Source organism: Volvox carteri (assembly GCF_000143455.1).
Source record: "Volvox carteri f. nagariensis unplaced genomic scaffold VOLCAscaffold_49, whole genome shotgun sequence".
Classification (NCBI taxonomy): Eukaryota; Viridiplantae; Chlorophyta; class Chlorophyceae; order Chlamydomonadales; family Volvocaceae; genus Volvox; species Volvox carteri.
This window is the reverse complement of record NW_003307592.1, coordinates 494,591-560,856: the sequence shown is the minus strand read 5'-3', so window position 1 is coordinate 560,856 and position 66,266 is coordinate 494,591. Positions and strand designations below refer to the sequence as shown.

General features: G+C 55.9%; 6 protein-coding genes across 6 annotated transcripts, besides 1 other annotated feature; 3 read left to right on the top strand and 3 right to left on the bottom strand.

Annotated features, from left to right (window-relative positions):
- Positions 1-5,966: 5,966 nt before the first annotated feature.
- VOLCADRAFT_83102 (uncharacterized protein) lies at positions 5,967-10,096 on the bottom strand (the record flags this gene model as incomplete). The annotated part of the gene is made up of 7 exons (XM_002955139.1): positions 9,556-10,096; positions 9,082-9,171; positions 8,317-8,469; positions 7,741-7,791; positions 7,283-7,389; positions 6,520-6,711; positions 5,967-6,132 (listed from the first exon to the last, which is right to left on the bottom strand). The coding sequence occupies exons 1-7, from the start codon at positions 9,787-9,789 to the stop codon at positions 5,967-5,969; spliced, it is 993 nt and encodes a 330-aa protein (XP_002955185.1). The 5' UTR covers positions 9,790-10,096.
- Positions 10,097-11,612: 1,516 nt separating this feature from the next.
- Positions 11,613-15,543, top strand: VOLCADRAFT_106707 (uncharacterized protein). The gene is made up of 4 exons (XM_002955195.1): positions 11,613-11,913; positions 11,977-12,230; positions 13,239-13,342; positions 14,810-15,543. The coding sequence occupies exons 1-4, from the start codon at positions 11,911-11,913 to the stop codon at positions 14,917-14,919; spliced, it is 471 nt and encodes a 156-aa protein (XP_002955241.1). The 5' UTR covers positions 11,613-11,910; the 3' UTR covers positions 14,920-15,543.
- A 5,571-nt stretch (positions 15,544-21,114) lies between these two features.
- Positions 21,115-21,931, bottom strand: VOLCADRAFT_46956 (uncharacterized protein; the record flags this gene model as incomplete). The annotated part of the gene is made up of 2 exons (XM_002955138.1): positions 21,115-21,202; positions 21,786-21,931. Coding segments are annotated over 2 exons (234 nt in total), but the record flags the coding sequence as incomplete, so codon positions are not given.
- Positions 21,932-40,488: 18,557 nt separating this feature from the next.
- VOLCADRAFT_76590 (uncharacterized protein) lies at positions 40,489-42,914 on the top strand. The gene is made up of 5 exons (XM_002955194.1): positions 40,489-40,566; positions 40,693-40,955; positions 41,071-41,222; positions 41,588-41,713; positions 42,036-42,914. Exons 1-5 carry the CDS (start codon positions 40,546-40,548, stop codon positions 42,203-42,205), a joined length of 732 nt encoding a protein of 243 aa, XP_002955240.1. The 5' UTR covers positions 40,489-40,545; the 3' UTR covers positions 42,206-42,914.
- A 1,457-nt stretch (positions 42,915-44,371) lies between these two features.
- On the bottom strand, positions 44,372-47,854 carry VOLCADRAFT_109956 (uncharacterized protein). The gene is made up of 5 exons (XM_002955137.1): positions 47,337-47,854; positions 46,955-47,270; positions 46,615-46,785; positions 45,957-46,116; positions 44,372-44,936 (listed from the first exon to the last, which is right to left on the bottom strand). The coding sequence occupies exons 1-5, from the start codon at positions 47,681-47,683 to the stop codon at positions 44,734-44,736; spliced, it is 1,197 nt and encodes a 398-aa protein (XP_002955183.1). The 5' UTR covers positions 47,684-47,854; the 3' UTR covers positions 44,372-44,733.
- Positions 47,855-52,478: 4,624 nt separating this feature from the next.
- On the top strand, positions 52,479-60,898 carry VOLCADRAFT_96096 (uncharacterized protein; the record flags this gene model as incomplete). The annotated part of the gene is made up of 12 exons (XM_002955193.1): positions 52,479-52,587; positions 55,134-55,390; positions 55,721-55,958; positions 56,251-56,397; positions 56,608-56,831; positions 56,895-57,622; positions 58,131-58,236; positions 58,471-58,537; positions 58,726-58,790; positions 59,606-59,668; positions 60,107-60,166; positions 60,599-60,898. The coding sequence occupies 12 exons, from the start codon at positions 52,479-52,481 to the stop codon at positions 60,896-60,898; spliced, it is 2,364 nt and encodes a 787-aa protein (XP_002955239.1).
- Positions 60,899-64,081: 3,183 nt separating this feature from the next.
- Positions 64,082-64,288: a sequence feature (Protein overlapping with rRNA (VOLCADRAFT_65591, EFJ43701.1) was converted to a misc_feature.).
- Between the last annotated feature and the right edge of the window lie 1,978 nt (positions 64,289-66,266).

Sequence of the window (66,266 nt, the reverse complement as noted above, 5' to 3'; positions counted from 1 at the left end):
GATGAGGTGTGGCTCAGGGCAGTGGGGGTGTGGGTGTTTTTCCCTTGCTCCTTTGATCACTCGATCTGTGTGTATGTGTGTGTGTGTGTGTGCTTTGCGCCCGCACTGGCGTGAAAGGCGCGTGTGCTTAGCAAAACCCGGCGCGGTCAGCAATGGAGCGATGGACTAACAGGACGCAAATTTTAAAAATGAACCCAAAGGTTTCTTGATATGGTAGGTCGGGTTTGAGTCTATGAAGATGTCGTTGTTTGATGCATCCGTTGCATCCTGTGCATATTTGGATATATATTGCAAAGGATGCAAAGGAAAAGATGGCTTCAGTTCCTGTACGTGCGTATGTTGGGGGGCTTTTGTCGTGTTTGTGTGCTTCTGGAATGCATTGTGTTTCCCCGGTGTTGGTGTATGTATGTATATATATCTGTCGGTCTGGGGAGGATGTGGGGAAAGAAACACAACACTCCTCCAGGGAAGATCGGGGCCGGGCCGGGCGGCAGCAGTGTAGGGGTTTGGTGGAATGGATTCGCAGAGAGGATCTCTTACGTCTCTTACATTTGGCACTTCCCGTTCATGAATTCTAACGCTGTTCATAAATTTGCCAGGTAGTCACCATCATGTGCTTTAGTTTCATGGCACCGTTTTCACCTTCCCTTCAACAAAAATTATCCGCTGCTGCGTGCGAACGCACGCATTGGATGAACGCCAGTCAAACTGGCGGCGCTGTTTTTAAAAAGCGGGTTTTTGAAAATGTGAATCTCATTCCAGTGGTGCACAGCATGGAAAAGTGTACGGGGGCGAATTGTTTTGTGTACGGTGTACGGTGCATGACGAAAGTGCTCGAAGTAAAGGGATCCTTCACGGAAGATGGGAGAGGCGCAAGTGTTTGGCGTTTTCGGATGCGCGTGCTGCGCTGCACGCTGTTCGGCTTGAATTGAATCGAGCCATGGGGGATGCGCGGGGGATATCTTTTTCGCACGACGACGCTGTACGGCGCTGGAATGAAGCTCTTGGGTAATCGCGGCGTTGTTGCAGTCCTGTCCTTCCCTCGTCGGCGATTTCACAAGATTCCAAATTGCCAAATGTAATGGCAGTTATGTTGGTGAAAACGGGTGGGTTATGTTCGGTGCGTGTGTTTCGGTACGTGTGCGCATAGGAGTCTGTATGTGCTTTCCAGTAAATCAACTTAGGGTTGTCGTACATGTCGTACATGCGAGCATTCACATGTGTGGTGTACTCATTGTTGCTGATACACTGTGTGTTCGATGTGTGTACACGGGGGTCTCCCCCCGATCCTTCCTATCCCGCCAAGGGGCGACATATATGTAGACAGAGAGATTCAACCCACAGAGGGTGGGAGCTTCATACGCACATTGCGACGGCGGCGGTACGGTACCGTACGGTGTTCGTCATTTCTTGCCGTACACTGGCACGCCATTCGGCGCCGGCACTACTGGCTGCCTCTGCATCCCCGCAGTTATTACCGTTACCATTACCGTTACCATTACGGTTACCATTACGTCACGTCACGGCGTCTTCGCAGCAAAGCACTTGTTTAAACAGACAACCGGAAGAACGGGCAAACGGGGGTAAATATCACCATTACCACCACTGCCGCTGATACTTTGCTGCTGTTGCCTGATTGAATGCGACTGCGTCTGCTGCATGCATGGTGGTGGTGGTTTATGTCCGGGCGTGAGGCCAGCGTCAGTTCGGAGTTGACCCGGCGGGGGGGGTCTCTCCGGATATGAGAATGGAGATGGTGTGGACACAAATCTGGAGATGGCGATGCTTTGCCGCACCTCACCTCACCCCACACCACCCCACAACACAAAGCTGTTCAGACGAGGTCAGTTCATGTATTTGCAATCGCCAAGTATTCCCTATCCCAAGAACCAGGACCACAGGGGGAATCTGCATCGAGGGGCGGTTTTGCCTAGCTGGCTGGCTGGTTGGGTTGGTGGGTGGGTTGCTTGGTTATGGTTCCGGACTGGTGTGTGGAGAGCCGTACGGCTATATGGGGTGATAGCAGCGGGAACCTGGTTCATTGCCTTGTAATGGCTGTTTCAGACCCGAAGAGAGGAAGCTCCCGCGGGTTAGGGTGCTGGGTGGGGGTTTTACGGGAATTGTGGGAATTGGGGTGCACGACGGGATGAAGATGGCTATGCTGGCGGTGGTAATGCTGGTGGTGGTAATGCTGGTGCTGGTGCTGGTGGTGGTGGTGGCAGTCCTGTATTGAGGGGAAATCTGGGGAGATCTGAGGAAATCAAATAATTTCGGGGCTTCATCTGGAGCTAACTGGGTATCACCTCATCTGGAGCTCGAGGGAGGGTCCAAGGACCCACCCGGCAGTACGTGCCCGTATTGCTGTTGTTGTTGTTGTCGTGCTTCAGCGAATGTTATTATGAAGTGGGGAAGAGGAAAAGTCGTGCGGTCATGTTTCTGGTTTCTTGGTATGCTTTCATGCTGTACGGCTATGTACGGCTACGTACATTTTGCTTCGTGCAATAGAAGTTTCCTAAATAGCGTGAGATATGAGGCTCTTGTCGTACTGACGGGCTAGGGTCGCGGCGGCGGCAGGACGTGCGGCGTCGAGGAGGGGGAGGTCTGTCTGTCTGTCTGTCTGTCCGTCGTATTTGTCGGACGTCGGCTTTAGAAAGAAATAGCGATGTCGCTAACGTCGAAATATGTGTGGCTGGTGTGGCTTTAACCCATATCGTGTCCGTCTGCACACATCAGGGACGTCCGAGGGCGTGTGTCCGCACAGCGGGTTCTGTACGGCTTGCGTCAGCCGCCCGAGGTGGGCTGGCGGACGGTGTACTTGTGCGGTGTCGCGTTGGCGCAGATGCGTTTAGAAGGGGGCGTGAATGCGTGGTGTGCATACATATACAAGGAACAGCACGCGGACGTGTGCGTGTATCGCTCGTGTGATGCCGCACATGGCACGGAAAGAGGTGCTGACGCACAAGGCAAGCTCGCATGCGGCACCTTCGCTTTACAGTACAGGCTGCTAACACAACACGCGTCTTGGGGCGCGATTTACATGAGTCGCTTGGCGCTCATTTGCTCAACATTGCTGCTCTATTGTTGCAAAGCAAAGGAAAATATGATGGTGGGGCCTACGCTATAGGGACTGGAGCGCTCTGTGCGCTGTGTGCCGGCGGCTTAACGGATGCAATTTTCCTTAGCTCTTGGCATATATCCCCCGTGGGGGAGGCGCCCGGAGAAGGCCGGGGGGTCGAAGTGGTGGTCGGTGTCGTCCGCGGTTGGTATCACTGCCCTGCGCGAAATCAACCTAGTGGTCGCACTTGATGGGGGCCCGCAGCCTGCCCGCCAATGCCCCCATCATTTCCCATCGCCCCGCCGTTACCGGCCACTTGAGGCTCGCATTCGGTCAGCGTGGGACATGAAGTCAAATGATGTTGATATTAATATGAATACGTTTAAGTATGTTTGACAGCAGGTTAAGATTTTAAGATTATGTTAATGGATGCTTCTAAAAGTCTTTACGAAAACTGGATGGGTTAGAGACCGCCCGACGGCTGGACGTCGTTTGCATGCAGCGTGTCACAATACACCGGACCCTTTCTGTCGCGCAGCGACTATGTTTGGATTTGCAAGTCAAGTATGGGTGTGGCACCCCTCATGGGGGGGTTTGCTTGGATGTGATGGTGGTGTCGATGATTGCGATGGTGGTGAGGATTTGTTGCGCCGATGAAGGACAACTGTACAACGGGTGTACTGGAGGAAAGTTGGCGTGTGGTGGCTCTAGAAGAAAATGCTCATTTTCGCGTGAAGCGGTCCCTGTCCGGTGTGTGGCAGAGGCGACATATTTTACTGGTTGAGGCAGCAAGTATGCAGACGGGGATCCTAGTTGGGCATGCGGACTGAGCGTAGGGTGGGCATGGCCATGACTGCTGCCCCTCTCAGCCTCGCCTGGTTGAGGCACCTCTCCTCCTGTTTACAACTGGGTAGTAGAAGTGCTACTGCCCGTGCTCACCCTGCCTTTGCTGCTACTGGTGTTAGTACTACAACTGGTGCTAGTGATGATACGGAATGGTCATATTTCTATGTGGACGCAATAATGAAATTGTTGCAAGCGCAATCTCGTTGTCTTTGCAAACAAAAGACGAGGGATGTCGGCGTTGCACCGTCATCGTGCATAACGCACCTTATGCACAGGACACGCAAATAGATCTTGCGGTGTGATTCATTTTCCATACATGTAAATTATTACCTGCCATAAGCACCTGGGGGCCCACCTGGGGGCTGGCCTCCTTTTGACGGCAAGGCTTCCTTCTTTTGGTCGTCGACGTGAGCTCACTGGCTCTACCCGGAGAGACCGAACATCTTTGCCTCTTGGAAAGTTTTCCTCCTAGCCAGCATCTCCACGTGTATCCATATCTTCTGCCGGGGAACTATGGACACACACCTCTCACTTTACCAGCCATGACGACGTCATATCAACTGCAGTCCAGCCTAGTCCCTGCCCTCTCTCCACTTCACGGCTCTTCTGCTGAGCAGATGTCTCACACAGCCTACCTACAAGCCAATAAGCAAACAACACACCTAAGCATTGCGAGCTAAAAGCGATTTCCGCCAAGGAAAATCAGTAACGCATACTGTACGTCTTCCCGGCGCATGTGTGGCGAGCACAAGGCATGCCTCGGCCTTCGAAAGCCTTTCCTATGCACAACGAACAAGAGTTGAAAGCCACCAGACGCGCTGATGGCTCCGTTCTCCGCTCTACCTCCCGCCCGGGGGCTTCATACCTCATTACGTGATTCACCGCCGGCATACGGCCGCCATCACGCGCCAGAATGAGCGCATGCACAGAGCGAGGAAAGTAGTGTGTGGGGAGGGGCTTCCTGCTCGAGTCCTTTCAAAGGCTAGACGACTCAGCTGGACGACACCCCACTCCCTGCGCCACTACTACTATTACCACCACCACCACGAGCAGAACCTCCATATGTGCGCCCAACACCTCCGATACCATATAATAGTGTACATATCGACGGGTGCGGCTGCTGCGCAGCCACCGAAGTCCTTTCTTTCGAAATTTCGATGCCTTGGCACATGTGTGTGTTTGTTGCACGCACGGCAGCGGCTGCAGCAACCGCCTGCCGGCCTCTCTTCCATCACCTCGGGCAACCAGCAGTCGCGTCCGGGCCCTCTCGCAGCTGGAGTTCAAAACACACTGAGAGTTCATTTTCCTTAAGATATAACGTCCTCAACCCCACCGTCCTTCCCTCCAGGCGCTTCCAAAACGCCGTTAGACATCCCCATGCTATCCCTCGCCCCCACCGTTGCAGCGCACGGCCGCAATTTGCATATCCCCCTGTGCTTCCTTTTGACGGTCCCAGCACATATACACATACACAAAGACACGTCCAGTTCGTTCAAAAACACGCATCCAACGAAACGGACGAAGAGGACGGCAAGAGCACACACAGCAGATGCCCACTAGGTCCTGATTTCTCTGCGTGTCGATTGTGTGTTGTCCTGTAGTGCAGTGTAGCCCAACAATATCCGAGGGTTTATTTCTATATGCACACAGAAGTCGATTCGTAATTGTGTCAAACTGTTTACGGAGGTTCTTCCTCATTCGGTAGGGGAGCCTGTTGACGCGAGCGATGCTCCATCGGAATTCAACACGCTCATTGTGCCCCGCCGCAATGAACACACCAAATTTCCGCCGCCTACTCCTATCCCGTAAGTCCTCCATAACTGTCAAGCCCATCTCGCTCCCCATTCCCATCCCTCTCGCCCTTCTGCCGCATCTCCTCCCCGTTTCTTTTGCTTCCGCGCGCGATCCCCTCTGACTGCGACCATCCAAGTTCTGCTCCAACCCGTCCTCGTCCTCTCCTCCTTCCTCGTCCCTGTCTCCCTACACGGGCTTTCGCTTGCGCTCCGAAACTCGCCAGGCTCCACCGGCGGCGTTTTCCACATCCTTCTCCGCCGCCGCCGGCCCCTTACACGGCTGTAGACAGGAAGGGCGTGGCGGGGTGCGACAACATCGGCAGCGCCGCGGCTCCCCACTGCCCGCCCAGTCCTATCTGTGGGCCCTTGCCTAGACAGGACTCCAGTAACTGCCGTTTCTCAGCTTCCGTGTACAGCGGTAGCAGCCACCGTAGCTTGCTGTTGCCATAACCGGGAGTGAAACGGTAAATGGAGGTAAGGAAAGATTGATGTGAACAGGGTAAAGGAACGGCAAGGTAAGGAAGAAAACAGTACAAGGATGGAGGCGATTACGGAAAGTTAACCCTAAATCCCTAAAACCCTACGTTAACCAAGGGGTGTGACTTTGGTTGCAGACAGGAGTGTGGGTGTGCGTGAGGGGGTGTACATCTGGGAGGAGGAATGACGTAGGTTAGGGGTCATTGCGCCAGGTTCGGATTTCGGTTCCGTTGGGCCTTGGAAGTCTGCTGCGTCTTTCCTGTCGACACCTCCCCCGCGTCTGCCTTGGGCGGCCCCAACCGCTGCCTTCCAGCTTCCCACCCCCAGATCGCCATCCAAGATACCCACTTGCGCCCAAAGACCTCCTCAAAATTCCGCCGGAAGCCCTTGTTGTACGGCCATGGATGCAGCCGGTCCTTTTCGTACATCTCTATAGTCGTACAGTTGGCGGCAATGAGTTGCAGGTGCATGGCCAGGAAGCCCGCTAGGCTGAGGGTGAAGGCGAATGAGAAGATGCTGACCACGAAGATTAGCGGAGCACTGAGACAGAAGGGCCGCGTCAGGTGGGGACGTGCTGGGTAAGTTGAATAGAGGGGTGGAAAGGTAAGAGGTGGGTCAATAAGGGTGGTGGACGACAGGGCGAGCACCCAAATGGACGCATCACACCGCAACCATGTAAAACACTTGCGCTTCCATTGTTTCGGAGGAAACAGGAACGAGCGGCCGACAGAAAATCCCAGAAAGCCCGCAGGCAAGCCAAATCGCACTTTGGGGGTCCGGAAAGGAAGTCGTCGGACCCAGGTTTGAGGGATGAGCGCGCGCGCGAGCTCACCGGATAGTCAGGTGGACGGAAATGCCGTGCAACCGTGGCCAGAGTCTTATGGCAAAGGCCCTTGGCATCAGAGGGCCGTGGCGTGAGGTATGCACGCAACGTTTCGCCTACTCGGGGTCGGTGCTGGGTGCTGAGCAGGCAGGCAGACAGGCAAGCAGCAGCAGTTCAGAGACCCCGCCCAACCAAAACCCACACTCCCAGCTGCGCCCTAGGGCCCCCTTACCTCCGAGCCGTAGACGGCTCTCCCTCCCGCTCTCCCTCCCGCTCTCCCCACCTCACCTAGGCCCTCGCAATCGATTGTTAAAGAAGTCAATCATGCTCTTCAACAGCAGCAGCATCGCCAGAGCGCAACCCATCATGGCGTAGAAGATGAAGAGCAAAAAGGCCTAAAGAACGACAGGTGACAAGCCGCGCGGCGCGGGGTCGGGTCTGGTTGAGGGGTTGGGAAACACTCAGCGTGTTCCACAGCATATTACGAGACTGGATCAAGAGCTGTAATTGACATAGGAGTATAAAATAAGGCTGCGGGGGCCGAGAAGGGCAGAGGAGGCAGGGTTTGATGCTTCACAAGCCCCCTCCCCTTGGTTCCCCTCCCTTACCACGTCCTTCCCTCCCTCCCACCGCTTCTCCCAATCTCCCAGCCCTCCTCCCTCTCCGTCCCCATATTCCTCTCTTTTTCACCAAGTCCTCAGCCGAAGAGAAACAAAGAAGCAGAGGAACAGGGAAGGTCAGCTCACCTTGTAGTTCAGAAGGCCCACACAGTTAACCACCCAGATGCACCAGTGGTCCTGCGCATGTGCATGCATGCATCACGGGGCTTGTGTGCTTAATGCGCAAAGGAGACAACACCAGACTCACATCTAACATAAATCTCCCTACACCCCGGGTATCGGTATCGGGCTTCTTTGACTGGTAGTCTGAGTTGGCCTCCTAGTTCCATGGACCCAGCAGACACAGACATACAGACATACATATCAGATATCTGGATGGTGCTGTATGGTATGATAAATCGTAGAAATGACAATGTGTTCAAATGGCCCAGAAGGCTCCCACTCTGTAAAAAAATCAATTCAAATATCAGATATAGATCTAGATGTAGACATCGCGCCTGGCCATACATATGTACCTGTACATGTGACCGCGCAGGCATACTCGTTAGATCGAGTTTGGATACTTGTCGTCATCGTTACATCGTGCGGCCGCAACCCCTCACTAAACTTCACCACGCCCCATTCCCCCCCTTCGCCGTCACCATTTGGGTTCTGTACAGCCCGTGTGTTTTGCACAGCAGCCCGCCCGTCACAACAACCCACCATTTTCAAGACACAGCGCCCCGTGATGCTACAGTGATGAGCTCTCTGCGGTTTCCAGGTCTGACACCGCTTGCAGAAGCGAGGCCGCCTGGGGTCGCGTCGGTCGTAGTAGTACGTCATGTACGACAGGCGCTCCAGCTCCGCTCGCGCGTGCTACGAGGGAAGCAATACAAAAATTAGCAGCTGTAGCAGCAATAATGTTAATAATGTAATAATGACGCTAATCCTAACAGAAGCAGGAGCAGGAGCAGCAGCAGCACCAGGACCAGAAATTAGTGGGGAGGGAGCGGTTCTCCTCACTGCTGCTTGGTTTACCCCCCCACGCTTCGTGTTGCAGTAGGTGGGGTAGGCGGGTGGGTGGGTGGGACGGTGACGGGGGGGCGGACCAGCACCGAGTGGGCCAAACTCCCGATAGCTCTCCAATAGCGCTCCTTGCAAAAGCCCTCCGCGCATGGATGAGTCGCTTCCCACCAGCAATGTCCCCCCTCCATTGTGGCAATGTCCCCCCTCCATTGTGGCAATGTCCCCCCTCACGGCGGCGGCTGAATCCGCCACCTCTCCTCCCCTGAAATGGTGAAATGGCTTCCCTGTCGACCCTGTCGACGCGCTGCTTCCCTCCCACACACATTTGCACACCGACAGTTCCTTTCTCCACCCGTCCACTCCCATTCCAATGAATTCACTTCTGTCAATATGTACAACCAACCATAAGAACCAACCATCGCTTGCACCTTGGTGCACCTGTGGTGTCCGAACCCCACCAACCTGCTCGTCCGCGAAGGGATGCCAGTCTGGGGCCACCCTCCCTGGATCCAGTACGACAGTTGCCAGGTAGCTCCACAGGCACATGACGGTCTGGCGGCGCGGAAGGGGAGAGGAGGGGAGGGCGTGAGAGGTGATGGTGGGAGGGTATATTCAAATTGGACACAAAAGAGATGGCCAAACCGGGTGAACTCAAGATGGGACTTAGGGTTAAGAAAGTGAACACGGGGCCGGTGGTGTGGGACGGGAAACAATGCGGCGACCCAAATCAGGGGGTTGGAAGTGAAGTCAAGCAGGTTTTGAGGATTGAGCGTAGGAGGAGAATGGCTGGGAAGTCGCCGGTATCGGTTAAAGGGTGCGATGCTGGAGGTAGAGCCGGGGATGGCCGCTATGAATTACGACCACGTTGATTTGCATCACTACCACACCCGACTTGGTGCATCCGGCCCGCCCCGTTTTGCGCACGCGCAAACTCACCACAGTGGTGAACACCACGATTACAATTACGCTGCCCAGCACGACGAAAACGTTTTTGCTTAGCAGCAAGGGCACGAACGTGAGGGGTACTACAGCCGTGTATATCGAGCCAACCAACGCTAGCACCAGCAGAACCATTACATGTCCCAGGATCCGTAGGAAGCGGCAGTATTGGAAGATGTTTAGCCATTTGCTGGTTGAGCTCAGAGTCGTCCCGCAGGGCTGTGACATCATCGACGTGTTTGCGCGCTCACAAGCGCGGTCAGTGATCTGTAAGATCTGAAGATTGCAACAATCCTGGTTATCCCTGGGCTCTGAGCTTATTACATGAAAAACAGCGAAGCAGCACCGACCCCTGGTCTACAGTAGACTAAGTGCCTGACATACACTGCCTGTTCGTTAAGATGTTCATCATCTTGCTACTTCGGCGGTAGCTAGGTCATATCGACTACAAGCAGAGAGGAACACTCCGGGTTGATGTGCTGGATGTCCTCTTGGCAAGAGTTATAACGATGATCTAGCAAACTCGCTGTGGCTCTATTTATGTCTGTCAACTTGCATTTGAAATGTCGCTTCAGATAATTCTCCAGTTACTCGTACGTCATATGGAGGATTTTCAGCACTTCATACCTATAGTATGTCTCTTGAGGAAACACACAGGTTCATCTGGTGTTAAGGAGGAATCATGGTTAAAGCAGCCCCGCGCTTGCATTTTAGGGATAGACCAGGGAGTTGCCCTGGCTAGTACGGACGCTAAGGCCTTGCAGCTTAGGACCCTCACCCTAGCTGTATCCTTTCCAGCATTGCCTTTGGGTCCATTTGTAAAGCCTTGGGTGGTATCAATCATGCAAGCGAAGTATTCGTGCTAGCGACAGGTAACTAACACAGCTTGGATGGCCGTGGAATCGCCTTTACTGTGCTGAAACACGGAAGTGAAGCCATTTTCCTCCACCGAGTATACATCCAAGAAGTCGGATAGCACCCGTTACAGAGCAGCTACGCGGGTTGCGGGTTAGGGTGATGACCTCCGCCGACATGTCCAGGCAGAGTTCGTCGGAGTTCCAACTTGCACGTGCGCATTGTGACTGAGACGGAACCGCGGATATTGGGTGATACATGCCGCCGATAGAGGCCGGTGAGCCGCTATTGTGGGCGTTGGCACAGGAATGGCGATTCCTGGCTCGCCTGGCTTGAAGCCCCAAACCGCTTTCCCCCGCGGAGGAGCTCGCGTCGGGGTTGTGTGCCAGGGAAGACTACATGGCCTCTGCCCCTGCCACATTGTCTCCGCAAGTTGAAGTTGCTGCACTACCATTGCTCAGTCCATTATCCTATAGGCGCTTAATTCCAAGTGTCTAGATGGTCCCATGGCACCACGGAGAATGTTAGTCGTGGATGGGCGACCTTCCATGGCCGCCGTTCCGTGCGCGTCCAGAGCCGCTGTACGTGGGCATTGAGCAGGGACGGCGCCTAAGGCGCCATGAAATATTGGATACCCTGGGCCGCACCGTCCTTGGAGGAGTAATGATAGCGAATCGGAGGAGTTGTTAATGGTCAACAGAACGGTGCGCGACGGAACGGTGGTCAACAGGTGCTGCGGTGAGCAGTTGAGGATGGAGTTGTGCTGCTGGGCTAGGGGCATGGAGTCGAGCCATGGAGCGGAGGTGGACAGCGGTGGACTGGCTGCCCTAAAACTGCCGTGCACGCTGTCAGACTTGTTTCCCGATTGCCAAGATGTTGTCTTCTTATCTCGTTCTGGTAAAATCCCTCGCGCCGGTTTGTGTTGGAATGCGCAAGGGCAATTGCTGCTGATCGAGCCGGCTTCAAACTCCGTGGATGATAGCCGTTACATCTACAACGTGTTCACTGCTCGCCTGCTCGCGTACCGGTTCATTACAATATTCCGTATATTCAACTAAACAGTAATTCCGTTTCCCTGGCTTCTTCAGGGTCAAATATCACAGATGGTGAAAGACGCGATCGTCTGTATGGTTTCACTGTCGTACATAGTTTAGACATGTCGGTTCGAGGAACAGCAGCAAGTATGCAAGAACTGGTGGAGTTGGGTCGTTATGAGTTGTACCAAAGTCGTTATCCAAAGTTACCAGGTTGCGTAGTACGCGTCTGTGAGATAGCGACTGATAGTTCAAGTAGCGCAGCCCAGCCACCTTTGCTACAACATCTATACGTCAACGGCAATTCATACGTCAACGTCTCTACCTAGTTTTGCCATATTGCTAGCTTCATTTCTTGGAACTCAGGAGTTCCCCCAGCTTCGTGTACCTTGCTGTCTGGCCCTCGTGCAAGCTTTCCGGCAGAACGTTATTAAAGGGCTGAGTTGCCCGAACCAGAGAGACCATGGCAAGTATCATGCTTTTTCTAGCGTTGCCCGTCGGGACTTGAAGTTTTCGGCATTCCCCGCAGATACACTTTGTAATCCTCATGAGCCGTCAAGGCAAAGTACGTCTTGCAAAGTGGTACTCAACTTATAACATGAAGGAACGCGCACGGGTGGTAAAGGAGATCACTCCAATGATTCTGGCCCGGCCCCTGAAGCTATGCAATTTCTTGGACTGGAAGAACATCAAGCTGGTATACAAGCGGTACGCCAGCCTCTACTTCGTTTGCGGGGTTGATGCTGCCGACAACGAGCTCATCACTCTGGAGATAATTCACGAGTAAGGATTCTTGGGCTGTTTGCCGTATTGTGCCCCCAGCTTGTCCTAAAGACGTCGGCGCATGAAAAAACACCGCTATTCCCGTCAAATTCACGCTTCCGGTGAAACTTGGATGGGGAACCAAAGGGGGGTTCCCTGCTCGGGAAGCAGCACCGAAGGCCGGGGCCAATAAGGGGGGCCTGGGATCAACTACTTGTATGGCCCACAAGCAGCATTCGCTGTTCCACCTGCATTTTGAGCAGGCAACTCATGTGGCACTGATTTAAGGGCCAGCGGTCTCACTGGCCCAGGTGCCGCAGGGAAAGGGAAAGCATCGAGGGCGGAGTCGGTGTTTGCCATGCGTCCGCCTTTGATGGTCAAAGCTGTTGGGTGAAGGATACTTCTCCTTAGGACCGGTCAGAATTTGAATCCTTCCCTCTTGTTTTGCGCATGATACCGCAGCAGATTATACAGTACGGACGTTGAAAGCACGTATGCACGCGGCGGAGTAAGGCCCCACTCCCTTGCCTTGCCACGACATAGGTGCACGCAGCTTTACGGCTGTAACCACCATCGCCTTTGATGTACACTATCGCCCAGCCGTTCCATCAGCCGCTTCCATTCATGTCAAGCTGTAGTTCCCGTAGACCCGTGCGTCTGCCAGCGCGCTCCTGCAAGCCGACACCCCTCCCGCCTACGCAAAGCGGAAAGACCCCGAGGCTGATGCCATGCGGGCTCGCAAATCTTTCTTTCGCTTTCCTTTGACCGTGCTGCGACCTGCCATCCACGGTTAGGGTCCAACTCTTGCCTGTTGGTGACGGAAATTTGGGGCTATGTTTGGAAACCGGGTTGTTAGTGTGCTAACGCATTGCACAACTTGCTGAATTCACGCTGTCCTGAAACAGCACATGCGTGCATTGGCCCATCACCTTGCCTGAATGGGATAGCGGATTGCTATTGGATCTTGGTTGAGCTATCGCATGATATCGGTGACCCTCCATCGCAATTGGCGAATCGGCGGGTTGTCAGGTTCGTGGAAGTCTTGGACCGGTACTTCCAGAACGTGTGTGAGCTGGACCTCATCTTCAATTTCCACAAGGCGTATTATATCTTGGACGAGCTGCTTGTCGCGGGTGAGTGGGGTATTGGTACGAGCAATGGGAGACAGTTGGAACGAGGCGGGGAACAGCGTTATTTTTTTGCGGAATATATTCCGAATTTGGAATGAAAAAATGTTCGTGGTCCTGAAAGTTAAGAATAAATAATGTTCCGACCGTGCGAGTTCATTCCTCCAGCCAAAAATGGACTGCCCATGCCAAACCCGCTAGAATCTTACAGGAGACATACATGTTACCCATATCATAGTACTTCAATGCCATGGATACTGTTAGGAAGCTCACGCCTGAAAGTCAACGAGGAATCGGACTGTTTCTGACCGGACCAAACGCTGCAAAACATTCGGACCCGAAGCTCCCAAAGCGTGTTAGGTCATTAAAGTAGATATAAAAAACGTTAATTAAGACGGTATAGAGGTCGTAGGGGCGCAATGCTGCAGCCAGCCGACGACAATGACGCCACTCCGGTTGTCAACAGCGAACGGGCCAAACATCAACGTTCGTCATATGGAGACAATCGCGATGGTCCAGGAAACAGGCTGCGTTTGGCGGTTCCGGTTCATTGCTGCTATGCATCATTACCTCCCGGGATCGATACCCGTTGGGGTCAAAGTCCTTCCGATGATGGAAGGCATTGCGCCCCTAGTTGATGGACGGTGGTGACCTGGGATAAAGTTAACCTGCGAGCCGACCAGGAATGGAGTTGCGCCGCCGTCGATCCGGCAGATTCCGTTGGATGCTGGTGGTGGGTGCGGAACCTGAGCGATCCACTGAGAAGTTGACTAGGGTGACTGGATGAGGGTGCCCCGAAATACCGGGGAAGGCAGGGTTTCGCAGGGTAGCTGCCACGGGCGAAGATAAACCCCCCTGTTTCACACATCATCATTACTTTTGCAACCCGGAAAGTCGTGTAGTGTTATCTTTCAACGTGATGCAAGACGAACGATGGTGAACGAACTCTATTCGATCAGTGCTTGAGAGATTGTGGTGACGCGTGTTGCGGCATTCCCCACGGCGTTTGCACGAAGTAAACTGTAACTCATCGGGGGGGGTCGGGGGGGGGCCCTTACAGATTCGGAATGCTTTTATTCCCGCGACTAAAAACCTATTCCTCCGTTCGGACTGGAAAATTCACCGGCAAAATTGGAAAGAAAAACACTGGCGGGGAAGGATATTCGGTACTATTCCTATGGAGAAAGGAGGACGGTGACCTTGCACGGGGGAAGAGCGAAAATTAGGAAAAAATTAGGGAGGCCTGGATTGAAGGGTGTTCGACGGTAAATATAACGCGTTTCTGGCGTCGGATGTAGTGTAGGAGACACACCTATGGCCCGTGGCGAGGGCTGGGCGAAGCAATCTGGGTTCGCGGTGTACGCATGCTGGCCGTAATACGTCCGGGTCTACTGTAACAAGATTGCCTTCAAGGACCTTACGTGTTTATCCTGCCTTGGGTTGCATGCACTGTTCACCCATGAACTCCCCCAGGCGAGCTTCAGGAGCCGAGCAAGAAGGCCATTCACAAGCATATCCACGATCAGGACCAGCTGGTAGAGAGCGCCAAAAACGGAACGGGGGAAGATGGCCAGCCAAAGTAGAGGAGCGAGAGGCATATCAGGACACGGACGGAAATCACCTAACGAGTGGGCGGACCGACGGAGGCAGCGGAAAGACGATGCTTTAGCGTCCTGGGTTGCGCCCCGCGTGCTACATTTGCTGGGCTTTAGCCGAGCTAAGGTGAAGTGCGGGGTAGCAGCACCATGTGATGAAAGAGAGGTGCAGTGTTCATCGCATGGTGGGGAAGATTGTGATGTGTCTAGGGTAATGGATGGCTGTGTTCGGCGCTGCGTTTTTGGACTCTTGGTAATGGACTCTTGGTTAAGGCGATAGGGTCCACATTTCCTGCTCTGATCCCAAGTGTACATAGAGGAGGGGGCAAAAGTCGGTCGCGAAGCCGTTGGGGAGTTTGCACCGTGCTTGCCTGGTCCTCCTGTATAGCTGCTCCTGCCGTATGCCGGGGTTTATATGGTTCACTGTAGGGTCAAAGTGAGGTCGTGTGGCATCAGGTGGAGAGACCAGGCTTTTCTTACCAATGAATACTACTTAAAAAATGCGCGGCAGGGATGCTGCGTGCTTTGTGATCATCGTGCTTGATTACGTCCTGTATCGACAAATCCATAAAATTGTCGAAATTGTACATGACCCATTTATTATGATTGCACACGGCCCGTGCCACGCCACCACATCGAAGCCACTCTGAAACACGGGAACAATCGTCCAAACGCCAGGAGTTTGTCTACAACCGACTCTAATGTATCACCCAGGACGGTACCAGAGCGTGGACAAACCAGGAAAGTAAACTACGGTATGACATTAATTCTACACGCGCTTAAATGGACAGGTGTCTTCTTGTCACAAAGCTGCATGCAACGGCACAATGTAAAGCATACGTTGACAAAATTTGGCGGCAACACTGCGCATTTCGGAGAGCGGACCTACACCAACGGAAAATGTAGGATGGCATGCATTGTATGCAGGGCCGCCGTTGCATGCTCTTCGATTTTTAGTTCAGAATTAAAGCAAAACCGTACCGCTCTAGCAGTGCCTACTGCAGCGCCTAGTGCGTGCACCGTTTCAGATGCCAACCCTTCCGTAATTGACGGGCAAAGAAGGGAAAGCCATCGACACCGACTCCGGCGACCGGAACCCCTTCGTGCCTTCGTCACACAACCGCCCGTCAATCCCTTCTCGTGCTTTCTCTCATAGCTCAGGAGCTTGGACAATCTCCAACGCCAGCGGAATGCCCGGGCTCTGCGCCTCATGCGACTACGCAGCAGGCACCGGCTATAACCTCCTTAAGGTTCGGGCATCTGCCCAAATGCGCCGGCTGGGCCATTTGCAACGCTCAAAAACGCAAGTGGCATTGTTCACTTTAAAGTGTGTAAGTGTTTAGATGAAGCATGTATGCAATGCACGGTCGCTAGACGCAGCTCAACCAGCGCACATTTATTAGAGGACCAGGCGAATGGAGCGCTCTCCTCCCAATGTACCCCTGTCAAGGATGCGCAGCATGGTGATTGAAAAAAATGGCTACCCATCCCTTTCTTCCCTCTCGTCCTGGTGGGGCTGCCATCGCCTCAGCTCGGAGGCCCATCAGCCCACCGAGGGCCCCCCCCGGTTTATCTGTCCTTCGCACCCAGGCGGCATTAGTCCCTACACCTCACTCCTTAACGACACGCTACAAAAACAATAGCGCCGAATTAGTATCACCGGGCTTGCGAGGTGCAGGGCAAAGGACAGGACAGTACTCCTAAGTGCCCTCCTCCGCGCCTACACGTGCACCTGCTGCTTCCACCTAAGGCAGCCGCCGGAATAGGAAGGGTCAGCGCAACGCAGGTCGACAAGGGCAAGGCACGACACCTTTCGCTCGGCCTACAGCTCAGCTTCCGCAGCAAAAAGCGGGAGCCATTTTAAGGTTCGACATGCATTTCCCACCATCATGATATCATTGCTCCTCTGGGTGTATCCAGGGATGGGAATTTGGTTGGGATAGCAGTTCACGGTACCACGAATTGCCGGCCTGTGCCGCGTCGACCCTTCCATGTCTCTCTGGCACGGTACTCCTTCGCCTGCCTGTTTATTTACCACCTTGAGTTCGAAACACTGGTGTGCTTGCGTTCAAAGTTTCACCGCTTCCCTCCCCTACACACGCACACACACACACACATCTCTTGACACCCCCACTCGGCCCTCAACCCAAGGCCACAAGCGGGCCCACTGCCTGGAACAAGTTCCGCAGGGAAGGGCTATACATGGCCTCCAGGCCCGATTGCAAAACCCAACGGCTTACCCCAAGACGCCGAGCCAGCCGCCGAGCAACCAAGGAAGAGCCGCAGCTGCAGTCGGGGCCCCTTCAGAACCCCCCTCATCCGGAAAAGCCGCAGTAGCTACCGTCAGTGGCGCCGATCAATAAAAAGACGGGACGGAGGTGCGGGACCTCCCATTTCTTTTTTATTACGATTGGGCTGTACCCCTTGCCTTGGTTTCCATTTCGGTTAAGGTAACTAAGGGCCAGGCAGCCTCAAAACACGGTGCCACGGTATCGCCGGTGGCGTCCCCCCGATTGATGCGTTTCCAGATGAAGCGGCAACGGACGCATTTATAGCCTCTCCAAATCCTTTCCCTTCACCTCTTATGCCTTCCGCGAGGGTCGCTATACTTGCACGAATCCTCCGGCCCTTGCCGGCCGCCGCTGCCGCCCTCTCATACACCACCACGAATGAATTCCGGCAGACGCATTGGCATGCATTGCCATCAGCACAGCGGGCAGGCAGCCTGCACCACCCGTCGACCCACCCACCCACATAGCACAAAGAACGTGCATTTAGCAGCAGCCCTAGGAATGTGGGAAAGGTTTCTTAGGGTTGCGCTGCAAATGCCGTGTGCCTGCGTTCGTACGTGGTTGCCACGTGGAGCGTGTTCCTTCAGGGCGCCCAGGAGCCTTTAGAGCCTTCGCCGCAGAACAAACCAACCAGCCACCAGGCAGGATAGGCGGAGGTAATAACAGGCCAGCCTGCCAGCCAGCCAATGAAACCAGAGCTGCAAACATATCTCAAGTCGCTATCAGGGGCCCACCCCGAAAACAACAAGTACTCCCGACGTTCGCTAATGCGCGCATGCACGCACACACACACACACACACAGGTAGGCGGCTGGCAGAGGTTAAGGCCTGACTTCTGCTCCCAGTCGACCCAGTCGACCCGGGTTCAAATCCGCCTGCCGGCTCCTCGGGTGTTTGAGGAGTGATGAAATGGGAGGTGGCCCCCCATCATATGGACGGTGTAGGACGTGATAATATCAACTTGCGAGCTGACCAGGAACTAAGTTGATGCGCCGTTGATCCGCTAGATTTGGTTGGATGCTGGTGGCGAGTTGCCGAACCCAACGAATACATTCTGAAGTCGGATGGGGTGACGGATTAGGGTGCCCCTCTAGCAGGGGAGAGCAGGGACTGCCCCGGGAAAGGGGGCCGCTGGCGAAGTTAACCACCCTGTAACAACATACACACACATTAGACAGACACGCAAACACACATAGCCATCTGTGTAGTTTTCTTTTATGACGAATGCGCACAACCGTGATCGCGCACGCGCAAAATGGATAAATTTTCTCCCAAGAGGGGCCAACCCCTAAGACTATAACACCACCAAGACCAACACAACCACAACAACAATCACTGCCATCCCTTGCCGCCTTCAAAAGCCTGCGCGAAAATGCTCGTACTGTCATTCCACCCTTAAACTAAAATAAAACCCAATCGGAAATGCTCGCATGCAAGAAGAAAGTCTTCTTCCGGCTTCTGGTCTTCTTCTGGGAACTTGGTGAAAGGGCTTTTTCGGTTAGCCGCAACGGACACCTTAACCACAAATAAAACAAAGCACCTTGAGCAACTTAGTAAAAGCAAATTATACAACACCCTCTATCGAAGTGACACCCAAGTCTGTGTAATACAACCAGCAGTGGTATCTCGCCTAGCTGGGAAAGCTGTGGGTGATGATCGTGGCACTACCGTAAGCGTCTGCGCTGCACATACCTGCACCGTTTGTCTCTGGCCCGGCCTCACCTCACCGCACCGCACCTTGTTCCCGCTTTCCTAGACTCTCACGCAAGAACTCATTTCAGGACCATGACCCCTAAAATTTTCTGCATAATGCCCGACTACAAAATGCACCTGTTTCAGCGTATCCTTTCGCATAATATCCCACGCAGAACAAAACGCATTCGTGCGACCCGCATAAATATTTATATATCTTGTTGTTATCATTAGCTAGCCCATTCGCAAATAGCCAACAAACAACACCAAGCAAAAACAGACAGATTGGCAAACAGACAGACAGACAGATGAGAGACAAGCAGTGCGACAGGTAGACAAGCAGACAACCACCCAGCAAAACGTGTCGTATTAGCCGAGCGTGCCTGCCTAGCATGACATTGTAAGCGCATTCTGAGGTTACGTACTCTTTCCCGGGGCTTGCAACAGCGCTGAGACAGAGCGCAGTGCGCTGCATCGGCTCTGCTGCACCGGCAAGGACGCCCAATAACCTATGGAAAACGCCACAAGACCTCGAACCTAATCACCGGTACTCAACAGCCAACGGCTACATGGCAAGTACTAGGGGCACGTGGATTCGGGCCTTATGACCCGAAAGTTGGCATAAAGCTGTGGAGGGGAAGCGCCTAGGCGTCACTTACCAAAACATGGGTCTGGCAAAATAACTGGTGCTTTGCTTTTGTAAAAACAGACGCTCGAGTAACAGTAGTGTCGCTGCTGCTCACGCGACCAACCCGCGGGCCCAGTACACGGCCTCACAGTCAGACAGTAAGAAAGGGCGCTTCCTCTGCAAATTCTACACCTTTGTCAAGACAAGAAAACGCACTTCCAAGCGATGTTAGTTCTCGTCTTGCTTAACCCTAGCGGTACGCACAGCACAACACACCTTTCCAGCCTACAGATAGGCACAGCGGGTGTGACAGATACACGCTACGGCAATCTCCCCCACCATCCTTTATCCACCGCACCCATCCCGCCAGCCCCCCTGCCCACCTGCACCTCCCGCTGCCAGCCAGATTGAACTCCACCTCTACAGGATATGCAATGGGAAGGTCGAGCTGTCGTTTAAACCGCTGTACGACCTGGACCTGCCCCGTCGGTTGTGCGCCTCGGCCGCCGCTAGGGGATACTGCGGTGGAACTTGAGGCTGCGCTGGCATCAGCCGGCTCGGCCGGCAAAAGCCTGTAGGGCTGATGCCGAGCATAGCGCCTGCAGCCGCGGCAGTGCTGTGGCCTGGAAAGCCGGCGGCTTCTCTGCCGGCGGCAGCTCCGCCGCCGCCGCCACCTCCAGGGAGGATGTCCTTGCCGGTTGGGAAGGCGGAGCTCTTGCACGGGCGCCTCATGATGGTATCCTGAGTTCGGGTTCGGTTCGGTTCGGGTTGCGCGGGAGTCACATGCAAGCAGCAAAGGGCCAAGTGTCTGAGGTCGGGTGTGGTGCTGGTGGTGGTGGTGGTGGTGGTGAGGAGGAGGAGGTGTTGCGCAGGCCAGGCACGAATGCGGTCCGCGGGAAATACACGTGAACCAACGCACGGGTGGGTCACAAGATTTGACATTGCAGACGTCTAAGCAAGCGGAGACCAAGCAACCAACCACCAAGCATGGGGCCGTGCCATAGACGTCAGCTGCGGTGTTTTCGGCAACGTCAGTGTCCAAACCTTGCTCCCAACCCCAACCCTGAAGGTGGTGCAAAACGCCAGAGCAGGAGACGGCTGCTGCTGCGGCGGCGGCGACAATTAAGGGGTCCGGAAAAGCAAAAGCAGGTCCAAGCCTTAAGGCACATCCATCGGAAAGGCGGAAGGAGAAGGACGGGTGGAGATAGGGAAACCCGGCAATAGTCCACCAGGCCGCATAGATATCGGCTGCAAGAGGTCCGTGTCGCGAACTACCCCACAACGTAGTAAAACTACAACGGCCTTCGGCTGTTTAGAGCATTTGAACACAGGCCCCATGGCAGGTAGGTGCCCATGAAACCATTTTTCTGGAACCACTTCCTGCTTCGGCGAAGCCACACGTCCACCACCCAAACACCCCTCCAGTTCCTGCACCCAGCCAGGCATCATGTAGGACAAACACGCACATACATACACACGCACCTACATACATACACACACGCACACGTACACGCACGCACACATACGCACACGCACACACAAATAAAAACGTACCTGCAGTGCCCCGCTTTCCGCCAGCAAGGTGCGCAGACGAGCCACCAACTCAGCTGCCGTGGGTCGAGCCCTCGGGTCCGTAGACAGACATGCCTCCGCCAGGGCCCTAGGGGAACGGATGAGCAACACACATGAAATTCAAGGGCCCTAGGGTTCAAGAGTCCGAGGCGTATGGCTTTTGGGGTTCCGGACTCTCTTTAGATTCCTGGCGTTCGCCGTGTTGCCATCCTGCGCGAACACTTCTACTGTAGAGAGCCATGGACTCCTGGACACACACAACCCTATCCAAGACCCAGACATGCAAGGTACTGAACACCCTGGACAGAGGGCGCTCCACATGCCCCGAGTCCCGTCACCCTAAACCAGCCACACTTGCGTGCAACCCGTTTTTTTCTCTCTCTCTCTCCCCCTATATATACATATACATACACATATATACATACATTTACACCCATACACACACACCACGGGGACGGAGCGCGGAGGAGCTAGCGGACCTGCGGCTCTCGGCTGCTTAGGAGAGGGGCGCAGAGGCCCCTCGCGCCCTTCTCCCGTCCGCGGGAGAGAGGAGCTTAGGCGGTCTTTATGTTGGGGCTGGGCAGCAGCCCCTCTGTGGCCAGTGTCAGGCCCGTTCAGATACTTGTAACCTTCACACACACACATGCGCACACACATGCACACGTACACACCTGTACTTCTCATCCGACCAAGGTGGAAACTCGGGTCGCAGCTCGCCGTCCGCCACACCGCGTCGAATGTCCTCACTCCGCATACCCAGATACACGGGCGCCGTGGAGAGCATCTCCCACATCAGCACCCCGAACGCGTAGACGTCTGCAGCAGCAGCCAGCCAAGGGGAGGAATGAACGACACGGTGCGGGAGGGAAAGGGGCGACTGGGTGACCCCCAACACACATACTAGGCAACTCGGCACGCTCGCCTTTTCCCCCTTTTCATATTCCTTTCCCGCCACGGGCAATCCATAACCCCATAATACACAACCACACGGTACATTAATTTAGCCGTTAACTGGGTCACCAATCTGGGCACATACGGTGTGTTCCCGCTTACACACGCACACAAGACACCCACGCACACGTGGACGTAAAACTCAAAGGAAAACGCAAACGTAAAAAATCACCACTCAGAAACCCACACGAGTACAGACACTTGAACGGAGGGGCTGCTCACCTACTGATGCATCCATCTTGCTGGCCTCGGTGGCACGAATGAGCTCTGGGGGGCCATGTCGGCGGGCGGCAAGGCGTGATACATCTTCCATCCGAGGGATACGTGCGCGCGCGTGTGTGTGCGTGTGTGTGTGTGTGCGTGTGTGTGTGCGTGTGTGTGTGCGTGTGTGTGCGTGTGTGTGTGCTGTTACATATTGATCCAGACCTGACGCTGGCCAGGGGCACCTAACCGTACCCCAACGGGAACGACCGCCGAAGCACTCATCTCCTTCTGGGGGAAGAGGGGCGTGAGGCGCCACTGTCCCCTCCTGCTCGTCGACCGAGGGCGTGCAACCCAGCATCTCCCCTTTTTGTCAAAGGAAAGAGAGCGCGGTGGTTATCAAGGCCCTCAAATAAACAACCTCAGCCTGCGCTGCGGCGCAGTTGCGTCCATGCAGCAGCCTGCGCCTTGAGGCCATCAGGCGCGGCTGCGCACCCCGGGTCCTTGCTCAGCACCTGGACGCCCCTCCTCCCCGTGATGAGGGGCCGCCCTACCGGCGCCTTCAGCCCGAAAGCTGAACCCTACAGCTAAAAATGACCACACTGCGCCCCTCATGTGTGTGGGTGTGAGCGTGGGTCTAAGTGTGCGTGTGCAACTCCCGAAAGCTCAAGAGTCCATCATCAGCCTCAGTGCGATAGATTAGATCGAATAAAAAACTCCGGACCCAAAGAGCCCTGTACTGGCAGACCTATGACCGCTGTGACGATATATAGCCACAAGGTCTAGGAGAACAGCACGTGATATCGCAGGCAGGCACAACTCCACCTAACTACAGTGCCAATACACACACCCTTCCCTGTCCCCGACCCCCCAAAAAAACCCTAAAAAACCCTAAAACCCCTAAGCCACCTACCGGGCGCCATGTGGGTCACCGTGCCGGTTCGTGCATCCCTGCCTATCACGGCCCCGCCTCCACCGGTGCCGTCCTCCACCACCATCTTGACCAGCCCAAAATCCGACAGCTGCAGCAGCGCGCAAGCAGTAGAGTAGTGTGCATTAATGACGTGAGCTGAGCTGGTGCGAGGAGGAAGCGCTTCGGATGTCACAAAAATAAACGTAACCGAAGAACATGAACCTAGCGAGCAACCGGTAGGAATGTCTGAAACGTTTTTTGAAATATTGAGGAGGATGGCGCAATAGAGGCGTGTGAGTGCGTGCGCGTGTGCGTGTGAGTGAACGGCAAGGGAAGCGAACCCCGGCTACAAATGCAGCGCCCCAAAAGGCAGGAATCAGAGCTGTCGCGTTCCTGCAATGGCCAGAGAAAACTCTCCTTCCTAGCATTTCCATAACCCAGCGGCATCCTCCTTCCCATCGCCTCGGCCCTATCCCTTCCCAAGCCCCTAAAACGCACCCCTACCTTTGCACTGAAACCTCGTGGGTCGCGCATATTGCTCTTGAGCAGGATGTTGGCAGGCTTCAGGTCTGCGGGAAGAAGAAAGCAGCGCATGGCAGGCAAGATGGGGCCCAGGTTTAAGAAACATCGGACCCCGGTCCAGGTGGCCGGGTGGGGGGCCTGAGGGGTCGGCTCGCGCGTGTGGCTGCGGACGCTGCTCACTAGTGGAAGGCCGGACGCTTCGTGAGTCGGAGTCTCTGTGACGGTGATGGTGGTGGCCCTTGGGGCCGTGTAGCGGCCTGGCGTGCGTGCATGTATGGGATGGGCCCTGGGAGGGGCCTTTCGGTGAGCTACAAATCAGAGGGCGGGCCGATGAGCCAACTCCTAGACCACATTAGCAATTAGACAGCTCCATTCTCCCTTCGTCAGGAAACAAGACTGCAGCAAAGCGTGGCGCAGACCACAGTCCTACTACCTGCGGTCACACTCCTCGTCCCGTGTTTGTTTGTTTTAACGCATTTTCTTAACGTAAAAAGCATTCGATTTGTTCCTCGCGCACGCGTCCAGGTCTTCCTTTAGATCGAAGTCCATTAGGAGGACCCCAATCCATCCATCCATCCAGCCAGCCAGCCAGCCAGCCAGTAAGGCGCCCAGACGGGCTCCCTCCCCCACACACATGTCCTCTCGCAGCGCCGGTAGAAAACCCCCGCCCCCGCTCCCGCTTGCCCCACCGCAATGCACCAGCAGCATTGCATGCATGTGCCGCAGAGCCAGAGCAATCTCCAATAGCGTCGCGTAGATGGCCTAACCAGGCAACAAAGGCGCAACGGCAGAGTCAAATGCAGAGGGTCGGAGTCGGATGACAGGAGCACAGCGCAGGCTTGGGAACAGAGCCGAATGCCGGCATCATCATCACCACCATCCCACGTACCCAATTACAATAATAGCGCACACAGTGGAAAAGGCAATAAGCCACAGCCAACGCCGCAGGAAAAGACAGCGCCGCAGCCGACTCTCCTCGTTCTGCCGACTGCCCCTGCTCCCTCCTTTCTCATCTCACCGGCATGCAAGGCTGCAGGGCCCCGTACCCTCCCGGCACTCGCTCCCTGAAGCGCCCCGCAGACACTGCATCCGCCAAGCTGCCCGCATCGCAGTACTCCATGGCGATCACCACAGTTGGCTCGCCCACTGCGCGCGAGCGGCATAGCATAGTAACAGGGGAGGTGCAGGAGCACCAGGCGGAGGAGGAGCTAAAACCAGGGGTGGAGAGCAGGGCTTTGTCGGGGCAAACACATAACCAAATAAAATAAAATCACGCGCAGATATCACGAGCTTGTTTGTTATAGGATGGTGAATATCAGCGGTAACTGTCCTTCCCAAAATCTGTTCAGCCAGGGACATTACTACTTTACCGCCTTCTATAATAGTTTTCGCAAGCATTGCCGGCAACCTTAAAGAGGGATGTTTAGATAACGAAAGATCTTTCAGAGCACCCCACCGTAATTGTTCTATACCAGCAATGGTGGGCGGCGGAATAGGTAAAAAAAAGTAAAACCCGTGGGAGATATCTTTAGCTCACAAATTTTAAAAACATTAAAAATTTTACATTTACACACAAAATATAATGTACAATTGCATATACACACACAGCTATATGTATCATTTAATGCATATGCAGTAAATATATGGAAAAATTCTGAGCCCTAATTTGGAGAAGACAACAACCAAAGCCGATCGGAAGGTGGGGCCACGAAAGCGCGAGAAGACACCAGTAGGTGGGTGTGTTTTAATGTCCTGCGCCACAAGACGGAAATGGTCAGGATTTACTTTACCGGACGCGTGCGTGGGTGTGCGTGTGTATGTATGTGCGTGCGCTACACTTACGTTCCTCAGTGACGGGTGTTCTGGGCAGGACGACTGTGGTTGTGCTATTGGGTCCTCCCGCTAGGTTGGGTTTCGTAGCCAAGATGACGTCTGTAAAAGCGCTCAGCACCTGTGGGGGGAGGAGCGCGTGGCACGATGGAATGTGGGGACGGGGTACTTTAGAGTTCCGGGAGAATTACAGCCCCGGTTGCACTGGTTGGGTTCTCGGGTTGGAGTTACGTGATCCCATTTTGTCTTCAGACCCAAGCATCTCACGGCTCATTGAGGCCTGTAAGGCACGGCACTAGGGTCGCTTTTTCGTCACCGGGGATCACAGCATCTCCTTTAGGACTTTCCCTTGCTGTTCTCTTCTGGCCACGAGAACCGCGTCTTTTGGATGGATGTGCGCTGGACGAAGTAGGGCTTGGAATGGAGAGAATGTACACCTTAACACCGTACCACGTACTCACTACACCAACTGTGTCCCGTACAGATAAACCGTTAAAACGTTTCGGTATTTACAGACCGCCACACCGCTACATCAGCACACACGCATACCTGCACGATGTGCGGATGACTGATGGTGGTCATGACTGCCAGCTCGAAGGCCTCCCTCATAGTGGCGGCCTCGCTGCGGCCACCGGAACCCCGCTCGCACAGCACCTGAAGAGGAGGAAGTGAGCGCGCGTGAGCGGGCGAGTGAGTGAGCGAATGAGGAAATGAGGGAAGGGAGGAGGTGAGAGAGGAAAGTATGAGAGAAGGGAGGGAGAGAAGGGAGAGAGAGAAATATGCGGAAGAGAAGTAACAGTGCCATTCCAGGGTAGTGCCAAGTTTGTGAGGTCACTAACACACATGCGGAGCTCTTCTCATCTTTGTACATGTATCATAGTATAGCCTTGTAATTATACAATCTTACTGTAGTGTATATCAGTGTTACTTTCAAGCTATACACACCAACCCAAGAAAACCCCAACCCCAAAGCCAAGCAGCCACGTAAATCATCAACGAGCAAAGGCTGGTCGACTGCACAGCTGCGCAGCACCTCCCCAAGAAAGCCAAAAGCGCGGACAAGACGTCAGAAATTCCAGAGCGGCATGAAAAAAGGGACGACAGGATGAGCGCCTGGTGGAATGGGGCTGCGATCAGAAAACATCGCGACAGTCCAAGCGGCAACGACGAATCACCATACCTTGACAGCGACCTCTATGCCGTTGAAAATGCCCCGGAACACCGTCCCGAAGCCCCCCGAGCCTAGAGGCTCCAAAATCGTCAGCCCAGAGAGCTCGTCTGCACTGCAGGTGGTGAAGGCGGCGGCGGCAGGTTTCGGAGCAGCATTTGAATTTTAAACGAGGAAACCGCAGATGAGATGATGGTGGTGCATTATTTATTCAGGGACTGGCCTGCGTTTTTAGGCGTTGAGGAGAGATCAAGTTGGCCTTGACTAGGTATCTAGGCTCGGGCACCCCGGTGCTCGGTGCGGCTGGCCGCCAGATGATGTCGGCAGGGGGCCCCCATCCTCTCCATCCAGCCGCACCGCGGCCCCCACCCTCGACCACGGCTTTTCCTCTAAGAGCGAACCGCGCCAACGGGCCGTCGGTAACGTCTTACCCGCTTGCGTCCTTGCTGTGCAGCCTGGCCAGCACCTGCTCGGCTTGGAGGCTGCGCAGCTTGTCCTGAAGAGAGGCAGAGGTTTAAGGGAAGGACATGAACAGGCACGAACCCAGACACGTGATCCGAATCCAGCCAGGACGCAAACCCAAAGAGGAGCGGGAAGGGTTGGGCGAGGAATACCTGTAGTATAAAGGCCAGCGCTTGGGATGTGACACAATATGCAAAATACGATTTTGAAACGATTTTTGAATTTCAGGAATGCAAGGGAGGCCTCAGCCACGCCAAGAAACGCAGTTCCCTTGAGTATGTGCTGACCGGGCATATCTGTCGGCATTGGCATTGGCACTAACAATGGCACCGCCATTGGCTGTTCAGCGGTCCGTCGCTGGGAAAGGAAAGGTCCAATGCGCTGTTCAGCCATCGTAAGGAGCCCCATTCTCACCTGCAAGTTCGCCATGAGCGGAGCAACCTTTCCCGTGCCCTGCGAGGCAAGAAAATTTGTGGCGTATGAGCACATGTGTACGTGATATGGCACCAGCCAAAAGTGATTTTTAGTAGGTAAGACATTATTTCGTTTTTTCATGCAGTCCTTCATCCCAAGGTGTCCCAAGGTTTCAAAAACTGGGGGAGGAGGTAGAGGAGGTAATCGCGAGGTGCCGCATAGCAGAGGCGGGCCCCAGGACCGCGCGGTTCTTATAAATTGTGGGTCTAACGCGACACCGAGCAGCTAGCAAGACCAGAAGAGCAGACAACACGAGTGTCTGGCAAGCAGCGCGCCCTATCGCGTCCTGTGTGGTTTGCGATCCGCTTCGTCCCGCAACATCCGGTCCAGGGTCTTTCCTCGCCGTACACAAGACGGCAGAATTTTGAAGGATGAGACAGAGGGGGGGAAACTTGAAGGCCGAGAAAACTCGTCTAGGAGGAAATGGGCTGGGGAGGAAATGGTGTCACAGTAGCCTATCGGCAAACGCGCACCTGGACCCCGGAATCGGGGGTGATGTTGAAGGAGATGTTCCTCCGAATAGTGCTCCGAAGCCGTTGGACTATCGGAGAGGGCATCTTGGCCAAGAGCGGCCCCAGCGGCCCCGGCGGCCCGCCGGCCGCTGCGGCCAGCCCCACTGCCGCAGCGCTGCATCCCGGCACGTTAGGAGTGCGCGCTGCCGCTTCTGAAAGAGGCGAAGGACCCGGGACGCAACCACCGGCGCTAGCTCCGCCACCACTGCCGGGAACTCCTGCCGCTGTCCCTACGGTCGTTAGCCTGGACAGTCCGGCCCCGATGCGCGGCGGTTGTGGCGGCGGCTGCGGCGACGCCGGCGCCATGCCACCGGCGCTGCATCGCCGTACGGAGAACGGTGGGGCAGTACCAGCACCAGTAGCGGCGCCGCCGCCGCCGCCCCCATGGTAGAACCTCCCAGGCGACAGCGGCGAGGGTACGGCCGGGTACGGCTGCGGCTTGGCCTGTCGGATCGGGCCCGGCGACATCACGTCATGGAACCCCGGTGCCCTTTTGCTAGTGCACAAGCTGTCAGGTGCGCAATGTCCACCCCTCGGCGAATGGCGCGATCCTGCGGGGCGAAGATGAGGAAGCCAAAGGGAACCGGGTGTGCTTGGGTAACGCGAAGAAGACGAAAACCACCTACTTAGGCGAAGTACGCGCAGGCGCAAACGGAAAACAACCCGTGCGGATAGTGACAGAGGGGCGCAGCGGGGCTCGATGGAGGGCCAAAGGCCATTTGCACCACATGGATATACATACTTGGTGATATGGATGACGCCACCTGCTGACCGGTACATTGGCAGGACGCGCACAAACCCAAAACGGAACGGGTTAACTTAACTCTGCTCTCTTTTCAAAACAGATACTGTACCGCTATACTGTGTGTCACTTGCACCGGCGCCGTCGCAGGGCTGGCTTGTCGCCGCATGTATGATTCCAAGGCATCGTTTGCCGCCCATGCTTTCGCCCGCGGATTGCGACCAGGGAGGTCTATGTCAGGGTCGGGACAAACAGCGCGTGGCCGGAGCCGAGCGGCGCCCGAGCTAGCCCGTGATGGATGAAAAAGAGGATGCGCTAAAGCGCTAGAGGAAAAACAAAACGAGTTACGATAAGGGCCGGAGTACTAAAGGCAACTCAGGTCTTACCATGCGCAGCCGAGGCTAAGGCCGTCCTGGACGACGTCCCCGTAGACAGGTGCCAGGCCTGCAGGGGCCAAATGCACAGGGGCATGAACAGTCGCAGAATCAGAGCTACTACGTCTAGAAGCTAGAAGCTACCGCAGAAAAAGAGGTTCTTGGGCGAAGAGTCGTAGCGATACCTGCTGCTGCCAAGTGACTATTACTTGGGATTGGCCGAGCCGAGAAGCCAATTCGCCAAGTGACTGCTACCCTAAGAATCCCACGGAATCCCTTTCAAGCGGAGGCCCCCGAGATGAGCCGACCCGCAGAGTCTGTGCACGGTAGCGGTACAGCTGCAGACAGCAATCTACGGTGGGGCAGCCCCCGCACCTGCATTGATAATTCCACATCCATGTTATGCCCGCTGGCGCCAGCGCCAGCGCCGCTGTTGCCCGTCGCAAGGACCGGCGCCGCCGCCGCCATCGACGCGCGGTTGGTGGCGGCGCTTCCGCCGAGGCTGCCTACACTGTTGGCCGCCGCTAGGTACGCCGGCAGCAGCACCTTCGTGTCGCCGGCGAGCTCCAGTTGTGAAGTTGACACGACTCCTGCAGTGGCAACGGCCGGAGACCCGGACATGACGGAGGGGCTGCGGTGGAGCCTATACGCCGCCAGTGCCTCTGCTGACGGCGGCGGCAGCGTTGCCGCCGCACGCAGCGACGGTGGTGAAAGATCGGCTCCGCTGCCGCTGCCGCAACCGCCGCCGCTACCATTGGACGCGAGTGTTCCAGCTGCCGCGCGCGACGGCTGTAGATGCGGCTGCAGCTCCAGCCCGCACGGGGGCGACAAGGGGCATTCCGTGGCAAAAGGATTCAACGGAGGATTCCGCAGCTGGCGCTGCGGAGACGGTAGCGTAGGTTGAGGTAACAGGGGGCTTCTCCGGTCATCGAAGAGGTGCTGCAACAGTCGATCTTGCTCCGAACCTGCCGCCTGACCCGAAGGTGACGTCTCGGCCACCTTGAGACACGGATCCGCTGGCAACAGAATGTGAGCAGGGCGGACGTGTACGCCTGCTCTACCGCTGCTTTGTCCAGTGCATTCCGCCGCCGTCGCCGTCGTCGGGGCAACGTCGGCCACGCCTGCGATGCTTCTGCAGGCACCATTACAGCCGCCATCGCCGGCCTCCACCGTAGCGGCAGCGGCCCGCCATGCTGTGCCACTGAAAGCCGAGAGATCTCCAGAAACCCTTGCAGCCACATTGGCAGGGTTCCCTGGAATGCCTGTCAGCAGGCCATCGGAAGTGGAAGCCGCGTCGCTGTGCGGTGGCGGCGGCGCCGACGCCGAGGGCGGAGCCGTAATCACGACTCCCAGCGCACCGCTGGTGCTTCGCGACACAAGGGCGGCTCCGGAGCTCACGTTGCTACTGCCGTACTGTCCGCCGCGGGAGTCCACGAAATGCAGAGTGCCGCCGTCGAGGTTTCGGCCTAGGTTTAAAAGGGCAAAGGAAAACAAAACCACGTAACGAACAGACCGGGTCAGGCAAAACAGCAGCGGTTTAGCTGGAGGCTTCAAACGTTCGGAAAGTGCACGCCCCGCCCCGCCCCTCCTAGCCTGTTCTCCATCCAGTCACCCACACACAGCCTCAGGCTTCGTCTCAGACCGGCGTAACGGCCCAACCCAGGACCAGCCATGTCCCGTCCCTCTTTCTGGTTCCATCTCACCTGCCAGGGAGCCACCCCGCAAGAACAGCGCCTGTGCCACAGCGCCGAAAGGAACGCCCTCCGATGCCGCCTTCTTCAGTTTGCTTGCTGGGCTGCCGGTCGCCGACGACGCCGTCGCCGCTACCACGGACGGCGGCGACGCCACTGTCGTCGTCGTCGTCGTCGCCGCCGAAGCTGCTACAGACGATGGAGAGACCTGCTGTTGGCGCCCGCTTGTCGCCGGAATGCGAAACGAGCAGTTGAGTCGAGGCCGGGATGCTATGGACTGCCGCTGCTGTTGTTGGTGAGACGGGCTGTGGAGGGAGGACGGCAGCGGATTCCGGTGCCGCTGTTGCTGCTGGCTTTGAGTTTGCTGCAGTGACGTGTGCAGGGGGGGAAGCGAAAGAGGCCCCGATGCAGTGGCGGCCGGCGGTTTTCGCCCTGGTGCTCGACCCTGCAGGACGGAGCCAGCCGGCGAACACGCGACCTCCGGTACTGTTGCAGCCGACAGGCCCGCCGACAACATGGGTGACGGCGGCGGCGTTAAGGGCATTCGGTTGATGCTAGATCTATCTTGATGTACCGCCGAGGACGCAGACCCAGATGCAGCGGCGGTGGCGGTTGTGGTGGTGGCAGAGCCGCTGCCAGCAGATGGGTGTGAGAGCGGCAGCGCTGCGCTCCACCTCATCCGCAATTCCTCTGCTTCGGCGACGGAAGCGGAGGTGCTGCTGTCGTTGGCGCTGCCGGCGCAGGGCTCTGAGGCACAGGCGGCCACAACCCGTGTGGCTGCCTCAGCTATGACCGATGCCCGGATGGACCCATATCCTGAGGTGTTGAGAAGCGAGCGCGAGCGCGAGCGCGATGCCGCCACCTTGCTGACACCATCGGCACTCGGGTACGCCCTGCTGGTAACGGTGCTGCTGGTAACGAGCGCGCCAGTATCAGCAGTCTGAGACCTGCGCAGCAGCGACGGCAGCGCGGCGATGCCGCTGCAAGCTCCCACGAGCGAGTCCCCGCCTCGGTGGACAGAGGATGACTGTTGGGACGTGTACGGAAAGTTGCCAGTGACTGATGGCAGCCTAGCCTTACCCGCTGCCGCCCTCGCCGTTGGCGTCTCCGCTGCGTCTGCTGCAGAGCTCACAACAGCGGAACCGCCGCCGACGCCGCCACCGCCGCGTGAAAGCGCTTCTCGCCGCTGCGATTTGGTGGCCGCGACGCCGGTCAGGATTTGGAGTGGGCTGGGAGGCGCCGTAAGCGGCGGCGGCATTTGAGCAGCGTGTTGCTGCTGCTGCTGCTGGAGCTGCTGGTTGATGTAGGGCGCTGCTGAGGAGCGGCGGCTGCGCTGCTCGTCAGCGGCAGACTGGATGGCCTGCGTGAGGCGAGTTTATCACACACTGTTCACCAAGCAATGCAGATTCGGTTGTCACGAGTGCCAAGAACCAGTTTCGGGACGGGAAGGTGGCTAAGCTGGAGCATGTGCGAAAAAACACGTTTCGCACATGAAACGCAGATGAAAAGGGAAAAAGAGTCAGCGCCGAGAGAATGAGAAGGGGACGAGAAAAGTCGCCTTAATGGAGGCGTTCCCACAGGAGCACAATAGGATCCTTGCGATTGTAATGCATGGACGGGGAATGCCAGTAGGCAACCCGAGCTTCATCCCGATCTGTTCCCATCGCAAGGCGATGCGCTCCTTGTTCACCCCCGATGAAAACCATCTGCCTGCGGGGAGTTGATAATTCGGAGACGCTACTACTACCCTACTCCCAAAGAAGACCTTCATTGCCCATCGCCAGCCCGCGGAGGCTCTGAAAAACGACGCTGTTCCGCAGCCACCACCTTAACAGCCGTGCCGACCGCCAACCAGGACGAAGCTCAACTTCTCCTCAGCCCCTTCTTCCCACTACCGTGCACTTAAGCTTAAACGTCCCCAAAAAACCTCAAAAGGGATGTCAATGAGTTATGAAAAACCGTTTCCGGAAAGAAGGATAAGTACCCAGAGTACCAGTACGCAAGCCAGTAAGCCACTCCAGCTGCAATTCACTTTGCACTTTATTTACCTAGCTGATATCGCCTACCTGCGGATCTAGCACCTCCCCTAGAAGGTACCGCCACTCATCAGCCAGCTCGCTATCCCCCGATGTCAGCTGCTCATGGAGCAACGGACCTAGCATGGCGCCGAAAGCTTGCACCTGTGCGCGGTTGGGTGGTGCGGCGAATCGTGTGCGCGTGTATGCGCTATGGCCAAGTGCATACGTGTGTAGGGAGTGAGGTGTGACAGGGATGATGCTGGGGGCAGCAGGAGAAACAAAGGCAACGCAGAGCGCTCTTAGGAAAATACACCGTTATGAAGAGGGCTGCACAGCTTGAGGACGCGGGAACACGTCAAGGCATGGGATGTGGGAAGCGACGTGCGCGTCGTGGCTGCTGAGGTACATGAGGAATATGTTGGAATGGGCATACGACTGGACCGGTTGCCCACTACGCTGGGTGGTGTATGTGTGTGTATGTGTGTGTATGTGTGACCCTGATGATGCTGGAGGCCCTACCTTGGAAGTCAATGCATTGAGCAAACTGGCGGGCAGCGGCGTGCCGTACGTGATGTAAATGCCCACCAAAGGCACCCCGGCGTGGCTGATGGTGGTGACGGCGATGCTGTTGGTGGGCTGTGCGGGGCCGCCACGGCCGCTGGGCGCCAAAAACACGTCACGGCTCTTATTGCGACCGTCCTGTCCACCAGGGCAATAGGGAACGCCCCCCAAGAGAGTTCAGCGGAGAGGCAAGCGAGGGCGAGATAGGAGGACAGGAAGGAAGGTAAAGGGGTAACGAGGTCCCGCTGCGGCACCGAAGAAGAAATCAGGGGGAAGGACGCGCCTTTCGGAGGAGGTCGCCGCGACCGCGACTGCGGGAAATGGATCGCTATTTATTGCCCTGGGCGCAGTGTGCCCAGCCGGCGGTTCTATCAGTGCGTGTGCCCCTCTGGGAAGGTGCGCACACTCATGTACACGTTACCTGCATATAGATAGCCACGTCGGCGATGTACATGCCCGTGCCTGCAGCCAGGGCCTCGGCGAGGACTGTCCCCCGGGTCAGCATTGCGTGGCCCTGGACCTGTCCCATCCCGCGGCCTTCACCCTGCATGGGCGGGTGTCATCGTGGTGAGGGAAAGAAATGAACATATGGCGGAAAACCATCGACCGTCGAGTGATGGGAAGGTACAGGAAAGGAAGCCGTCCTGTGGTGAGGAAAAAGGTGCTGCCAAGCCACATGTTTGGCAGTGGGCCTGCCTACCTCTGCCCTGCCCTCGGTCTCGTGTAGCCTTTCGCTGCATCATTGCGACGCTGACACCATAGATTTCTTTAGATTTATGCGTAATGCTTTCATTAACATGTGCTGTGGGAATGCAGATGGAGGAGAGGGACGACCTCGACTGGGGCATGCATTGCCCCACGTAAACAACGCATATGTGTTGTTTCGCTTGAACACGCAAAGCGGGTGGCATGAAAATGCCGCCGGTCATGTCTCATATCTTTTGCACTGCCTCACAGAAACTTAATTATTACCTATTTTTTAAGATGCTCATGTTGTATAAACCCTGCCGAGAGATATTTCCCGAACGCGGTACAATACAACCCAGCAGCATACCGGAGCTACGGAGTCCTCGCCCGCCATCGCTAGCGCGCGCCCGTATAATCCACAGCTTGCGGCGCCCATGCGCGTCTGCGCAATTGCCGGTACGGTAGAGCTTGGGACGGGAACCGACAGAAGGGCGCTGGGCAGCAATACATGTCCGGACGCTGACGCCGACGCGGCGACTGCGGCGGCGGCACCGCGCGCTGCCGCTGCCGCTGACGCCGCGTCAGCCATGTCTGGATTTTGAAGGCCCACCGTCACCTCCGCGCCTGCATGGGTCCCCTCTAGGAACATACCGCCCGACAATGCTGCAGCGGCGACGACTGAGGCGGAAAGCCCGTGACCTAGGCTGGGCTCCGCGGTCGCGCTCTTAACATGTTCCATACGAGCATCCGCCGCGTCCTGCCCTGTCGTACGGCTGCAAGCGTGGATGACGTGGGGACCCGGAGCGTCGGTGCCGCCGGCGGCGCATGCCATGCCGCCGCCCGGGGGCGCCGGCAAGTCGTCCACCATGCTGGTGTAGTCCCGTTCGCAGGTCACCAGCATACTCGCACATTCGCAGCTGAGGGCAGATGGGAGGCCTGCCAAAGCCGCGCACCGCGCCATGATAGCGTCCACGGTATCCTCTGCCGCTGCCGCCACAGCGGCCGTGGACGCGGCCACGGACGCCCTCGGGGTAATGCGACCCTTGTAGTCGTCACCGTCGCCGCCGGCACCCTTTGCCCGGCCGGTCGTCGACCCAAACCACGGCCACAGCTCTCCGCCATTCGACATTGACACGCCGGACAGCCCGTCGCCGCCACCTCCGAGCCCGCTCATGCTAGTGTTTCCGTGCACGTGCAAGATGGCGGCGGCATCCTTGGATATCGCTGGCTGCAGCAAAGTCGAGGAGCTGGCGGCAGCTGCCGTACGCAGCCCAGCCGGGCTCGTCACGCCCCCTATTGCGGGTAACAAATGCTCCGTGTCAAGGATGGATGACGGGTCACGAGTCCCAGCAGACGGCGAATACACGGGTATCACGCAGCGGGCAGAAGCGCTGCCGCCTCCGACCACGCCGCCAGGAGGGAGTTGCGAGCTTCGACCCATCGCTGGCAGCCCCAAGCCCGCCGCCATGCCGGAGGTGGAGGGCCCCGGCGAGCGAAGGTGGCGCGGATCTGGCGTGCAGGCACCGCTGGGCGGTCCGCCACCACCTCCGGTGATGGAGGCAGCGTGCAGGAGGTTGTAGGCGGTGGAGTGACGGGATATGGCCGTGGACAGAACACCCACCGGCGTTGTAGAACCGGCGGCAGCACCGATGGCCAGGTTGCCGGCCGCGGCGGCAGCCGCCGCCGCTGTGGCGCCCTCGTCAAGAAAGAGCGCCAGGGCGGCGGCGTCGCCGCGTATAAGCGCCACACGCACACCTACGAAAACAAGCAGCAACAACAACACAGCGACCACGAGGCGTAAGGCATCAAACGCCAAAGATGAAAGAATAGCCCCAACCCCCCCAAGCCCAAGCCCACCGGGCAATTATAAGTGGGGCAGCCCCTATCCCCTGCTCATCCACGCTCCCACCTCTCACACACCCGCCAGACCTTACCGGGTGTTATGTGCTTGCGCATGCAGCAGAATAGACCCACGTGGCGTGCCAGGGCCCGTACCAGCCCGTCCACGTCCTGAGCCGACATAATGGCCTCCACGGCGCCCATAAGGCATAGCACCTCGCGATCCTGCGGGCAGGGCAATCCTTGTCACAGTCGGGGAACCCCAGCTGCCATTTGGGATGTCGAGAGTAAGGAGGTCATTGCTGTGAAATGGTAGGCATGAAACAAAGGCTCGGCCCCGACTTGCAACAAGAAGTAGTGTTGGCCTGGGTAACCGCGATACCGCAATTCCCCAGTCCTCATCGCGCCCGTCCTGGGTCCGAGCGTCTTCCCTTTAGACCACCCCTGAGGTCCATAACCGAGTCCCCATCCCCGGCCGGCGCCACTCACGATCAGCAGCGTGCCAATGAAAGACGCCACCACAGACAGCTCCGCCACGCCCCGGCAGCGCCGTGACGTGGGCACCGCGCCAGTGATGTCCTCAGGCGGCGTGCAGTTGTCCACCACCTGGCCATCAAGGAGGAAAAAAGACTGATGTTGATGGCAGGGGAGGGATTATATGCAACAAAGTTAAATAGACAACTGTCGACGAGAACCGTGCAGGTAGGCGGGGCTGGACATTTGGGTAGCTGTGAGGTTAGGCAAGGATAGATGACAAGCAGCAACTACTGCCAGACGTGATGCGCGACCCAAGAAGCCTGGAGAGCTCCCCTCCAATTCTCCGGTCCGCTCCGTTCGTAACAGGTCGACTTACGGCAACGTGCTAGGGTTGTATGTGGGCCTTCGGCTCTTTGAGCCAAGGTGCTAAATTTGATGCCTTAGGTGACGTATTGGGGGGTAAGACGAACCACTGGCGATTGAAGCAGATACCAGAGATTACGGGGGCTGACACATTGGAGCCTTAAGGCCCATTAGGTCAAATTAAAAACGCAGTCACAAAGTAGGGATGGTTCCTAGGGTAGCCATGCAAGGTAGCCATGCACAGTAGCCCTGCAGCAACCCCGCTCAGTCCAGTCCACCTGCAGGGCGCCAATGATTGAGTCGCCACGCAGCAGAGGCACTGCCACAAAATCCGTCATGCCGCCTTGCACACGCATGGAATGCCAATCGGGGGGCAAAGCCCCTGCCGCTGGTGGGTGTTGTTGCTGTTGTTGCATCTGGTGCGGGTGCTGGCAGTGATGCTGACTGTGCTGCCGGTGCAGATGCTGATGCTGGCGTTGAAGGCTTTGCTGGTATTGCTCCTGCTGGAAGTTGCGGTCGGTGAGGTGGCCGCATGAGTCGTGTCGGTGCGGGTTAAACCCCCTCCCTGCGCCGTGAGACAGCATTGGGGCCTTACAGCTATGCTGTTGAACGAGATCGGGGCTCGCAGCAGGCGACGCATACGCTGGCACAGGTGCCGAGTGCGCCGTCGACAGCTGCGGCGCATTCTGCAAGGCGGCCATTCCACCCCAGACGCTGCCGCGCTGAGGCTCCTGCGTGCAGACAGGAAAAGTGCATGAAGCGACACTAATACACAAATGCTATCGTGTTCACTACCCTGGGGGGTGAATAACTCCACGCACCCGCTAACGGCCCCTCTTTACATGACTACGCCTCAAAGCCCACGTGCATGCAGCTTAGGCGAAGCCAGCTAAAGATTTGACAGCGCTTGCTCTGAAACGTGTGCTACGCCATTTACTGTTCAGGTGACGATGGCGACAGGAGCCAACTCGACCCCGAGAGGTCGTATCTGTGCAACAGGGAAAGAAGAAACCCCAAACCAAAGAACCAAGATCTACCGAGGCCCCTACGCCTGTTCAAGGCATCTCATGAGGCCGCGCGTACGAGCCGCAGTGGCGGCATGACAAGTGGCGGAATCACATGCCACAAACAAAGAAACTATCGCCGACGACCGAATCCTTTCGTTGTGTTTTCTTGTGTGTGCCGGGGGGGTAGCCTTGCTCACCCCGGTCTGGTACAGCCGCTGTAAAGCGGTCGGATTGGCGCCAGGCACCGCCATAGCTGGCAGCGGCATGCCCAGACGGATAGCTCCGCCGGCATCCCCATGGCACGCCAGCGCCGCGTGCGTCGCGCCCGAGTCGGACAGAAGGTGCACACTGTACGGCCGTGGCAGGAGCCAATGACAAGCACATAATTAGGGTTGCTGTCACAGTGCCGGCAGAGCCGAAGAGACAGGGTTGCGCAAAATGCTGATTTGCTGAATGGGAGGAGGTTTAGCAGGGATTTCCGCTTTCTTGTAGCTGGGTGGATGCCATAGCAAGGTGAACCGCGTCCTGCGCGGACGAGTGGCACGGCCCCATGCGGTACATTACTTAGACCTAAGTCTAAGTACCTGAGCGCGTACAACTCACCAAAGCTAGATAACACCACGCAAACTCCTTTTCTTCACAGACTGTCCACCACCGAACCAGGCTTTTGGGTACCTGGCTTGGAAACCACTCGGGAAACCCCCATGTGGCTTCGGCACACGGGCCAAGAGGTAACACAAAAGAAAAAACATCCCTAGTTGCCGGAACTCACCCAGCTTCGAAACCCAAATCACGAAATGGCGGTTCCAAAACCCAAATCAGCACCATCAGCCCTTCACCAATAACCCAGGTCTGCATAGGACCAACCTGAGGCTGTCCGCTCCCAATAGCTCAGCCGCCAGAGTGACCACCGTGTGCAGCGCCTCCAGCCAGTGGCCCCGAACACGGGCTAGATTGGACACCAAGGCCGCAAGCTGCAAGGGCGACAAAACAAAGACAAGCGGGCCCTGGCGAGACCCAGAAGCGGATGCAAATGCGGTGAGGACCACCGGCGGGACGCGGCCGTGGTCATGCGGTGGGAAAGTCCGAGCCCGCGAGGATCATCGACCAAGGGCCGGGCAGGGATACGGTGGTGCATGCGCCGATATGTGAGAAGCCCCAGAGGCCCCCCAACCAGGACAAAGTGCCCCTTCGCTCATGGCTCCGTAACCCTTCAGCAAAGCAATTACCCCCTTAAAATGCAATCAGCACGTCCATGCCGCTGTTACTATGACCTGCCAAACTGTGTGACCACGCACCAAATTCCACCCGCCACTACGCCAGCAGCGAAATCCTCAATCGTACCTCTTCTAATGGGAGTGGCCGCGGAATGGGGAGTGGCATGGAGTGGCATGTTGCCGGGCTGCATGCCCCGGGTGCCCCGCCAGCCTTCTGGCGAGCGGTTCCTGGCACAAGGGACACTGGTTGATTACTGCTGCTACCGCGGCTCCAGCGGGAGGGACTTGTGGGAGGGTTTTCCAGCGGGACCCCCACGGCGGTCGGTGTTCTTGCATCCCGGGCCTGAATGTGAGGCTGCTGCCCGGTCCTGGAAGAGGCCGTGGGTTGTGAACTGGCAGGCAGCGTGGACGGAGAAGGGAGCTGTGGGTCAGCCTGCTGGGTTTGGGCTTGTGAGTCGGGCTGGGACGTAGGCGCAGCGGCGGGCCTGCCGCTGGCACTGGCAGAAGCTGCTTGGGCGGCCGGCGCATCGTTACGGCTAACCCGATGTCGCTGCTGCAGAAGACTGCTGCCTGCCGTCGTCCGTTCAGCAGAGTCCTCCGTCGCATGGCCATCGGCAATGGAGCCGAGGGCGACCCAGTTGTCAACTGCTGGGGCGGAGGACCCAGGCCGTGCGGCACCCTGTAGCTTGAGTGTCAAGCTCTGGTGCGTTGCAACGGAATGTGAATTGAACAACAGCAGCGGGCTGCCAAGGCTTATACGGCGGGGAAATGAGCCGTCGACGGCTTGCCGATCGCCCTCGTCGTCACCCATAACCTGCACCACGCCGCCGCTCCCAGCGTGGCCATTCTGGTCGGGCTCAGCAGCCTCTGGTTGAGACGCTTTGACTGCGACTTCCAGTGATGGCGCAGACTCGCTCCGCCCAGCTGTGATAGGGCAAGCGCCCTGCACAGCTGCGATGCCATGTTTCTGAGATGATGCAGTTGTCGCACGGTTCTGCTTTGAGTAGGTTTGCCCGGACCTGGGGTCACGTTTATCACCGAAGCACCGGAGCACGAAAAACATCAGGAACTCCCGTCCTTTCAATCTCTACCCATAGAGACTCGTCATCTTATCACGCCATAGCAATACGGGGAAAAGGCCCCAGCGTGTATGAGCGACTAACACGGGCGGTTCGTTTTCATAGAAGAGCGTGTCGTTCAAGAGAAAGTATGACAAATTTAGACGCCAAGTGCATTCATTCAGCAACATCGGCCCCGATGTCCATCCATACTGGGCACTGTTTGCCGTACGCCAGTGAAAATTCATCCCTCAAAGTCAACAAAGTGCTAAGATTAGGGCTATCTAAGCCCCATTCCTAAATTTCTGCGGGCTATCTTTTATTTGTTCGAGTCATACCAACTTTAGGCTCTGACGACGAGGCAATGTCAGACGAGGCCCCTCAGGTAGAGACAGTGTCTCTTAAATGGAATGTTTAGCATTGGATGATTGTTTGGCATGGCATTGGACAAACTGAACCTCTAGAACTGAGGGCGCGCTGAGATCTTGGTGTGCTGTGTGTGTGTGTGCAGCAACCCGCCAACCCATTCGCGGCATTGGGTAGCTCTGGAGCCGCTTTTGGAGGCTCGGGCTCTGGGGCTTTCAGCTTCGGCGCACCCACGGCCGCCTTCGGTGCACCAGCGAAGCCCGTAGAGGGCGAGGACGGTGCAGAGGACGGCGATGAGGGCGGCGGTGCTGCGGAAGAGGAGTGCCAGGCAGAGTTTAAGCCTGTAGTTCAGCTTGAAGAGGTTGAGACAAAGTCTGGCGAGGAGGACGAGGATGCCCTTGTTGAGCTGTGAGTTAGGGGTCTTCTTCCGCGCCAGTTTCGTTAAGCGTCAGCGAGCGCGCGTGTGACATGCGATATCGAATTGTAGTAGGTGTATTGACACGTTTTTATTCTCGCTGCGCAGCAAATGCAAATTGTATCGCTTCGACAACGACCATCAGGAGTGGAAGGAGCGCGGCCTTGGGCTGATTAAGCTCCTACAGCACAAGGAGAATAAGAAGGTTCGCCTCCTGATGCGACAGGAGAAGACCCTGAAGATTCGTGCAAATCATATAGGTGCGGAACTTTACGTTGGTTGGCGGCGCATCTCAGTCGGAACACCGGAAGGGTTTTGGGCTTTGGGCACCCTGAGTATAACCGCAATGCTTCCTGACCCTCCATTTATCCTTGCATTCCTCCAAAGTAAACGGCTGGTGCTGGGCAAATTAGGATCACCTAACCTCGTCGTGGCCATACCCAACAACCCATCCGGTTCGCTTGTTGTCTTGTCTATCCACACACGGCTTTCCACTGACTGCGCGTATGTTTTTCGACTTCCGATCGAGACCCACCGCGTCCGCGGCAAAAGTCCCAAGGAGCTCTTTTATGATAGTTCGCTTGTCCGTGGAGCAAATTCTCTACTTCCCCCTGGTCCCCTTCAGTGATGCCCGGAACCAAACTTCAAGAGCACAGTGGAAGTGACAAGGCCTGGGTTTGGAGCGCCGTCGACTTCGCGGACGAAACGCAGAAGATTGAGCTATTTGCCGTGCGGTTTGGATCGGTCGAGAGTGAGTCATTGCTGTGAAGAGGGGTCGTAGGAAAAGCGCTTCTGGGACCTGTGATTCCATGCCGGCCGATCCCAGTATCAATTGGGCGGTTAAGCGTCGGATTACGGGTGCAGATGCAGTCGAGTGCGTAAGAGTGTATTTATGCACGCTCATGCCCAACGTCGTTGTACCGCGTGACAACATCCCGAACAGAAGCGTGGGCATGCACAGCGGAAATTGCTTACCTGTATTCGTTTTCAGGTGTCCAATCCTTAATGCGCAAGTACACACGAACCATCTAACCATGCAAATCATCCAACCCCTTTACTACTTTGGTCCGCAGAGGCCCAGGAGTTCAAGAAGAAGTTTGAGGAGAGTATGGAGATCAACGGCCGCATTCTCGGCGACGTCGCCGCGCTTCCGAAGGCCGATGACGACACCGCCGCCGCCGAAAAGGAGGCTGAGGAATTGGCAAAGGATGTGTCGGAGAAGGTCACGACGCAGGGCGAATGAGCTATAGGCGACGCAGGCGACTGTGTAATGACATGGATAGGGGGATATTAGTATGTAGCAGGACTTAGAGTAGCAGGTGCTGTCGGGCGCAGGTGCGGTTTATCTTCTTTTCGTGTTGGGCCACCAAGAGGCAGTAGGCTTCTGGGTGAGGTCGCAGGGAATTGCAGGCAGTGATGCATGAAGGGGGGACCTAAGGAGGCGACGTGAGGGGCAGCGCACGAGATAACTGGCGAGGACACCCATGCAGAAATCTTGCGGAAATCTGATCGATACACGTCTCAGGGCACTAGGACACTGGAAGTAGCATGCAAAACGGACTGTTCTTGCCACGGCCTATGACATCCACATGCTCGTGGAGCGCACGGACGCTAGGCGGGGCTGCCACAGAGTCGTTGTAAGGAGCGGAACCCAGTGTTCATCTGTGTTGGGCAAAAAAGTGTCTTGGGTCGAGTGTACCCTCTGAAAGGATGCATGAAGGTATTGTCAAAACGCGGCGCTCCTAGGTGTCTTGCCTGTCGGGCGCTGCTTTCGCGCGTCGATGGGACTTCAGGTCACCGGGAACTTGGTACTTAGGTTTTTTTAGTGTATCTGACATACCGACGAGCGAATTAGGAGACCTTCAAATCCTGCCTAGTGCACATAATTTTTCATATTGCAGGAAGGACTTGGTGGCCTCTGACGTTGGCATATGTAACTAAAACATCACGTGCAAAAAGTAATGATATGGCTCAGTTCTTTCACCGCACTGCATTCATAGCATCACTGTGTATGCAACTGTGATCAGAGCCTTTGCTGCGTAATAATAGTTACATAGACCAATCCTGCACTATTCCCACTAAATCTGACGTCATCATCTACCGTATCCAGTACAATTCGGACAAGAAGCATGTCTCAAGTATATGTACGTTTCTGCCAAATACCCCATGCGGAACACACTCTGTACACACGCGATAAGACATATTTATGCAAGACAGCCATCACCCCGGCGCAGCAGCTCCAGTTAGTTATGTGGTAAGCTTTTTACCTTACCCGAGGACCCCTTTTGACCTTCCCATCTCGTTCCCACGCTCTCCCTGTTTTGCCCCCAACTATTTAAATTACTTCCTGCCTATGCTGCATACAGCAATTTATTATTACGCTACCAGGGAAGTGGCCTAACGAACGCAGATTCACTTCTGTTGACACGAAGGTAAAATAGGTACACTACAACTACAGATCAATCCAGTCACAAGAAACCTAACAAAGCTCAGGATCGAGCGGGAGGGAGCCCTGCGGGGGCTTGCCCTCAACACTCTCAACCCCGGCCATCCCCGTTTGCGCAGCCCTCCATGTCAACATGCTGCATCATGCACACACAGACCGCAATCTATCGTGATGGAAAATCAGCTGTGACCTACCAGGCCCCTGACGGAGGCCTATGACATCACGAAGATCCAGCGCACACCGAAAAACAAACAGCAGCTATGTGACGCTGGAATGGCCAGCTAATCCAAAGCACGCACGCAGCTGTTCTGGAAGTAGCAGTCCTGGAAGCATTGTGGCTGCACTACCCCTGATGCTGTTGCCAGCATCACCGAGCAAACTCCCAGGTCGCCGCGCGACAGTTGAAAGAAAGCACCTCGCGCTCACAACACACAACAAGGAAAACTGCCATCAGCCGTTATCCCCACGGCACAACCAAGGCAATCGACAGTGCGTGTTGGTGGAAACAAGAACCAAAATTATTTCCCCTCATTCCCCCAGTTTCTTATTCTCGATCGCGGCTGCTCAAATCCAGCATGTAGGGCCGCCGCAGTATGAAGTACAAAACTGAACACCCAGACACATTGACATCGACAGCGTGCGTGTACGACGGCACTAAATGCCCATAACAATTGCAAAAGCACTTTCGCGACAGGAGAACATTCGTCCACATCCCAGAGCTTTGTTCTTGCGCTGGGGAACCGCTGCTGGAGCAGATGCGCACTGCGCACACGAATCATGAATGCAGGACACATGAGCTGGAGTAACCAGCACCGCACCATGCCACAACTGGCCGGATGGCCCCTCTTCCCAATAAACGGCGCACAAAAACAACCAAAAAACAAAATCGAAGGGAGCCATCCTTCACTTAGACGAAAGGCGGTGGCCCGTCTCCGTCCTAAACATTACCAACACAACCGACACGAAGATGCTATCGAAATCCGGCCCCATTTCCCACAACACTTCAATACGGCGCCGACCGACCATAGGCACCAAATTCCACGTCACCTGCTGCAACGCCGGGTAGTTCCCTTCCTCCGTGGTAGGAAGGCGCTACTCCGCAGGACCACTCCGCCGCAATCTGCACTGCATAAAAACAAACCTCCTCTAGCTTCTACCCCAAAAAACCCAAATCGCACGGGACATGTCTTTGATGAGAAATGAAAATACCGCAGACACCCAACCCGTGCCAAAAGACACAATGGGTCGAAGCCGCAACTCTCTCCGGATGTCGGCTCGTCAAGACGCGTCGTAAATACAGAAGATATCTCACTCTCCCTTCCTTGTCAGATTTGAAGTGCGGCAGCAATTGGGCCGGCCAAGGAAAGCACCTCGAAAGGCGCTTTATTCCGGACGTCGCGGACCGTCTGCGGGCACGAATCTGACAGCCAGAAGTACCGGAAGCCCTCCTGCGCACCGCCGCCCAGGTCCGCCCGGAACTTGACCCAGGACATGTTGGGGAAGACGCCGTGCGTGACAAAGGCGCTCACTGCACAGCAGGCAAAAGCGGCGGCGACATAGGCGGGGAGACGTAGGAGATAAGAAAAAGGGTCCGGATTTGGAGAGACTTCCGAGATGCAGAAAAGAGACTTCCGAGCATCCCATCTACCTAAAAGGGGATGTACAGCATGCAGCATGCACGCCGCCATGCAATCGGCACGTAGCACAGGTCGTGTTTAATCGACGAGGACGGGCCAGGCAGGTGCTGCAGCTGGCAGGCAGTTCCTGGGCGAGTGAAAGGTCGTAACGTGGAGCATATCCTACTACATAACCCCGTAACGATGCGCACGTCGGTCTTCGCTGTTCTAGCGACTTTGCATAAAAAAAGAAAAAGGGCGCAGAAAAACCACATGGGATTGTACGAAGCGTACGCTGCCCGCCAGAGTGGGGGATGTGCATGGAAAACGCACTGTCCAGCGAGCGACCCATGGGTCACAGTGTACGCTGACGCACCACGAGGGCCTAACTGCACTAAGCGGACGGCATAACGCCGCCTCGCCCTGTGCTACCCTCGTTTTCGTTTACCACCGGTGTAACAGCCTGAGAGCACGGTAGTGAGCACACAAAGGCCTGACTAACCAGGTGGCATGTACGTCAAGTGCTACGAGGATACGACACGCAGACACATCCCCGCATTCCCATGCAGTGCTCCATGCTCTACTACAGGAGACAACTGACTGGACAACTGAAACCAAATAATGGGCTGCGTGTTTGGGCTGAATTCCTCAAGCTTCCAGGTGTTTGTAGCTCCGGGATGAGTGCTGTCTTTCCGCGCCCAGACGACTCGCCGACCCGTGAGAGGCCTAGCGTATCTTGGTCAACTCCCCTCCGGGCCCCTTCCATCCAAGATTCCCTCTGCTCCTGACCTTATGTAGGGCCAAACCCCCCACAGGTAGCTGCGGGTTATCGGAAAGCTGCTACCTGCACCACGAAACTGACCAAGCCACGGCAGTCTACCCTTAGCACCGCCGCCGCCGTCCCCTCAGGCCTCTACCGGCCATGTCCGTACCGTGTTTTGCTCCGAGGGAAGCGAGCAGCGCGTGGCACTCTATGAGGGTCCCTCCGGATTGCACCAAATCGTCCACGATGACGACGTGACGGTCCTTTGGCTCGCCCTCCTTGAGCCGCACGATGCGCTTTGAGCCGTCGCGAACCTTTGTGCAGATTACCTGCAGGTGGAAGCGGGCCCGGGGGCAGAATGGGATTTCAAAGCGGTAAAATTTACGTTAGGGGAAGAAGTGTGAAAACGAAGGGGAGACGAAGGTTCCCCTAAAGGGGAAGAGATAACTCTAGTACCTTTAGAGGTCCTTAAACAAATCTGTAAACTAGAGTTGTCGGAGTGAATTAATATTTAGTATTGAGAAGACCTTGCTCAGAATAGGTTCCTGATCAGGTTGAAGCCTGGCGGGAACATGGATGTTCCGGGGAAGAAATAGCCGGATAGCTTTAGGGTGCCGGGACGAGCTGGACAAACTCTGGCCTTCAGCAGCTGTCAAGCAAACTAAAGTGGCTGGCGAGTACCGAGGAAAAGCATATTCTTAATCAGCTGTCTCGAACATGTCATATGTTAGAAACCAAATTCTTTTTATGCCGCCATCCATGCCTTCAAGCTGTTCCGACTCAGGAGGATAATGACTACGTCGTAGAAAATAGAAATGGCGGCTCACCTCCGGATAGCCCTCGCTCTTAAACTGATAATGAAAGCGTTTCCAGGCGCCCTCATCTGGATATGCAATCGTTATTAAATCCTTGTCCGGAAGCTGCCGGAGGCGTTCGAGTAGCAGCGGCACTCCCGACTCGAAAAGCGGCAGCACAGCGTCACCGAAGTAGAATCGCTCCTGTTTGGAAAGAGGAGCAGTTCATGGTACCACGTAACAATGGTGAAACGAGCTACAAGGAACGAGCACCACGAGTTTAGTCAAAAGCTGACGTCACGGACGGGAAATAGTGCAGCTAACAGACGGCGCAAGCGACCTGTGCTGCCATGCGTGCTCTATCGTGTTTTACCTGCAGTGCGTGGATGTCAAAGATGACAAGGCTCGTTGGACCCCCGCGTGACGGAGGCACGTTGGATAGCAAGCGAGCAAGGGTGTTGGCCGTAGCAATGTCGCCCTCAGTCTCCACCCGCTCCATCGTCCCCGTTGGAAAGAATGGAAGCACTAACGTGAAGGAGCTCACGAAAAGACGAGGTAGTGCGTAGATGACGGAAATTTGTTCAAAGATGACGGTAGGATTCGTGAAGGAAGCCAAGAACGCGACGTGGCGGTTGCGGATGCTGGTTGCATTCTCGACAAAGAGGTCAGGAAAGCCATCAGCGAACTTCCTGCACAGCCAAACGGCGGCGACGGTCACCAAAGTTCTCAAGCCGCCGCGTTCGCAGTCAACTTACTTCCACTTGATGCGGCCCAGCGTAATTGCGCCGCCAGCTTGGATTGCGACCTTTTGAGCAAGCTCCTCGGTGTCGGGAGTGTAGAACAGCACGCAGTCTTTCCGCAATCCCACAGGGATATGCGCTGTCTCTATGTTAGTGCTTATGCGGAAGTCCTCTCCCGTGCTCAAAGCGGGTGTAAGTGATTGAGCGGCCATTATGTTATTAATTGTATTATCTGACCGTTGCAATGTAGCTACATTTAACACAATACATTTACGAGCGCTTGGGCGCACTTGCAAAGGCGCAGCCTGGCGCTCCGAACGGCACCGTGACCCAGCCGAGGACTGGAGCCGGTTCGCCAGCATGTTTCAAGGAAGACACACTACAAGAGCTATACTTTTCTTATAAAATGCACTAGCAACTAGGTTCGCAGAATGAGGGGCTATTCGCGAAGCAGCTCCAAATAAGGCGCCTTTACAACGTTGCAAAGCGCAAATCGCAATAATGTTATAACACGCATGCCACATGGGTTACAGTGGTTACTTGGAGTATTATCTCGACCACGAAGTGAGACATCCTCTCACGTGTTTGCAGCGCGTGTAAGTACGGCGGGGCACGCCTAGAAGTTCAACCTCCACGTAGACATGGTGACCACGCTGAAACGGCATGGATGCAATATATACATTCCATACATATTAAGCTACGTGCTGCAAGACTTATTGTTCCGCTGATTACGATCTTTCGCTACGTCGTCTCGCCTAACATGCGGTACCTAAGCGCATCCTAGCGCTGCAATTGCGTCTCGCTCCTTGTACATAAGTTTATGGAATGGACTTTAAGAAAGCTTCTATGTAATGGACTTGCCGGAGTGGGCAGAAGGTGGACATCCCAAGAGAAACCACATGTTTCTCGTGGGCTACCCGACTCCTCATCTTGCGCACGTAACCCTCACATATATACATAACTGATATAGTGCTGATCTTTTGTAGGTCTAACAATTCCAGTTGTGGCGTCTGCATATTTCCCATCACCAATATTTCACACCTCGACAAGCCACTTGCATTGGAACCACGCACGTTGCTGCTGTGCTGTTAAAACCAATAGCGCTCGAAACCACTCGACGTTACAGCCGCGCTCCTAGCGCGGCCATCCCTCCCTCCCTCCCCGTCTGACCATTCCCTTGAATTACCCACAATTCCACAAGTCCGGTGGGCATTGCAACCACGACCTGCAGTTTCAGAGGCTCAAAATGGATAGACCGCGCAAAAGGAGGACGTACCTCACGTGGGACATGCGGCCACCCGCAGATCGACGGCCTACTGCTATCCGACCAGCAACAAGCAACCCCCAGTCGCAACCCGGTCCGAGATTGGCCCTCCGCAACCCACAAGCTTGTGCACCCTTTGGCTTTCGGCTGCTGAGGGGCCCTCACCTCATAATCTTAGACTCTGCTGCTCCGAAATACACCCAAGCTAGCTCCCATGCGCGTCCCTTTGCATTTCGGACATCGGCAGTGGGGGCCCACATGTTACTACTGGCCGGTACAACATCATGTAACAGCTTGCCTTGCCCTGTGTTCTTGAAAAGTTGGTTGTAATGCGAATGTAAATATGTAGGTATATCTGTATGTGTATATATGTGTATGCAGGTGCAATAGACAAACTGCACCTGCCCGTTTTTGGCTTAAGGGTTTTATGATTTGCGGGCCAAAAAAGGTTGCAGCCTGGCCAAAGGGTGTTTGTGTGTGATGTGTGTGTGTGTGTGTGTGTGTGTGCCTGTGTGTGTGTGTGCCTGTGTGTGTCACCTCAAGAAAGGACAATAAGGGGCCCTAGGTACCGAGGACAAAGGTCGGTTACGAGATTGCCGACGACCCGGGGATAGACTTACTAGCCCTTACTAGCCATCAACCGGTGGCCGCATGTCGCTTCGGCCGCATCAACGACCAACAGCGCCCGTGTGGTGGCCCAAACTTGTGAAGAGAACGAAGGCTCCACAGGATGCATGCTTCGTGTGAATAACGTTGCAGTAAAGTATCCAATGGCGCCCAGGACCACCGCAGATCTTGTAACGTGTCCCACCGGGTTACCAGTGCCGTACCGTCGCCGCGAATTGGAGGGGGGAGAGGGGAGTATGAGTTTTTGAAAATGATTAAATACCCTGCTCTACCTGTGTGAAGTGTGACCGGAATTCCACTGCCGCCGACGACGACGACGCTTTGGCCGCCGCCACTGGCTGTGGCGGCTTCATTTCTTCTTCCGCTACTCGCGCTGCCGCTGGCATTGCCGCTGCACCTGGACTTCATGGCGCGCAGGTAAAAAGGGAGGTTTGCATTGCTGGGCTGGTGGCCGCGCTGGCGGGCTCCGGGGCCCCGGCTTTCTTTCTGGTGCTTGATTCCGGGATTTCATCACCTTCAGGTGGCGATGGAGAGGGCGTTCTCCATGAGCTCTCCACGGGGTTTCTTATACGTGCCATGGGACCGCATACACGTCCCCGACCAGGCACGCGTACTGCTTACATGTAAAGCAAACCCACCCAGGGCTGCGCGCAACGGAGGTGTGGTAGCTGGCGACGGGCAGTCTACCGACATGACCTAGGACAAACGGGCGCGGCCTGGCGGCGTTTGTGGCCGCGCTGTAAGTAAGAAAATTCAACTACCAGTTTACACACACACACACACACACACACACACATATATATATGGGAAGCGCCACGTCACGCGTCAATCGGATTCTGGCTAATAAACCCGACGGAACTCAACGTGTCCGAATCAGGCAACCAATTCATGGCAAACATAAATTGGTTCGCGGCGCGGACGCCACCAGATGCCCCAGTCCTCTCTTTATTGTTATCGGGCGAGTCGGCAAGATACACCCACATTTCCATTTTGAAATATGACGTAGACCTTCACTCCCCTGCCCGCTATGGAGAGAGTCTTGGTGATACTGTTAGCGGCATGCAATCTTCGTCTAGCGGGCGTACCGGTGTGCACCCTGTTCGTCGTCACATAACTTACAGCTCAGCCCAATTCCCTCGTTGTACTGTTCCTGAGCGTCTGAAACAGTACCAAGGAAAATCACAATTTGCATATTGTGACTTTAGGTTCCCCCTGTGAGGCCTTGCACCGGTCCCAGTCCCATGACTGTTGCGTGCACGAAATAGCTCAAATTCAACCAACATCAAAACAACTTTAAAGCAAAAGCAATCCACTTCAAACCAAAATACAATCAGCTACAAAGCAAATACAAGCAACTTCACTCAATCCAAACCAAATCCAAACCAAATACAGTCAACATGGTGATTGACATTGTAAGTTGCCAAGATTCTTAACAAATAACATAGGTCAAAGTCTCCCTTATTTAGCGCGTTAGTCACGTAAGCGTAAATACCACAAAAATTTGTCTATCCGGCCAACGGCCCGTAACAACTAGCTTCCTTAAGCCACAATAAGCGCTTCCCCTTACCAAATCCAAACCAAAAATCAAATCCAAACCAAATTAATCAAATTCAATTCAATTCAATCCTATCCATTCCAATTCAATCCAGTTCAATCCAATCCAATCCAATCCAAATCCAACCAAATTGCAAACCAAATTCAACCAAATCGGTAGGACCCCATCTTGTATGCAGCTTAGCTATGACGCAGCCCGGACGCCATTTGGGAACGTCAAGGCACTTAAAGGTGGGCCACAGATCCAGGAGCAGCCACGCTAGACGCTACATATAGAGAGACGCGCTACATTCCGAGGAAAGGGACGCGGTGCTGCTGAACAGGTAGACAACAGGTGTTGGTAAGATGGTCCGAGGCACGGACCACTGTACGGCACGGTTACACGAAACCGGATTGTTCGGGAAGGCCATGACGGATCCAATGGTAGATGTGCAGAAAATCTTTCCGCAAACGCAGGCTTACCTCCGCAAACGCAGGCTTACCTTCCTCAACAGGACACCTCGCAACTCCCACTGCATGAATGGCTTTTGGGACAAATATTCGTTGGGTTTCGGAGTTTGTAGGTGCTTGGCTAAGCGTGCCGAGTCACCACCACTTGTGTGGGCAGTGCCAGCAAGTGGGCGAGTAAAGCATGGCTGCATTCAGAACAGTTGACCGCATTTGACCATGACAGATACGATAACATGCAGTGAGAGCAACAATAAGCTCCAATAGTGTAGGCAGAATGCCGGAACTATGAAGCTGTCAGCTGAAGTAACAAAATTCGAATTTTGGCAAGCCGTACGGCTGCCGTACATAGCTTAGCTTAGAGGCTATACTCGCTTCACTCCTGCCGCATCTAAGCTACAATCATGAGAATAGCATCAGATGTCAGTAGCGCAGATAAGGTCGCGGCATTCTTGTGTTATGAGGATTCGTCCGATGAATTCTGGAGGGGTTTTGGCGGTTTGTACTTACATTACAGCTTGAGGTCACAGAAATCTACGCTCGATTCTTTTCCAAAGACAGCGAAAGCTGCGCTTTCTACCCCAACTATAAACATGATAAAGCTCCATCCAGTACGAATCAACCATAAAAGCCGACATCGGAGCCCGATCGCGGGGTCCTTTGTCCGCTCTTTGCTCAGGGAGCGGCTAACCGGCAATTTTTTCATTTGCTGCGCTTGCCCGGAGCGCGTCATAGGTTGAGTGCGTGCCAGCTACACATTAATAACGCATTCTAGCTCACATTTTGGCTCATCAAGAGCGCTTGACGGAACCATTCAGCCACTCGAAACATGTATGCATGAACCGGCGGGATCGTTGTCACGAGCGAGCGTCACGTCTTCCGCATACAGCAGTCCTGGAAACCCCTGCCACCAGCCACTCTTCGTGAGTCTGGAGCCCACTGTAACAACCACGCACACACACCAGCGATGGGAGTTCTGCCTTGCGGCTTCCTGCACTCCTGCTCACCTACATTTTCCATTAGAACGCCGTAAACACATCGCTCGTACACAGTACTTCGCAGCAAATGCGGGAATAAAGTAGCTGGTGTCTGAACGTATGGCGCTGGGATGTCGTGACCACAATATCCTGCTCCACTTAGCTATGTTTTTATTCCGGCTTTTAGTTGTCACAATCATAGCAGCAGGTGCACCACCTTTGACTTGCGGCCAGGCTTTAAGCGCTCTCCGCTGCAATAGTACAAAAGATTTAATTGCAGCTTTTTATATGATAAATATTTCCACGATATGGGTACTTCAGGACATGACCATGAGCGAAGCCGATTGGTTGCCTTACGAGGTGCCGTTGCTGCTCCAGCGCAATGTCACCGTTTCTGGTGCGAACGCGAACCTTCTGAAGTGGCCCATTATCGACCTTGGTTTTGTCTCCGCCAAGGTATGCTACCCTGCCGGCTGGGAGTGTAACGATTGACGAATTGCGCGCGGTTGCTCTCGCGGCGATGTGTCCTCAAACAACAATCCCGTGTTACCTTTTTTGACAGATAAAACTTGCGACAAAAATCACATTGTCCTTTTCAAACGTGGTGATACGGCGTAGCCGTAAGGGCCCGCTCTTCCAGGTAAATACCCCTTCAGGTCTTCGCCCCCCATTCCATTCGCACCTTGGGCCATTTCAAGTGCGCTTCTTTGCTTCGTGGACGCTAAACTGCGTGCTCAACCCTGGCAATCATATTCCTTTTCAAAAGCATCCTTTATGATTATTACTTCGCCTTGCCAAGGAATACAAGATTGAAGGAAGCATTGTTTGCATTCAGTTAAACCCGGAGAAATGCCGAGAATGTTTATACCTAACCTTGTACGTCACCGCAAAGACGCGGTGCGCCCTTGTTCCGACAGTATCTCAACACGTCATTAACCACATTAGCCGATGAAAGCAAGACATCCGATGACGTCACGCATACCGAGCAAAATGCATATGGCGTTTTGTTTTTGGATAGCAGGCGGTTGTTACGGTTGGGTCATATTTCTGGACTTTTCGCTCGTCTTTTGTTGCCGCTCTGGAGCCCGGTAACGAACACAAATCCCTTACATAGTGTTAGCTGCTTCGGAAATCCCATTAATGCATCCGAAATCTCTTTTCGCCAATCGCAGTTTCTGCAAACTGGCGTCCGCTCCGGCATACGACTCCGGCTGGCGTTTTCCTTTTTGCAATATTTATTTTGTTGAAGCGCCAAAGTGCACTCCTAGGTAGAGGCTGCCATTAGCTCGCGCGCTTAGTTGTAGTAGTTAACAGTGATGTCTGACTGGCTCGGCCCAATAAACGCTAACTGTGGGCCTTGGTACACGGCCAAGCATACTAGCTTCAGCTAGCAGACAATTGAACCAGAACAAGACAAAAAATAAATTTGCTGGTTGTTGGGTCCATGACAAATTGTTTTTTAGCACTCTCGAGAGCGTCGGGCGGTCAGTCGGTGTAGACTCACAACCTTTGGGAGCGCGACTTCTCGCGCGAACGAACAAGCCGATCCCCAGAAATCCGAGACCACAGCGCTAAGCAATAATGTTAATGGCAGTCGGGGCAAGGCAGGAAACTAAAACCTCATATTGTAGAATATCATGACACAAGTCGAAGCTTGTAGTTGGCCCGCTGCGTGTGCCGCACCTGCCACCGCTTTGTTATAAAGTAAGCAAAATTAAAGCAAACAACTGCTCTCAATCGCAAATTCTGGCTTTGCGCAGGTAAAGAGCCCTGCCAAGCTTTCGCTTGTTGAGTAGTAACCTTCCGAGCGCTTGCATGCCGTACCGTCTTGTCGGGGCATCGCTGCGGAATGGAAACCCCTAGGTTTCTTTCCCCTCGTTTCGACCTATATTTCCCACACCGTCACCTATGTGGGCCTTATAATGCACCACAACGAGCTACACGGCATTTATTACAGACAGCACTGCATTTCCTCGGCTCACTGAGTTTGAATGAACACTCACTGAGCTTGAATGAACAGTTCATTCAATCACATGGTTCCACATATCGCACCACAACGCCGCTCTCCTTTCCAATGAGGATTGCCATGCAAGAGAAATAAGCGGAACGGACAGGCCTGGGGACATGCCTCCCAGATCCAGGAAGCCTTGTTTCGTTTAGAAACCCGGCGTCCGTGCCGTACTCTTAAAATTTGAAGAACACGCACTTCCCTCGAACCTGCTCGCCCGGCTTGCTGCAGCTGGTACTCCTGGTGCTGCTTATATAGACACCAATTGCTACTTCTGCTACTGCTGCTACTTCTGCTACTGCTGCTACTGCTACTACTGCTACTGCTACGGCTAACCAGATTTCCGCCCCTCCCTGGATAGGCCCCTGGTTTGGACTTGTTCGCCACGAACCAAGAGCTTGTCAACAACCCGAATCAGGATCTGGCACTGCCCAACCTGCGATTCCATGACGTGGCCTTCATCCAACGTACGGCAGTAACATCATGCGCGTTAGGAATAGACACCGCTTTCGACGGAACGGATAGAGGATGGTCAGAAACCGTTTCGACATGTGTGTCTTATGGAGAATAGTCTTAACTTCTCAGCGTTTCAATAAAAAGTTTGAGTAATAAATATGTCGACAAGCCACTAATTCGGTCAGCTTTAACAGGATTTCATCCATCCAGCAGTAGTTACAAACTACAACCGCGCGTATCAGCAATCGCCACACCCGTACCGCCTGCATGCCGTGTACGGCTAGCGTTGTAGTACGCTACACACACGACCCGCAGAGCCGGAGTGAGTCAGCTCCCAGGTTTCTTTTGTTCTTTTGTTCTGAAGAATCTCTAAAGCACAGCCGGCACACCGCAGTTTTTTCGCGCGTTCAGTTCCATTTTGATCCTCTGCCCCGGGCTGCTTGCCAGCTTTCTCCCCGATTCCTGCAAACACTCCGCAGACGGCTGTTTGACACCGGCCCTAGGACAAGATGTCACTGAAAGCATGCACCGACCGGCCTTCGTGCCCGGCAAGCAACGGATGACCAACAGCCTGGACCAGACCGGCTGCATCAACAGCAGTACTGCGCCGCCGATGCAGCGCTGCTGGCCTTTGGTATTTTCCTTCGATGACGTGGTCATGTACGGCCAAAACATCGCCAACTTTAACGCGGAATTAGCTGGTTATGTATTGTGGCTGGACAAAACGCCCGTACGGGTGAGAATCGAGGGGTATGGATATAGAGCAAGGCATCACGAGCCGTGTTGCATTTTCAGGTATAACTTTATCGGGAACAAGAATTGTCCACGTTCGGGGAGTGATTAAGGATGAAAGAAGAGCCGTGTCGCAGCCGGGGAAGCCTTGCGCGAGGGTTGTTTCCTGAATGGGTACTCTTACGTGCGTATAGAAATATATGTGTAACGGGATGTCGTACTTTCGTCATTTGCCGGGCCCGCCGTGCATGCCGTACGTATCTTTAGGCGGCGGGCCCGCCTTGTGCCGTCGCCAATGCCTTCCCCGTTGCCGACCACAAATCTGCTGTCGCAGTGTGTGGATGTCATGAGCGACGCCTGCGTGAAGCAGTACGATGTAATTGGTTGTTTTTACAAGTTGTATCCGTACACTCAAGATCCGCCACCAAGCAACGACGACGTCGGCGCCGCCGATGGCGGCCTTGGCGGGATTGCCGGCAGCGGCACTGGCACCGGTGGCGCTGGCGGCGACGGCGGCCGCAGGCAGGGCCAGCGTCCTGTGATTGCCGGTACACTTGGCGGCGTGTTTGGAGGTGCGGACGGCACAGTGCTTTTCTGGACTTGTGTACGCCATTGTACGGCGCCTGGAGTGCAATGCCGTGAGGCTTCTTTGCCGACCCATCATTCTATCGCCGACCCACCCCCCAGAATGTGCAACGTCGCTCCGCATTAGTTAACTTCTTGAATGACAGCCATAGCAACGGTAATAAAGCAAAAGCAAACGGCAAACACAGAAAGCGCCTCAGTGCCGGCGCTGTCTTGTCTACCCCTAATGGTTTCCCACCTCCCTGCGCAACTGCCGAACTCCTCCTGCCTAACTCTCAGGCCTGGCGCTCCTTGGAGGTTTGCTCGGTGCCGCATTGGTCGGTTTAAGACGACGGAGGCAGGCGCGCCAGCAACGTCGCGAAGCCTCGTCCAAACTCGACGACGCAGCCTTTTCCCGGGCCTCAGACTCGGGAAATGGAAATAGGGGTAGGGATCCTCATCCTCATCCTCATCTTCAACATCTTGACGGTGGCCTCCAAGCCAATGGATTGGCAAACGCCGCATCGTTGTCGTCTGCCAACGTCGTCGAGGTGTCAGCATGCAAAAAAATAGCAGAGGGACCGACCCACGGGTCACAGAGACGGCCATCTCTTCCCAATCGTATGGCACTCGCAAAAACCCGTTATGCCGCCCCAGTGACGCCACTTACCCCGCCCAAGCCCGGCGTAAACCTGCGTCTCGACCTAGGCGGCGGTGAGCTGGAGCTGCTACCTGGAGTCATCGGAAAGGGCACATTCGGTCGTGTCGTACCCGGACGGTACGGCGGCCAGCCAGTGGCGGTCAAACTACTCGACCATGGACTTCTGCCCGCAACGACCCAGCCGCGGTCAAAAATGGGACAACAGAGGAATCTGCGGAAGGTACGGCACCAGGAGCACGGACCAGTCGCCCGATGCGGCGCGCCGCCGCCGCCACCGCCGCAGGAGCAGCCGCCGGCGGAGGCGGCTTTACTCGTGGCTGCGTTAGCCGTAATGGCGAAGTGGGAGCCCTCGTTGCCGTCAACACTTCGAGGTCATCTTGTCCAGGGTACGACAACTGCTCCTCAGTGCGCGAATGAAACTCTTTCGCTATCAGCGATTAGACCACTGGCGGAGCAGCGGGCTGCGCCACTGCTGCCGATGGTACCGCCGACGTCAATGCCTGTCGCCGCTGCCGGCGGAAGCGGCAACAACCGGGGTATTGGCGGCGGCAACGCGCCAACAGCGGCTGCGGCTGCGGGACACGGTTCTTATCGCCAAGCTGTCGTACTGGAAAATACGGAATCGAGCATGGCGGACCACATTCAGAGCAGCCCGCAGGCGCCCTCAGACAGGAGCGGCGGTTGCGACCCTCGGGACGGCGTTGCAAAGCCACGGCCTAACGGCGGCGGGGGGGATTGCGGTGGCGGTCATGGCGTTGCCGCTGGTGGCGCTGGCGGCGACGGCGGCGGTTGCGGTGTCGCCGCTGGGGGATGCCGATGTCATGAAGTGAGCTCCCGGGGAGGCCACAACGGCACAACAGCCGCCGCTGCCGCCGCCGCCGCCGCCGCTGAGCCCACCGCAATGAAGGCGGTTCCCGCCGACCCTCGCCACCTCGCTTTCCTGCAAGAGGCGGAGGTCATGGCCCGAATGCAACATCCAAATATCGTACGGCTGCTGGCGGCGAATACGACGTGAGTTGGGCTTGGGGTTTGACTGGACACCGCCTCAGTTCGCCTCAGCCGTCGGTACGTATATCCATCTCGTAATCTAAATCGCGGGGATGAGCGCTACGCGGTGGGGCGCGTGTGTGTGTGCGTGTGTGTGTGTGGGGGGGGGGGGGGCCGCTGCCTCGCAAGAAGCAGTGGCAAGGACGGGTACTTTTGCTGTCAGTATCTATTGGTGGTCAGGGCGACGGATCCTACCTCCATTTTCCAGCCCTGGCCATGTGTACCGCTACCCATGCTTATTTAGGCAATCCTCTCAAAATCTTGTCCTTATTGCAAAGCCTGGCGACCGGGAGCCATGTACGACGCACGGCGCCGTGAGGGGACCCGGGGATCATCAGCACGCGCTGATCGGTTGTCACGCTCGGTGGTTCTTATGTACGACTGGTGTTGCTTTGCTGATGATTAAGTTTACACATTGCCCTGTCTAACGTACCCTGACTAACTACCTGGCTGCCGTACAAAACGTACACAGGCCTCCCAAAATGTGTCTGGTCATGGAGCTCATGGAAACCTCCCTGGAGCGGCTTATGTACGGCAACGGCGGTGACGGTCCCGGCGAGCTCATGCCACTTGACAAGGTATGGCAGTGCTTGGGGACTGCAACCGTACGGACGATAACTGCCAGCTCCTGGGTGCTGTATGATATTCTCTTTGGTCCCCGTCCCAGCCGATAACCCGCCTAAAACCCCAAAGTCCAAACCCAATACGGACGCACAGACGCCACCCACGGCTCAGATCGTAGAAACACACACACACACACACACACACACACACACACACACACACCCCTCCCCCCTTTCCCCCTGTGTCAGGTCCTCCACATCGGCCTTCAGGTAGCGGCGGGTTTGGAGTACCTGCATCCCACCATCGTACACCGAGGTACGGATATACGGCATACATTATCCGTACTGTACTGTATGGTGCGTGGACGAATGTAAATGTAATTAAATGACGGTGAAAGTAAATGGTGCCAATCCCTTTTTTTGTCACTTGACCTCACCTTACCTCACCTCACCCAGCTCGATTTGACCCCTGCACCGGTTTCTGTTGGCTCTCCTGCCGTACAGACCTCAAGCCAGCCAACGTGCTGATTTCAAACGCGGCCAGCCCTACCCCCATCGTCAAGCTGGCGGTAAGCTGCCACTGGTCATAGGAGTGCGACCCGTGGGTCGGTGCGACCTGTGGATCGGTGAAATCGTCATTCGGCCATACGTCGTGCTACGTATGTGCTGAAGTGCTTCTCGGTCATGATGCGCCTGTGACGTGTTTTGGGGTTTTAGGGTTCTATGGGTCGGTCCCTCTGCAGGAGAACGTTGCCACGTAACCCCCTCCCCCCCTGTGGATGTAGGTGGGCCCCGGGGGGTCTGGTGGATCAAATCAGCAGAGTTTTCGCCCCGGCGCTGTGCTCCGATCCCACTCCTTTGTAACTGATTGGTTTAATGCAGCCCCGCTGTGCTGCTGATTTGGACCGAAACGAACAGTCCCGCCATCCGCGTTCTCACCCTGAGCCCCTCTTCCTGCTCGTCCCACAGCGTTCCCCAACGTTTCAAGCCCGGATGCGAGATGGCATCTCCCGCGGCTACCCCGTGTCTATCTGGCCCCTTGGCAATGCCCTCCCCCTCCTCCCCCTCCTCCTCCTCCGCTAATCCTTCCTCCTCCTCCTCCTCCTCATCGTCACCATCCTCAGCATCCAGCACCTCCACCCATTCCTCCTGCTGCACCTCCTCCTCCCCCTGCTCCCTCACCTCCTCCTCCTTCTCCTCTCCCAGCACCGCCTTCTGTCGGCGTCTACACTTAACCTTCTTCTTTTGTTCGCTTTCAGCTCTCTCCCCTGACAGTGACCTCCCAGAGCTCCTAGGAACGTCTTAACTTCATGAACCTGTGCTTGCTCACACTCACCTACCTACCTACCCAACCGCCCAACGACCGAACCAACCGCCCACCTAGGATTTTGGGCTTTCACGACTGCAGACCTCAGTCATCGTTACGGAGAATGTGGGGGTTGGCACGGTGAGGGGGTGCATCCGGTGGTCGACGTGGGGAGAAAGAGAGGGAAGTAGGTTGGGGGCGAAGGTTGTTAGAAAGGCTGTCAGGCTCCGAAGGCGGCGTGTGTGTGTATGTGTGTGCATGTGTATGTATGTGTGTATGTGTGTATGTATGTGTGTATGTATGTGTGTATGTATGTGTGTATGTATGTATGTGTGTATGTATATGTGTGTGTACACACACACATACCCACACATACCCACACACACTCCACACACACCCGCGCACCGCAGGTGGGCTACATGTGTGTATGTGTGTATGTATGTGTGTATGTGTGTATGTATGTGTGTATGTATGTGTGTATGTATGTGTGTATGTATGTGTGTATGTATGTATATGTGTGTGTACACACACATACCCACACATACCCACACACACTCCACACACACCCGCGCACCGCAGGTGGGCTACATGGCGCCTGAGACGTTTAGTGAGACAAACTGCGTCGTTACGGATCGAATGGTGCGTGGTGCCTAATTGCTTTCGAACTTTGGGGGGCTTTTCAAAGGTGGCCAGGCTAGGAGGGGAGACAGCCTCCGCGGCAGAGAAGATTAACCGAATTAACAGCAGGCCAGGGGCGCTCTCTCGGAGATAAGCACCAACGTATATGATCCCTGTTTCAACGTGGACACAGCTTGTGGACGAGTTACCTGACCATTGAAGAGGTGATCTTGATGAAATGGATGGTGGTTAGCTGGTTGCACGTCCCGAGCGTTGTTTTAGTATAATTGCTGCTTTGATTGGGGAGGCGGGACGCTACTGCTGCTGCTGCTGCTGCAGATGATGATGATGATGAGGAGGAGGAGGATATTGCTGTTGCATGGTATTGCTGCTAGTGCTTACTGCTACTGTTTCTGCTTCAGCAAATCTGTTTTAACCTCGGCCCGCATTCAGGACGTTTTCGCGCTGGGCATGATTCTCTGGGAGATGCTGGCGGGCGTACGGCCCTGGCGGGGTTTGAATCTCATTCAGGTCGCCGTGGCAGTGGCGCTGATGCACCAGCGGCCCCCCCTGGAGGCCTTGGCTCCCGAGCGCTGTCCGCGGAAGCTGAGAAACCTCATCGAGGGCTGTTGGGACAAGGTTCCGGAGCGTCGACCCGCCGCTGCGGAAGTGGTTAAGGAGCTGCTGCTGATACGGCTGTTGCTGCAAAAGGGCGATGCAAAGAAGGAGGGGGGGGCAACAACACAGGAGTGACAGCGACAGCACCAAGGTGCAACCCGGGGAAGGGGAAGGGGAAGGGGAAGGGGAAGGGGAAGGGGAAGGGGAAGGGAGGGGGAAGCGCAACCCAACCGCTTGCCATCAATGTTTCCTATTCATTTTAGGGGAGGCCGAATTTACTTTGAACTACGGATGGAATGATTCTACTTGCCGCCATATGGATATCCTATATACCTTTGTAAAAGGCGAGGCGCTATGGTGATAAATTCCCGTAGAACACAGGGACAGGCCCTTGAGCACAGCCGCCGGTTATAGGTCCTGATGATGCGGTGAACGGTGACCTCAAAATGGGGAAGCGAAGGAGTGACGACTTCCGTACGATTACCACCCAGAAGCGGAAGAGTGGGACGGATACGGGTTCGACGGGCGTAACTGGCGCAGAACCCAGATTTCAGCACCCCGCGCGTTACAGGACCCTCTCGACTTCACAACAGATCTGCTGTCGCCGGAGGCCATTGGAGTTGCCAGTCCAAGTGCCGCCTTCACACTGCCGCCCTTTTCCCTACACACTTTTGCCTGCTCGTGGCCGGTTCGCGCCACCTTCTCCCCACTCAGGACAGGCTACCGACGTCGTCTCGCGTTCAGCTTTCAGGACAAAGGACGGGCGCTGGAGGCACCTCCAGGGGCAGAGGAGGCGCTCTTGCTGGTAGGCGAGGGCTACAGCGGTTACGGCGCTGACATGGCGGCCGCTGCCGTAGTACGGTTGCACCTACCGCTGGCTTCCCAGAGGGGTATATAGGGGTGATGATAGCGCCGACGATGGCTGTGGCGGCGGTGGTCACGCAGTTTGGGCTATATCACTGCGAATAAGTTTTCTGTACGGCTGTGCAAGTACGACAGCGCACGTTAATGAATGCTTTAGGTCGCCGTGAACGCTGTTTGTGAGGGCCTTAACGTCAAATGAGGAATGTTATGTGTTATGAGTGTTATGAAGAAACGGAACTGAGATTGAAGTTGAAAGTACCGTACATGTGTTTGTGTGTTGTAAACATGATGTGAGTATGTCTGTGTGCACGCGTTTGGGCAAATTTATGTGCAAATGTGTGTGCAAATGTGTGTGTGCATGTGTGTATATATACATTTACCCACTGCGTGGGAATCCGTGGGGTCTTACTTGTCACCATTTCCTCTTTACACCATTCCTTTGCGCTTCCAGACAAATAAAATAACTCACTCCTTGGAAAAGGTTCGATTCCCAGGGCAGGCGCTGTTACCTTTGCTACGTTGCCTTACGAGGTGCCGTTGCTGCTCCAGCGCAATGTCACCGTTTCTGGTGCGAACGCGAACCTTCTTAAGTGGCCCATTATCGACCTTGGTTTTGTCTCCGCCAAGGTATGCTACCCTGCCGGCTGGGAGTGTAACGATTTACGAATTGCGCGCGGTTGCTCTCGCGGCGATATGTCCTCAAACAACAATCCCGTGCTACCTTTTGACAGATAAAACAGATAAAACAAAAGTCACATTGTCCTTTACAAACGCCGGGCGCCATCACCACCACCACGTAAAAGCACGAGCAGGAAACACGCCTCTCTCCCTCCCTAGTCTCCATCTCAATGTCCCTCAGTGTCTCTCATTCACTTCACAGCCGCCATCCTACGTCGCTACCGCCGCCGCCGCCGCCTCGTTGCATGCGGCCAGCACCCGGTCGCAGTAGTGCTTAGAGCGGAAGCGGTCGCGCACCTTGCCCACCTCCGCCGCCGTCACGGACGGCTTGACGGCGGCCGCCGCCAGCAACACGCTGCACGCCGCCTCCTGCGCAGTGTGTGCGTGTGCGTATGTGCGTGCGTGCGTGTGAAGGCTACCATATCGATCCGGGCCTGACGCTGTTTCAAGGGCCACCTGACCGTAACCTAACCGTGTGGTGTGGACGTGTTTTTTTTTGTGTGAGAAAAGATAAGATGGAGAGAGAGAGGGAGAGGGGGAGAAAAAGAGAGAGGGAGAGAGAAAGAGGGAGAGGAGATAGGCCAAGAGGGAGAAGAGGAGAGGTAACGAACTGAGCGGGTGCGTGAGGACTGAGGAAAGGTTAGGAGTGGCATTCACTTACATTATAAATCAAACACTGATGCCCACCCCCTGCCAGTTGCTCGCACCTGCACCGCGGAGTCCCCGTCATCCATGTGAATGACGACCCCCGCTATCAGATAGCCGCTGTTGGTGTCGCAGTAGGCGGGGCCGGAGGAGCTGACCAGGGCGCGCAGTGCGCCACACGCCGCCACTCTCACAGCGTTGTGTGCGTCATCCAGTCGTTTGTGTAGCTCGGGGTAGAGGGCGCGACGGGAGACATCCGAAAGCTGTGGACCCACCATCTGTATGTATGTATATACGTATGTACATATGTTTGTTTGTTTGTATGTATGTATACATGTATACATGTATGTCTGTATGTATGCACTTGTGGTGAAGCGATGAATGAGGTTGAGGGGTGGATTGGGTTGAGGCGCAGAGTGAAGGGAAAGGGCAGAGTGGAAGCGTGTATGTGTATGTGTATGTGTGACCACCTGTATGACAATCGGAAGGAGAAAACTGAGCGCGCACATGTCCACGCGTCGCGTCCGTTTCTTCTTCTTCCTGTCCTTCTCCCCTTCCTGTTCTTTCCCTCCATTACTTTTCCCTTTCCAGAGCGCACCTCCAACAGTTTCTCCATTACATAGCAAGCCGCCAACCGCATGTCAGTGTACCAGTCCTCGTCCAACGCGCTGAACAGCATGGACAGTAAACCGCTGCCGGCGGCGGCGGCCGCGGCGGCAGACCCCGTCGCCGCCGCTGCCGCAGATGCCATACTGCAGGCAGTTGCGGCGGTGGCGGTGGCGGCAACGGCGGCGGCGGGGCTCTCAACAGCCGCCAGGACGTGCTCGGGCAGCGGCAAGCGCTTTCCCAACAGTGTCGCCAGTGCGGTGACGGCGGCATAGCGTACGGCAGCGGCAGTCTTGCCGGCTTGCCACACCAGCGGCGGCATGAGCACCTCCGTGATGAGCGCCTGTACGGCAGCGTACGGCAGCGGCGGCGGCCGCGGTCGCGAAACTTGTGCAACATGAAAACACTGCAGCAGCATACTAGAACATCATTAAAGAACTGCCGGGTGCTCTGCAGGAATGTGTGTGAACCGACCATTACTGTGCCGTTGGGCAATTGTACGTTAGAACTCACCCACCCATCCACCCGGGGCGGCATATCTGTTAAAAGATAACGCAGGTGCCCTAAGATGAGCTCAACGAGAACAGAAACCTCGTGTAGAACTAAAGGGTGAAAGCTTCTTTGATTTTGATTTTCAGTATGAATACAAACTGTGAAAGCATGGCCTATTGATCCTTTAGCCTTTCGGAATTCGAAGCTAGAGGTGTCAGAAAAATTACCACAGGGGTAACTATCCACCCACCCACCCGCCCGCCCAGATATTGATGGTAGTTCCAGACGATGAGAGCCTTGCGGGGGGAAGGAGGGGAAGAGGGACGTGCGCGGGCGGGCGTTTGCGAGGTCGTGCGTCGGACCGCACAGTCAGCAGTCAACAAGTTCATCCTGACGTGTCGTACCTGGCCGCCGCCGGTCGCCAGCGCCAGGCCACGCTCCGGGTCTTCCAATACAGAGTCCAGCAACTGTAGCAACGCAAGCCGCAGCGTCGCCTCGCGCTCCCTGTCGCCTACCAGAGGCCGTAGCGCCGAAACCAGCGCCGGCGCCAACCGCTGTAGCGTCTGCGGTGACGCCGTCAGCAGCAATGCCCGCAGGATGCATTGCCAGGAGGCGTCGCCGCCGCGGGGCCGCCAGCCCAGGCGTTTCAGTGCCGGTACGGCAGCGTCAGAGGCCGCCGCCGTCGCGGCTGCTTCGTCCCCAAATAGTAAGGATACCAGGGCATCGAAGTGGAGGTCCACCAGCGACGCCGCGCCGTCGGCAGCAGCGGCGCTGCCGTTACAGTTGTCGTGACCGCAGGTCGCCGTCGCCAAAGAAGCCATTGTGTTCAATACAGCGACCGCAGCAGCCGGCGGCGCCCGTGCGGCGTCTGTTGCCGCCGGTGACGGCGGCGTCGGCGTCGCCGCCGCAAGCTCACTGCCGTACAGTTGCAACAGCAAAACGTGCAACGACAGCGCCACAGGGGCACACGCGCCGCCGCCCAGTGCCAGCGTGTTCACCACCACCGCCCGCAACTGTTGCCGTACACCTGAATGCTCCGCCGCTGCCGTCAGCATCGACTCATCCGCCAGCACCGCAGCCAGGCGCGCCAGCAACGGCGGCGGCAGCTCCCGTCGGGCACGTCCCGCCGCGTACAACAGACCCGACAGCACCACCAACGTGTGGGTGCGCTGCGACAACGACAGGCCAACGGCGGCGGCGCCGGCCGGCGCCGGCGCCGCGGTCGTACCGCCGCCACCGCCAGGCGGTCCCGACAGTATATCCAGAATCCTGGGCAGCCAGTCCTCAGGCGCCGCGTGGGCTCCAAGCACGTGCACAGCAGCCATCACGTGGCTCGCCACCTCGAGCTCATCGTCGGCGATGGCGCTGCAGGGATGGACATTGCGGGGGGGAGAAAGACGAACCACGAACGAGTGAAGCTGCTGCCAGGGCAAGACATTGGGGGGGGGAAGACTTCGTAGTACACAAACGAGAGACACTGATGCCAAGGATAGACTGATACGCCACAAGGGTGAGAAAGAGGGGAAAGAAGGGCGAGAGGGAGGGAGCCGTGTCGAGGTATGGCGAGAAGCAGGATGTCAAGGTTGAACCAGGTCGGGATGGCCTGACCCGCGTGTAAGGCAGTCAACAGGGACAGGGACAGGGAGGGAGGGAAAGACGAACCACAAACGAGGGAGGGAGGGAGGGTGGATGGAAATTCGGGGTAGGCGGAGAGGGCCCCTTGAGGTGTGGTCTGGTGTTGTGATGTGTCTGGAGATAGGGAGGCGGATGGAGGAGGATCCGCACCCGCCAGCCTCCAACTACCACCTTTCTACACCCCTCCCAGCGCCCCCGGCCAGATCCCCATTCCAGTGCACTCTTGTCCACCCGGTGCTTGTCCACTTGCACACTGACTCCCACAACCTGCACAGTGCCGGCAGCAGCAACTTCAGGTGGCGAGACGCGCCATCCTCCGCCAGCACCAGCGTCGTGTGCAGAGCACGCGCCGCCGCAACACGAAGCGCCGACGTCCACTCGCCCAGCTGCCGTACTAGCTGCGGCAGGTGCTGCGCCAGCAGCGTGCGCACCATGGCACGGCAGCCGGCTCCAGGCCGTCCTTGGTACGGCGGACCCAACCGACAGGCCTCTACCCGCAACGCCATAGCGGCGTCCTCGTCCTCTGCGCCGCCCCTCGCCCTCGCCCTCGCCGCCGCCGCCGCCGCCGCCGTCCGGCCCGAGG

Bases quoted from the DNA above. Each gene is read 5' to 3' on its own strand.
- VOLCADRAFT_109956 (XM_002955137.1), bottom strand. From the start codon at position 47,683: ATGCTGGCGAACCGGCTCCAGTCCTCGGCTGGGTCACGGTGCCGTTCG. The intron at 47,271-47,336 runs GTAAGTTGACTG...TTGGCTGTGCAG, and splicing joins CTGGGCCGCATCAAGTGGAA to GAAGTTCGCTGATGGCTTTC. The intron at 44,937-45,956 runs GTACGGACATGG...CCTGCTGTGCAG, and splicing joins TTCCCTCGGAGCAAAACACG to TGAGCGCCTTTGTCACGCAC.
- VOLCADRAFT_106707 (XM_002955195.1), top strand. The intron at 12,231-13,238 runs GTAAGGATTCTT...GCGGGTTGTCAG, and splicing joins ACTCTGGAGATAATTCACGA to GTTCGTGGAAGTCTTGGACC. The intron at 13,343-14,809 runs GTGAGTGGGGTA...GAACTCCCCCAG, and splicing joins GGACGAGCTGCTTGTCGCGG to GCGAGCTTCAGGAGCCGAGC.
- VOLCADRAFT_76590 (XM_002955194.1), top strand. From the start codon at position 40,546: ATGTCAGACGAGGCCCCTCAG. The intron at 40,567-40,692 runs GTAGAGACAGTG...GTGTGTGTGCAG, and splicing joins TGTCAGACGAGGCCCCTCAG to CAACCCGCCAACCCATTCGC. The intron at 41,714-42,035 runs GTGAGTCATTGC...TTTGGTCCGCAG, and splicing joins GCGGTTTGGATCGGTCGAGA to AGGCCCAGGAGTTCAAGAAG.